The sequence below is a fragment of the Osmerus eperlanus genome, chromosome 4 (assembly GCF_963692335.1).
Source record: "Osmerus eperlanus chromosome 4, fOsmEpe2.1, whole genome shotgun sequence".
Taxonomy (NCBI): Eukaryota; Metazoa; Chordata; class Actinopteri; order Osmeriformes; family Osmeridae; genus Osmerus; species Osmerus eperlanus.
In genome coordinates, this window is record NC_085021.1 from 17,542,564 (window position 1) to 17,614,652 (window position 72,089).

At 44.1% G+C, this 72,089-nt stretch overlaps 2 protein-coding genes across 2 annotated transcripts; one reads left to right on the forward strand and one right to left on the reverse strand.

The window, feature by feature from the left end:
• Nucleotides 1-15,010: 15,010 nt before the first annotated feature.
• oprl1 (opiate receptor-like 1) lies at nt 15,011-34,701 on the forward strand. The gene is made up of 5 exons (XM_062459768.1): nt 15,011-15,223; nt 15,585-15,802; nt 28,185-28,455; nt 28,754-28,838; nt 33,227-34,701. Exons 2-5 carry the CDS (start codon nt 15,597-15,599, stop codon nt 33,748-33,750), a joined length of 1,086 nt encoding a protein of 361 aa, XP_062315752.1. The 5' UTR covers nt 15,011-15,223; nt 15,585-15,596; the 3' UTR covers nt 33,751-34,701.
• Nucleotides 34,702-64,123: 29,422 nt separating this feature from the next.
• On the reverse strand, nt 64,124-66,727 carry npbwr2b (neuropeptides B/W receptor 2b). Its single transcript, XM_062458166.1, has 2 exons — nt 66,246-66,727; nt 64,124-65,894 (listed from the first exon to the last, which is right to left on the reverse strand). The coding sequence occupies exon 2, from the start codon at nt 65,756-65,758 to the stop codon at nt 64,736-64,738; it is 1,023 nt and encodes a 340-aa protein (XP_062314150.1). The 5' UTR covers nt 65,759-65,894; nt 66,246-66,727; the 3' UTR covers nt 64,124-64,735.
• Nucleotides 66,728-72,089: the final 5,362 nt, after the last annotated feature.

Genomic DNA, 72,089 nt, shown 5'->3' on the forward strand with positions numbered 1-72,089 from the left:
CGCCCCTGCTCTGTTTTTCTGTTGCCATGCCCCCCGGTTACGCTGTATCCACAGGTCAAAAGTGTCATTTCTATTCGTCAAGCAATTAAAGATGGAAAAATCAGATTCCAATTAATATGTAAATTAATGTCTTATTTGAGCACAGGAAGTTGGCTTGGGGGGGTTGTTGCACATGTACATGTTTATGTGATTGTCTGAATGTGTGAGTGTATGTATGTTTGTGTGGGCAGCTGATGTTTTTGAGTGATAGCTGTTCAAGGTAGGTCAGGAAGGGAATGCTGGTCTGAAAGGATTCTCATCTTGAGCTCACCCAGACCATCACCAGCTAAATTAGTTCAGTCAAGACAATCACGTATTAGATTTGAGCATTTATTGTTGCATGACATGGACATGTAGGTTTGACTTTGGTGGATGATCTAAGGGAAGCACTTCCTGCCTCCTCGATGCGACACGTACATACATGACATATGAGGCAGGGAGCCATAGAGACATAATCCCCCTGATGGATAGAACATACAGACAGCATGGGGGAGAAGGGGATGGTGGAGGGCGGCAGCAGCACTGATCATACAACAACCGGGGTGAGTGTGTGCTATCGTCGGGTCTTTTAAAGAGGTCTTATCGGACGTGGCCCAATGGATATGCGCTGCTAATATGGGTGTAGTAGTGGGCGGAGGAAAGGAAGATGGAGTAAGACGCCTTACGTCCCCGACAAATGGATGATGCGCACTGCCCGATTGCCCTGCCTGAACTAGCTGCGCTTATACACACAACACCCCACTTGAATGGATAACAATACAATGCCTCGCAGATTGTGAAGTGCCATTCAGCAGCAGAGGAAGTTAGGTTGCAGAGACTCTTTTCTTCCTGTAATTTCAGTTAAGATATTGTTGAAGGGCAGAAAAAGGTAATTTCAGTAACCGGAACTAGGATGTGTAATCCAGAGAGGCTAGAAGTTAGCAGGCCATCTTTGACATCATAGAGCCGCTCTTGCTTCAAAAGTGTCTCCAAAAGTGTCTCCTCTATCACACATAAATGCAAGAGAGCAGAGTCTAAGAGCAGAGTCTAAGCACCAGGAGATGTTGGCGGAATTGCTTTTTCTGGTGGTTTAGGAGGAACATAAGGTCCACTTTCCATTCTCCCCCTCGCTCTGCAGAGCGACAAGGAATCCACGCTGATGACGTGTGATTGTCGGCACTATGCAAATATAGATAGACAGATCGGAAGGACCTTTTTTCGAAAATATTTTTTCAACCTGACAATAGCTATCAAAATATGTGACCTCTTGTGCCAAGACACAGACCCACCACAAAATGTTACTATTGGCCAAAATTCGTTGGCACCTGGGATTCGAACACTCAAACTTCCAAATCTCAAGAACCACCACGATCAGTTACCCTAACTGAAAGCTGGCTGGGTATTGGCCAGGATTTACAGAACAGAAATTTTAGGGGGCGTGCATTTCTGGGCAGGGCTATGTTGGGCCTTGCCAGGAATTGCACCCCCTGCTAACTACGGTTAGGGTTAGTTCTAGTTCTAGACTGCCGTGCCCTTTACCGTTGGTCTGGCCCTGCTCCAAGACCTCCCCCTATCTCTCCTGTAGGCCAGTAAGAATCATTTGATGCTAGGATATACAAAACAGAAATTAAGATTTTACTGCTAAACAAAAACCCTGCAGTTTGTTTTATGCTTCTGTTTCCCGTATGTGTTTGTGAATATGTGTGTGAGAGACAGAGAGAGAGAGAGAGAGAGATGAGAGAGAGAGAGAGAGAGAGAGAGAGAGAGAGAGAGACAGACAGAAAGAAAGAAAGAAAGAAAGAAAGAAATATTGTGTGTTTATGTGTTTGGGGCACTGTGTATTGATACATTCTTCTGGTGAGATGTCCTGCCTGATCTACAGGTTGGTGTCCTGGTGTAATAGTCCGAGTGTGTGATGAATGCCAGAGCTGGGTTCCCTGAGAGCCTATTCACATTGAGGGGCCTGGAGGAGGCCAGGATGTAAATCTTGAGACCTCCCAGTGTGTGTGTGTGTGTGTGTGTGTGTGTGTGTGTGTGTTGAATGTATGTGTTATGCGTGTGTGTGTGTGTGTAAGAGAAAGAGGAGTGCATTCGTCACAGTGGAGACAAACTATGACCCAGGCAGGCAGCAGAGATCCTAGCCCTGGGTTGGGACTAAAGCTGGGACACATCGAAATCAAATAGTAACCATGGGGATTCTGCGTGTGTGTGTCTCTGTGTGTGCATGTCTTTTTGCATGTTTGTTTGTGTGTGTGTGAGGGGGGCTGGAGGGTTTCAGAGGGTGAATGCAGTGATGGATGGGATGTGTTTAGTATGAATCTTGTTGGGAGCATTCGAAGGAGGCTTACAGGCTTTGTGCTTGTTTATGAACAAATAACAAAGCCCGAAGGATGAGGATAAAAGAAGAACAACAACACCATCCTTGGCATTTTGTCTGTTTTATTGGTTTTACATACACACACACACACACACACATACACACCCCCACATGTACACAATAACACACACACACAATAACAACTCAAGAGGTGTAAAACCAATACCTCAGATGTCAATTTGGGATAATTAAATTTGAACAAACACAAAGAGACCTGATGCTGCAACAGTGGAGCCAGAGAGGAAGATAATCAAAGAGATTAGCAGGGGCATCTTCAGAGCCATTTCAAACATGGCTGTTTTCATTTAAGACCGAAATGGTTCCATGGAAGGTGGTGTCTCAACAGCACCGGGCTAATTGTATTGGCAGATGAGAAACAAACACAATCAAACACAAAAACATTAATTTATTCCCTCTGGAGAGGAAAAACATCAACCTTTTTCTCATCTGCCTAGCAAAGTCACATTAACACACACACACACATAATTACTCAGTCATGGAACAGGATGAGTAAAAGGCTGTACAGGACATCTGCGACAGACACAGGAAGGACATCTCTGTCTCGTTCTTTTTCTTTCTTTTATATTATCCTCTCTCGTGTCTCTCATTCTCTCTCTTTCTCCCTTTCACCCCCTCACCCCCTCTCAACCTGTCTGGGCAGCTGTGAAATAATTGGGATTGACAGGTGGTGGATGGCTGAGCATACCAAAGTGATGACACAGTTGTGTCCCCATCTTACAGGCTTCTGGATATCTTTTACGTTCCCTGTCCTTCTGAGTCACGTTGTGTCGCATGTTCCTTCTGGTATCGTTGGTATCGCTGGTATCGCTGGTATCCCTCCCAGGTGTGTGCCGTTCCTTCGCTGGGGAAAGCAGCATTCAGTGTTCCGCTCGCTTTCCGTTGGCTTTGCCGCTCCTCCTGTTTGTCTCCTTTTTGTTGTTCGATGCACATCGATAAATAATTATACTTGTCCCAATTATTTTCCAGCTGTTACTCTGATAATAAATACCCCCATTTTGGGATTCAATACTTTTGTTTTTCAACACCTTTTGTTTGCACTCGTCCTAAGAGCATCCCACACACACCTGTTTGCGCGTGCGAACATGTTGCATTACTCGTCTCCCTGGTCACCTATCACCTGAGAGAAGAGTGTAACAATATCCATCTGGCAAAAATAGCAGAACAGAAAGAGAGACAGAGGTTGAAACTGTGTATTTGACAAATACATTCCAACATACTGCAGAGAACATCTGCTCCTTAAAACAAAGTGTTTTACTAGAAATACTGTATTGTTGGCAGGCAGGGAGAAATCATTGCTTTCTTCGGTTTTAATGGAGAGCTTTCAAAAGTATGCAGGTGTTTTGAAGGTCCCTACTGATTTGTGCATGGAATATGAATGGAAAGTGTGCATGTTTGTGTGTGGTGGGGAGTGGATGTTGGATGTGTATATTTCTGTGTATTTCTGTATTCAAAGGAGATGCAGGCTGGCCCATGTGGACACAGCCAGAGGACAAACACACATCCACACACACTGAAGCGTGCACACACACACACAAACACACACACACACACACAGACTGCTCCACCAATTATTCACTTAGTATGAGGGGTGGGGTGGAGGGCAGACGAAAGATTGAGTTAGAGGGATACAAAGGATGAAATTAAGTAGGGATACGTGTTCAGGGTGAGGGGGTGTAGGAGATGAAGAAACCTGAGTAGATCAAGAGAGATCAAGAGAGAGAGAGAGAGAGAGAGAGAGAGAAAGAGAGAGAGAGAGAGAGAGAGAGAGAGAAAGAGGGAGAAAGAGAGAGAGAAAAAGAGAGAGAAAAAGAGAGAGAAAGAGAAAGAAAGAGAGTCATCTAATTAGTGATGGTGGTTGCCATGGGCTGTAGACTGGATCTTATGGCTGGAGCCTTTGCTCTAAGTTAGACCACTAGGGATGTCCTAGAATGAGATTAGTCCTGTGTCCTGTGTCTTGTGTGTAATTTGTCATGTATTGTGCATGAACTAACTTTATTGTTGTGCAAAGAAAAACAAAATAAATAAATGTATATATAAGAAAATTAGTTTTATTCGGTTACTATATATCCATCAGCCCTCTTCCACTATGATGTCAACAGACAAGGCCAGGGCAATCTCGTCCACTCTCCTCTCCTCTGATCTAGTGGCTCTTATTGTCCTCGCCTCTGCTCTCTGTAACAGACTGTTATGATTGTTTTGTAGCAGTCACACAATTGTTTCTTCAAGAGTCTACTGTGACCCAGTCATTTGTGACAACTTCACCTCAAATGCGTTCACATTGCAGCGTGTCTTCTATATGACAACCTCACAAAGAAAACTTTCAACAGTTGGTTCAGTTCCTTTAACATGTTGTTTTTGAATTACTTTATTTGTACACCTTGGGAATAATAGTAGCTGAATTGTCACGGCCACAGCCGTGCCCCCCTGTTGTTTTTGGTTTTGCCCTGCCCTAGTGTTTCCCTGTCTCATTGTCTTCACCTGTGTCTCGTTGAGTTCTCATTAGTTTCATTGTGTCCACCTGTGTCTTGTTTGTTTCTGTGTATTTAGGCTCCTGTTTTGTGTCCATTCTTTGTCTTAGCATTACCCTTTGTCGCTGCGTGTTACCCTGTCTGTGTCCCGGTTTTTTGTTGTTGTAATAAACCCTTATTTCTGCCATGCCTGCCGACTCCCCTGCGTTTGGGTCCCACCTCACGTCGTGACATGAATGGCTTTCTGTAATGTCCCTCTACCTCTCCTCTCCCTCTCCTCTCCTCACCTCTCCTCTCTTATGCTAGACCTTTGCTCTCCTCTGCCCTGTTCTTTTCTCCTGACTGTCCTGGCTGTTCCGTTGGCCAGCTGTCTGGATATGTGGCTGAATTGATGGATGTGTGGACGACCTGTCTGTTAGTTAACTTGTGTTCAAGCTGACTGACTTGTTGACTGACTGATTTGTTTGGCTGAGTTACTGACAGTTGGCTGACTGGCTGCCTGTGCATGTTTCTCTGTAGTTGAGAAGGAATATACAATAGTGGAGTGGTCCTACATGGCTTCCATCCTATCTGTAAACTTCAACAGCTCTACCATCTACTGGGTCTTACTCTTCAACAGACAGTAATGCTGGGTACACACCACAGGATAATCGGGTCGATTTCCCCCCTTCCGACATTCCTAGGTAATGTCATGATTATCTTGATGGTTCCACAGATTATTTTACCAGATCTTCCCTTGGTGTGAGGTGTGTTAAGGGTGACCGAACCTGCTCGGAAGAACGTCTGAGCCGCCCCGATCAGAAATCCTGATGTGTCGGGGGAACCCCGAGGACAAAGACCACACACTATAGGAGCAAAACGGTTAAGTCTAGGATTTTTTTATCCTCATGTTTGTGGTCTCTCACATTTTGAAAATAACATCAAAAAATATATTTAAGTGTGTACCCAGCATAAGAATGATGCCTTCTTTTCCAGAGGCTGAGCTGTGTGCTGGAACATCGATTGTTGATGCCTGCAGCAAACAGCATGAACTCGCACTCACATTCCCAGCAGCTATGCCGACAGGAAGCCTTTCTATTCTCAGAGACAGACCAACGACAGAGAAATCTCTTAATCTCTCCAACTGTTCTCTCCGTTCTCTTGCTCTCCTATTCATCCCCCTCTTGTCAGAAGGTTGAACCAGGGAGGAGATCATCATCTTCCTGTCTGTTTGGTTGTCTCTTTCTTTTCACTTTTTACCCTACTTTCCCTCCTTTCTTCCTCCCCCAATGCCTGCTGGTTCTTTTGTGAGTCAGAGCATTGGCCTCAATCATCTCATAGAGGAGAAGAGCGCAGAAGGCTGTTATTAGGGTGGCAGTAACACACACACGTACATGCGCGCACACACACACACGTACATGCGCGCACACACACACACACACACACTTTGACAGCCTGTCAGGTGATAAGCCAATTATCCACATTGAAAAAGAAGGAAGAATGAAAGGAGAAAGAGAAGGAAGAGGAAAGAGATTGAGAGAGAGAAAAGGTTATGTGACCGAAACAGTTAGATACATAGATACTTTCGGTTATTGTATTTTAGCCAAAGAGCTTCTTGTCATTAGCCCTGATAAATGTGTGTGTGTGTGGATGTCAGTTGTGTGCGGGCATGGGTCTTTCAAGAGCTCAGTCTGTCTGACTGTGCGGGTACAACCCCAGTTCTTATTAGTGATGCTGACGGCAAAGAATGTTTCTAGTCTGCATCTGTTACCAGGTGACAGTAGGGCTGGAGAGCTAATTGGATTCTGAGATACTAGAGCCCATGCTTGATTATCCTAATTGCTTTATGTGCATTACCACCTACACACACACACACACACACACCACCACCACCGCCATCAGTCAGAAACAACATCCACCTCTCAGAGAAACAGGAGGACAGACCTTATGCATCCAGACGGATGTCTATCCAGAGGGCCTGTCAGCTCAGTAGAGGGTTGTGCATGCGTGTGTGTGTTTTGTGCATGCGTGTGTGTGTGTTTTTGTGCATGTGTGTGTATTGGTGTGTGTGTGTTTTCACATGTGTGTGAGCGTGTGCTTAACTGTGTTTTCCTCTTCCAGCGGTGCTGCCTCTGTTGTCAACACCGCAGCATCGTTCTTTTGAAATGCTAGTGAATGACGGACGTGTGACAGTTCACGTTCTCCCTGCATCCTAATGACCTCCCATAAGAAACCTTAACGAGAGCCAAGCCAGCCTAGAAGGCGATGTTCTGGAGAGGGATCTAGAACAGTGTGTCTGGTTCTGCACCGCAAGGGTTCTAGAAAACACACAGGGGTTCTAGAAAACACACAGGGGTTCTAGAGAACTCACAGGGGTTCTAGAAAACACACAGGGGTTCTAGAGAACACTCAGACAAACGTCCCCTCTGGTCCTTCTGGTCTAATGACAGGATACACATGGGGGCATCTGTAGACAGAATACAACATGAGGGGGAGAGTTACAGAAGAGAGCACAACACATTATCAGACATCACCCACATGATGATGTTTTCTAATGTTTGTCAGATGATGCGCAGCATGAGGTACTCGTCCAGATCAGTGCATGTGCTGAGGGATCAAAACCCTTCTGCTTCAGTAGACTGACAGGGTTTAATGGTGGTCCTCAGCAATGTCCCCTGGTTTGAGGACATTTGTCTCTCTCTCTATATATATATATATATCTATCTATCTCTCTCTCTGCTCGACCACGCACACGACGACACCGACACACAGTCATACAAACATAGATTACCTTTCATCCACAGGGAGCGAGACTAAATTGATTTCTATAGCTATTATACACACTCACACACACAAACACGCATTGCGTTAGAAATGGAAAGAAGCTATTAAGCAGCTGGATTTAGACAATGGTGACAAGCTGTGATACATGAATGGACGTCAACACCATATGCCCTCGAAACATACCTGACAACATTACACAGCAGGAGAGAGAGAGAACAACATAGAGGGAGAGAGACGGGCAGATTGAGAGATGGAAAGAAATAGAAGGAGGGAGATATGACGAGAGAGAGAGAGAGAGAGAGAGAGAGAGAGAGAGAGAGAGAGAGAGAGAGAGAGAGAGAGAGAGAGAGAGAGAGAGAGAGAGAGAGAGAGAGAGAGAGAGAGAGAGAGAGAGAGAGAGAGAGAGAGAGAGAGAGAGAGAGAGGGAATACTATTCCACCCAACCATCACTTGTCAGAAGCAAGTGAGAAACAACCAATCCCACCACCTCTTGAGCCATTCATGTTAGCATACATGACAACACGTATAAGGAGAGGTCACACGGGAGATGTGAAAACATTAAAACCACGCTGTCTAGAAGAGCTGGCAAAATAATCCTCCAGCCATCCAATTCTTTATGACATGAAAGGTCGGGGCAAGGCTTCCAGGCTACTTGGATGAAATGAGGAAGTATTAGGAGGAAGAGGAAAGAGAAGGAGGAGAAGGAGGAAGAGATGTGGGGTGCATGGAAAAAAGGGGAAGAAGGAAAAGACAGATGAAGAGGAGTAGAAGGAGGGCAAAAAGGGCAGGCACTGGGGGGAGTGGTAGTAGTGGATGTGGAGGAGAGATAGAGGGAAGAAAAGGATTGGATGATAGAGAAAGGAGAACATGTAAGGGTCTTGTGTTGTGACAGTAAGGGTTCTTCTCGATGCCGTGTCTGTAAATATCCCTTGAGTGGTCTTGTCACATAATGAGATATGAACACACAAAAAAGCCTTCTTCCTGACTTGCCGATCAGATCTAATATGTGTGTGTGTGTGTGTGTGCTTGTGTGTCATTTGTGAATGTTGTGCTTCTGTGTCATGAGGGGAGGAAATTAAGTAGACAGCATAGCTCAGAAATGAACCACACACACACACATACACAAAGACACAGGTCCTGTGTGACCTCCTTGGCAGGTGAGTTAAACCCTGCGGAAGGGAGGCGGTCACAGACACACTGGAGCTCTCAGATTGAGGACATGGAGGAAGGAGCTGCCATTCTGATGACTTGAAGGGGAAATTGTGGCAGGAGGAAGGGAGAGAGAGAAAGAGAGAGAGAGACAGGGAATAACAGAGATGGAACATTTGAAGTGACCTTCACCCCCCCCCCCCCCCCCCCCCCGGAATAACCTCCATTGTCCCTTGTTCCACTTCACGTGCTTCTATGTCAACATGGGGATGTCTGTCAGGTTAGCATTCTGTTCTGTTGATACTACCTAATGGAGGCAGACAGAGAGAGAGAGAGAGAGAGAGAGAGAGAGAGAGGACCTGGGATGATTAAACAGCCCCTCCATTTCCCAAGACAAACGCCCATCCCACATTTACACACACACAAGCACACACTCACACACACACACACACACACACACCGGTTGTTAAGTTATGCTTGATGAAATGAGCAGGTTGATGACCACCCCCCCCCCCCATTCCTCTCTCACCCCCCATCATCCCCCACCTTCTTCCTCACCCCCCCTCATCCATTATCCCCCCTCAACCTCTCCTTCATTAGATCACCTGAGTGTCCATCTGAACAATCCTGCTGCCAGGAGACGAACACCTTGGATGGATGATGCTGGCTAAAGTAGTTAATGGTTCACATGAAGCTTTATTTCCAATGCACTCGTTTATTTCCCTCTGTCAGTCTCATAGGTATCACTTTCATCACACACACATTTTGTTCATGGTGTGTATGTGTGCACTGTGTGTGCATTTACAGGAACTCATTTAATTGGTATGTGTCTGATACAGGGGTGGGGCTGGGGGGGGGGGGTAAAAAGAGGAGTAGGGATAGAGAGAAGGAGAGAATGAGCGCAAGAGCATGGAAAACAAGCATAAATCAGTGTGACAACCTCATACTCTAGCCAAGGCCAGTGTAAGGTCAGTGTAGAGAGCTGCCTCTAAGGTCAGTTTAGAGAGCTGCCTCTAAGGTTAGTGTAGAGAGCTGCCTCTAAGGTCAGTGTAGAGAGCTGCCTCTAAGGTCAGTGTAGAGAGCTGCCTCTAAGGTTAGTGTAGAGAGTTGCCTCTAAGGTCAGTGTAGAGAGCTGCCTCTAAGGTCAGTGTAGAGAGCTGTCTTTAGTCTAGTGTGTGAGAATTAATGAGCGTGTGTGTGTGTGTGGTATTTCTGCATCAGCTGTTGCAGTCAGCTTGATAGTATGGTAGAGACTGTGCTAGCCCTATCCTTGAATGTCAATAACAGTGTGAATCTGAGAAATTGCTTATGCAATTATTGTAATTGATGGATTCAAGTAAGGCATTTAGTGTGTGTGTGTGTGTGGGAGTGTCTCTTTGACCTTCACATTTGCCCATCATGCCCAGCCTATCAGCAATCAGAACAAATCTCCACTTCCTCTCCCTGCTCTGTCACTCTCCTGTGACGAGGGACTCACACAGATATACAGATACGGATACACAGCCCCCCCCCCCCCACACACACACACACACACCCTCTCTCTGTCTCTCTCTCAAACACAGACACACATACACACTCTGAAACAGGCAGGAAGGCTGGCAGGCAGCAGGCAGACAGGCAGAAAGGTAGAAAGACAGGCAGGCAGATGGACTAGGTTTTGGGCACTTCTTCAGCTTAGAGATGTGTGAGACAAGCTGAGAAAAATGAGGGATGACAGAGGTGGGGAATGGTGGGAAGCTGATAGCTCTAGCTGTAGGGAATACAAATGGAATGATGGAGAGCTTTTGAGAAACTCGTATCCCCTCTCTCTCATCTCTCTAGTTCATCGCTCTCTCTCTGTCATCCCTCACTCCTTTTCTGCAGACATCAGCCCATCAATGGAGGCTGCTACCCCATCCAACCTTCTCTGCATTAGGATGCATCTGTTTGTCTGTTTACTGTGGAACCGCAAACACTTAGCTTGTTGCCACACAGTCAGCTGTTTGGTGACCATGCCAGTGTGTGGGCAGAACTCCACATTAGGAATCAAAATAACTGAGCAAAACAAGGAAGTGAACAAGATAGGTGGCCCAGAGACTAGCAGAGCAACACAGTGACTAACATGCACTTCTCTGTTGACAACAAACAAACACCGGCACCCTGGTTAAAAATAATCTAGGGCTGAGGGAATTGGATAGAGGATGATCCGGCCTTCCCTCCCCCTCACAGCAGAATATAGAGATGACAGACACGTACAGTACAGGAAGCCTGCAGGTCATTGGTTCTGCAAGGGGCATGGTTGGGCAGGGGTGATTAACCTAAACCTTTGACATAACTCTATGACCAAGCACAGCCCGGATAATAAACCTGTCGATACATACAGCTGCTGTGTACAGGAGAGAAGGGGGGTGGGGCCCAGTGAGCTGCATAATTGAAGATGTCATAATATTATGATACTGTTGTTGACTTTGACTGACTGTGTGTGTATGTGTTGGTAAGTAATTATAGTTGTATTTAATGTGTGTTAATTTGTGCGTATGTACCATGGATATTGTGTGTGCTTTCTTGATCCATGGTAATGTCTCACTGGTTTCCTTGTGCTGTGAGATATAGCTCCAAAGGTAACCTAAATATTCCCTGTTTACAGACAGGAGAACTCCACTCTCGAAAACACTACTCTAAACCACTACATACTGCATACAACAGGCCCCTCTGACTTCATGTGAGAATAACCTCTTGTTATTTGAGGTGTGTGAGAACATTGATTCTTCTGGAAGCCTGCGACAACTCCCTCTTCTGCACTGACTCCATTCCTCCTTCTGACCCTATGTGCATGTGTGTAGGTGTATGTACTGTATGTATGTGTGACAGAGAAAGAAATACATTGAAATTGAAAGAGAGAGACAGAGAGAGAGACAGAGAGAGAGAGAGAGAGTGACTGTGACTGTGTGTCCGTGTGTCATGTTGATGTAGACTATTTGAACTTGACAGAGTCTTGGTGATCTCAGATGGAGCAATTCAGCCATATTGCTCAGTGGTTTCATCGTGCCTGTGGATTTGTGGAATAGAGAAAATCGGTTGTCTTTTGAAGCCTAGAGATGAAAAGATATTCCTCCTTTGAGAGGGAGGGAGGGGTGTGTGTGTGTGTATTTGTGTAGGAAGGGGCAGAGGGTGATGGATGATATATAGTATAGGACCTGAAAGTATCTTAACTAAGCACTAATCCTCTATACAGTGTCCAGGTCGGTCCAGCACACACTCCTATACGTTTGTCTCCTGGTCGGAATCCCATTTCAGTGTTATTATTTTCACAGACTCAAAAAGACCTATTATGGAGCAAGATGCCTGATTGGTTGTTCTTGAATCTATGTGTCATGTAGGCTCCTGTTGAACAGTTCAGATTGCCTCCTGGCATACAGATGCTAAACAATGTCTCTTCTAGTACTCACCTCTTCAGCCTCAGGATGTGGCGTGGTGTCAGAGGCCAGGGAGACCAAACCTGACACCGGCACTCTGTCATGCTCCACTTGGATACGCCCTGAAAACTCTCTAATATGCCGGGACACGATGCACACGCACCCCAAGGACAGCAGGCAGCTACTACCGTGAAATAGCTCTATAGTCAAGAATGACTCTACTGCTTCTTCTGCCTACTGCAATCAAATGGAGAAAGAGAGGGAGAGAGAGAGAGAGAGAGAGAGGTGGAGAGAGAGAGAGAGAGAGAGAGAGAGAGAGAGAGAGAGAGAGAGAGAGAGAGAGAGAGAGAGAGAGAGAGAGAGAGAGAGAGAGAGAGAAAGAGAGAGAGAGAGGGGGGGGCAGAGCGAGAGAGAGAGAGAGAGAGAGAGGATGAAGTAAAAAGAGAGCTCCTCTTTCTGCTGTTTGTAGGCCACCGTTATCTTTCATATCTGTAGACAGTTTATAATTGTAGGCCTTTGCCAATTGAACAAAGGTAATTCCTATGCTAGGTCGTGTGGTTCTGTAGTATAGCTTGAGATGCACCTTGAGATGACCTATGGCTACTGGATCATTAAAAGAATCTTGCAGCAAATTCTCCCGGAGATGATTAATGCCCGTAGATTGTTTAAATGGGGGGAGCTAGTACGGTATAATGACCTGCCGTTCGAGAATGTTTAACTCAACTGTAAAAAATAAATAAAAAAAGATCGTTACTGGGCAGGCTATCGAGGGAGAGGGGGAGCAAGGGAGGAGAGAGGAGAGAGAGAGGAGAGAGAGAAGAGAGAGAGAAAGTCATGGTGTTGTCCATGTTCATTTGGTGCTGAATCGTTGGCTTGATGATATCCTACGATATTTTCAAGTGGGTCATGTCTTTTTCCGTGTTGCTCGATCCCGCTGATTGCTCTTCAGTTGATCAACTCGATGACGTGAGAAATTATCCCCTCTACCCCGTGTAGGCCAATATATTCCTCAATGATTAATTCCAATCAAATCAGAATCATGTGAAATGTTTGGACAACGCCAAGGGCATGGCTTGATCATGGCCATGCTCTCAAAACCCTTATCTTAATAGTATCTGAATTGTGTCCCAGCATGGCCTATCATCTTTTAAAGCTGTAGAGACTGAAGGACATGCCTCTGGTTTAGCCTTAGTCTACCACCTCAAAATAAAATGTTGCCCAAACTAAGAATCAGCTGTATAGTTCATACCGGGTTTAGTTTATTGATAGGCAACAGATTAATGCAGTCCCACGACTCCTAAACCAGCCCCGAGGAGTAGTGTCCGTTTCCAGCCAGAACAAAAACAAACTACATTAACGGCGCCTAATGGAGTGTTTAACAGGTAACACAAGCCCCGCGGTCTCGTGGATCACGGATATGTACAACTCTTATGAGGATAGTGTTAGAGAGCACATCGATCTCATACTCAAAACTTCCAGTAGGATATAGCCTACCGACATGGCTGCACGGGTTTTTAATGCGGACAGATTTTTACTGCCGTTCTAAATAGACTACGAACCTGCATTAAGTGTCTATTTAACAAAATAACAAAGCTGAACATTACTGTGGTGAGTTATACGGAACGAAATTACACGGACTGTGCCTTTAGTTCTCTCTCGAGGCTCTGATCTAGCCTGGAGTTTCAGCACCACGGCCAGCGCCCCCCTCTCGCTGCAGCTGAAACCGGAACCGGGTCCTATCAACATGTCATCAATGTAAGTGATCCCTCTAGCCCAGTTTACTGACTAAAGCTTCCCAGCAAGCAGTTTGATAAAAACACGGGCCAGTAAAACTGTATGATCACGTAATATATACCAGTTTGGTTGAATATTAACTTATTCTTCGATATGACACCTGTAAACTTTGACTGTCACGCCAAGCAGACACTTAGCTGATAGGGGGTCAATTTAATCGCACATATGATAGCAGCAGTAAACAAAGTAGTTGTAAACAAACCATGCTTCCATAGTCTGTCCCCCTCTCTCTACAACCGTTAAGGCTAAACAAGAGCACCCTCTGTAGCCCGGAGAAGAACAAAATAAGGAGAAGACGGAGAGCTCAAATGTGACAATGGTTTCGTCTAAAGGATTTGGGGAATGGACATATATGTATTTGTATACCCTTACAGTAATAAGATCTACATTTTTGTCTGATGCATGCGTGTACAAAAGGGCCTCGTGAAGTTAGGCCTTAGGAAGGCGCGTGTTATCAGCATTCAGAAGGATAAGACTTCATGCTCTACATATATCTTAGGTTACATTTATCCGCATTACTCTGTTATTTGAGCCATGCCGGAGTCAATTGACCCACTTAAACAGTTCATCCAGTTTTATCTATTAGGTTACATATCTCAAAAGCGGACGAAGCCACGCGACACTGCTAGTTGACAGTATTTAGCTGAGATATGTCTGGCTGAGAGATATGTTAAAAAGTTAGGCTGAGTGTAGCAGCCACATTTGGCACTTATGGCAAACGGGAGTGAAAGAAACAGAGAGAGAGAGAGAGAGAGAGAGAGATAGAGAGAGAGAGAGAGAGAGAGAGAGAGAGAGAGAGAGACGCTGAGATCTGTCTTAGCTCAGGAGATATACGGAAAGAATCGAAGGAGCCAGGCAAGCTAGAGCATAACGCCCTCCCTCCCTCCCTCCCTCCCTCCCTCCCTCCCTCCCTCCCTCCCTCCCTCCCTCCCTCCCTCCCTCCCTCCCTCCCTCCCTCCCTCCCTCCCTCCCTCCCTCCCTCCCTCCCTCCCTCAGTCAGTGTGTTATTGAGGTAGAAATGTTTCTATCGTCCTAGAGACCGTGGAAAATCTGGACCACTTAGGGCAATGAAAAACTGAACAACGTGAGGAGTCTGACATAAATAACCGAAGATAGACTACAATACAATCAGAGAGCGAAAACCAACAATCAACTTATCGGTTTCGTCTGTGTAAGCACAAGAGAACGCGTTTAACGGCTTCTCAACAACGAAGGCTGCATTAGCTTCATAATTAACGGTATGGTATGCATGCATGCGTGGGAATGTTTCACTCTGCGGTGTATTTTGGTACGATAGAACCGTAGGATATTCATGCTTACTGACTGTAGTTAAAAGTACTTGGAGTGTAGAGCGGCGTATCAACAGAAAATGATCAAAATAATAACTGTTGCGGTGTATGCTCCAGTAAATGTATTGCCCAGTCGCAGTGTGCCCCATGAGCTGTTCTGCAACGTTTCTGTGTTGGCTTGTGCTTAGTTTGTTTAGCACGCTAGAACATTATACCAGACACACTAATACATGTCTACTGCAGCCTTCCGGACATAACGAACAGCAGCGTTAGAAAGTAGATGACAACTAAATTCACCTCAATTCATCAGGTGACGGTCTTCATGGAGTTCGCAAGCGAGACGGTGGCAGACCTCAGCCACTTCCGTTTCTATAACGAATCCTTGTTCCAGAACAACTTCAGCGGGCCATACAACGAAACCGACACCTACCTTCCAACCGGCATTAAGATGACCATAGTGGTGGTTTACATGATCGTCTGCGTGGTGGGGCTCGTGGGCAACTGTCTGGTCATGTACGTCATCATCAGGTAAGAGGCACATGCAACTTAGGTCAACGTAGGTCACCTGTTCATGTTTAGGCATGGGCTTAAAATGTCCTGTGTATGTGAAGTAGCCACCCATGGAAGGCATTAATGTGTGTGGGTTATGTGTGTGTGTGTGTGTGTATGTGCAGGCCTTTGTCCTTTTCATTTCGCCATGTGCATCACAGGGCCTTTTGAAAATGGATAGTATCCTTTTATTTTTTTTCTCCACCTATCCTGTTGAAACTGTTCTGCAGTGTTGATGACTTTTCATACAGAAAGCAGGTGACTGATACTTGTTGAGAAGCATGTATTACATATCGTACCTATTGTACACTGGGCCACTGGTGAAACACAATCAACTGGTCCTGTTCTTATTATAGTTGTATGGAAGTACACATATCATAACTATCTGTATGCTTGTGTGTGTCCAAGCTTTTCTTCTCAAATCTAAAACAGTCGATTAACCCTGTAGAATCTGTGTGGTGAAAGATGACGAAGCACGTTTTGGGTTTCCTGGACAGGCCTAACTGTTTACGTAGTGAGAGTTACACGGAGGTACATATGGTAAACAGTGCAGTTCATATAAGGATCCTCTGTCCTGATAATCACCATGACTGTTGGGTCCCATTAAAGTAATCCTAATACCAGAGTGTGACAGAGTTGCTAAACTCTAGCGGGCTAATCCCGGAGATGCGGTTGGAGCAGAAGCACGACCCTGGATGTGTCCTGCAGCAGCCCAGGACCCTGGGTTTGGCTAAGCGGTTAGGGAATTGGATTATTAATCGGAAGGTTGCCGATTCGATTCCTGGCCGTGTTAAATGACGTTGTGTCCTCAGGCAAGGCACTTCACCCTACTTGCCTCAGGGGGAATGTCCCTGTACTTACTGTAAGTCGCTCTGGTTAAGAGCGTCTGCTAAATGACTAAATGTAAATGGCGGCAGACACATCCCACGTCTTAGAGGGGTCACGTGACGTGCACCTGTTGTTGTTGGGAGGGGAGGGGGGGGGGTGACAGGGATCTGGTGGTACAGTTCTCCTCTCCTTCACCAGTGACATATGCTGCACTGTGTCATCTCTATGCTGTCCTCTCAAGGGACCACTGGGTTTCCTAGAAACCTGCTGCAGTGGTCTGAAGACTAGAGGAGAGGGCTAGAGGGTGTGAGTGTGGGAGTGTGACTATGGAGCGAGAAAGAAAAACAAAGACAGCAGGAATGAGTGAATACAGTAAGGAGTGTGCCGGTGTGTGTGTGTGTGCGCGAGGAGGACAGAGAAGTAATACACGGGGTAAGGCTTGAGGCTGCAGATGTTTGTCTGTGTGTGTGTGTGTGTGTGTGTGTGTGAGAGAGAGAGAGAGTGAGATGGGTTAGGGTTAGGTGTCATGGGGAAACTACAGGCTGTACAGATGTGTGTGGTGCAGTCTAGTGGATGTAATGACTGGAGGCTCGAGAAGCTTCCAGGTAGATACTGAAAGAGAGCTGTTCTAAGAAACAACCTATCAGAGGGAGGAGGAGTTATGGCGTGCACAGCAAGACACTCCTATTCATCTCTACTATCTCTCTCTCTCTCTCTCTCTCTCTCTCTCTCTCTCTCTCTCTCTCTCTCTCTCTCACACACACACACTTATTCTCTCTCTCTCTCTTTTTCCTTGTCCTCTCTAATGGTAACCTAAGCTCTGTGTCCATACCCTCAGACATGGTCTCTTCACCAGAACTATGGAGTCCCAAACACTCCGCAGGTGTCTGGTCCTGGCGGTGTCCATCTGTCTGTGTGTCCATCTGTCTGTGTGTCCATCTGTCTCTGTGTCCATCTGTCTCTGTGTCCATCTGTCTCTGTGTCCATCTGTCTGTGTGTCCATCTGTCTCTGTGTCCATCTGTCTCTGTGTCCATCTGTCTCTGTGTCCATCTGTCTGTGTGTCCATCTGTCTCTGTGTCCATCTGTCTGTGTGTCCATCTGTCTCTGTGTCCATCTGTCTGTGTGTCCATCTGTCTCTGTGTCCATCTGTCTCTGTGTCCATCTGTCTGTGTGTCCATCTGTCTCTGTGTCCATCTGTCTCTGTGTCCATCTGTCTGTGTGTTCACGCCAGCGAACAGTAGGACGAGCCTGGCACCACCCTGTCCAGAGGCTTGTTCGCTTGGTCACAAGGATGATCAGTCTCAGACGGAGTATGTGTGTGTGTGTCTGTGTGTGTGTCTGTGTGTGTGTCTGTGTGTGTGTGTTTGTGTGTGTGTAATATAGCTGGTGTTGGTATGTTCTTTGTCTGGGAGCCCCTATATCAACTGTCTACCCTGAACTGTAACTTGCAAGAGGTAGTATTGAACAAGATGATGAGACCTATGCTGCTAGGAGCTTTCAACGTTCTCTCTCGCTCTCTCCCCCTCTCTCTCTTCCTTTGTATTAGAAACATTCCAAGCCATATAGATATGAGAGATACATCAAGACACAAACACACATTTGAGCTATAGTGCTCGAACCAAAGAACACACTGCAGCTTTGTCTTTAATTTCTTACATTTTACCCTTCTGTTCCTCACTCAAAATGGTCCTTCTCAACTTGAAAAAAGGTGCAGTGGTCTCAATTTTTTCAAGAGCAGTATGAGAGCAAGATAGCCACACAAATAGATACGATGGAGAAAGAGAGAGATTGAAATACAAACACACTCGTACACCCTTCACCTTACATGTGAGTCAGCCACAGTAGAGTGGAGCCATAGCAGAGGCCACCTTCATCTGGTTATAATAATATTGAAATACTGTATACATGTAGGTCTGCAGGTCAAAATGTTGTTGGGTGTTTTTTCTGCTGCTGGACCTGATCTCTGTGGTGATCTAGGGACACTCTGCTTACAACTCAATCTGACTCCACAAATATCGGATGACACATATCGGGTTGAGCGTGTGTGTGAATAAATTAATCCCACTGACTTGACACTGCAGAGGGAAATGCAAAACAACAAATAGAATCTGCAGTGCGCTAACCTGTGTGAGTGGTAAACTGCTGTGCAGACACTGTTCCTGTGTGTGTGTGTGGCGGGGGGAGGGGGGGGGGGTAGATTGATTGCATATCTTCATCTTTATGGGCCATTGATCTCCTGTTGAGAGTGCTTGTAGCTTTGGATGCTTTTCCCCAAGATATTTTAGTGTGTGTGTGTGTGTGTGTGTGCGTATGTGTGTGCGTGAGTAATTACATCTTTACCGGCCAATTAACTGGCTGCTGGCTATATCTGAAATAGCAATTTCACGAGTGTTTATGTTATGTGTGTGTTTGTGTGTGTGCAAGCCTGACAGTCTACAGGCCACGCTAATGAGTGACCATGATAGTGCTGATGAGTTATGAGTTCATTTCAAAGGCCTCTAAAATGAGAGCAATTCTACGACCATGGAATGAGGGAGGGGGTTTTGAATCTCTGGTTACAGGGAAGAGGGAGAGAATGAGAGAATGAGACTTTTTTTTCATTTCTTTATTGCCACCTCTGGCACATCAGGCCAGTCACAACTGGTTTCTGTCCACAGGCGTGTCTGCTAGCATTTCCCACGTGTGTGGGTGTGTATATGTACTGGTGTGTATCCATGTGTTTGTACAAGACTGTACTTGTGTGTGTTTTTTCTAATATCCCCAACCTGTCAGGCCACTGGTCACTGGACTACACTCAATCACTTGATAACTGGATGGTGGTGTAATTTATTTCCAACTCAGAGTGTATGTGAATGTGTGTGTGTGTGTGTGTGTGAGAGAGAGAGAGTTAGGGAGGAAGAGAGAGAAAGAGGGAGGGAGGGAGGGAGGGAGAGAGAAAGACAGACAGAAGAGACAAAAGATGACAGAAGTAAGAAAGGATAGAAAGACAGCTGGAAAGAAGAACAGAAGGAGGGACATGCAAAGACAGCCTGCTGGGTTCAATCAATGTCTGTGACATGTCATTATTGATCGGGGTGAAGGAGACATGGACACGCTCACACAAATACACACCAGCCCACACTCAGAAAAAACATGCTGGAAACATGATCATGGATATCCACACTCATTCCCTGTTCCCCACTTCTGCCGGTGCAGAGCAATCAAAGCAGGACGTCTTTCTACTCAGCAACTAACAAATGAGCATGGGGAACCTGTGTGCCACGGTGAAAAAAGCTTACCAAGACCAAAATAGCAAACCAGTGAAATGGTGGTCTAGTCGGGGAGGTTGGTGTGTGTGTGTGTGAAGGGGGGGGTTACCTCATTGAGTCAATGATTGTATCTGATTGGACCATTTGTCATGGTGGACGAGCATGGGGCGCTAGCGGTGCTGTCTGCGGCGAAGCTAATGAGGGGCCTCATATGGGGGAGCTATAGAGCCTTTCATATGAGCAGGTGTGTGTGTGTGTGTGTGTGTGTGTGTGTGTGTGTGTGTGTGTGTGCGTGTGCGTGTGCGTGTGCGTGTGCGTGTGTGTGTGTGGCCTAGACAGTAGGCTGATGACTGTTTATCCTGTTTATCCTTTACAAGGTATCATTTAGTTGGCAGCTGTAAATGGCCCAACGCTTTTAGAGAGGGGAGGGGAAGTGTGGAGAGTATGTTGAGAGGTGTGAAGGAGGGAACACTAAGGAGGGATGATGGACGGTGGAATGGAAGGAGAGTATAACATGTGGAGAGAGAAGGAGTTCAGGGGAGGAGAAGAAGGGAGAAGAGAGGAAGTAAAGGTTGTGCTTGATGATAATGCAAGGTGCTTGATGATAAGGTGTATCAAGGTGATGATAAGGGTCTATTATACCAGACACACTAATACAAGTCTACTGCAGCCTTCCAGACATAACGAACAGCAGCGTTAGAAAGTAGATAACAACTAAATTCACCTCAATTCATCAGGTGACGGTCTTCATGGAGCCAGTCAGCAATCACAGCTGTCTCCATTTAATGTTCATGTCAGAGCTCGGCTCCCTCCCTCTCCCTCTCTCTTCCACTCCCTCCTTCCCTCTCTTCCACTCTAAACCTGCAGGAAATGATGCAAACCTGCTCTATTCGTTTCTCTGCTGGCATTCATTATTCACAGACTGCAGCTAGATGCTGCTGAAACAGGCAGACGTTTTTATCTCTGTTGGATGCCTTTGGTGTGTGTGTGTGTTGTGTGTGTGTGTGTGTGTGTGTGTGTGTGTGTGTGTGTGTGGAGGAGGGGGCCTTTAATGTGTGCTTGGTGCAGAGGCATTTTGCTCTGTGTGTGTGGAAAGGTGTGGGAGGGTGTGTGTGTGTGTTTGTGTGTGTGTGTGTGTGTGTGTGTGTGGACAGCTGCTGGAGCTGGCAGTGAGAGTGACAGGTAAGACCCTAATGAGTCTCTGTGCTGCCGTCCTTGATGACCTTCCTCTTTGTCCCCTGTCTGATTACCACAGTCAACCGAAACACATGGGTGACATGAAGTCCTTCTCAGAAACACGGGAGTTATTGTAGAGAATTCAAATGCTGGGGAGAGGGGAAGAGAGGGGAATAGAGAAAAGAAAGTATAGGATACGAGAAGAGGTGGAAGAGAAGGTGGGAGGGGAGGTAGATCACTGCCTCAGTGGTGAAGGCATGGCCGTGTAGTTAGCAGGCGTTCTGTAAAAAGTCTCTCTTTGTCAAACTTAATGTATAAATATTTTATGCTCCGGCAGGTCATTCATGTTCATTGATTTTGAAATGACAGTAAAAGAGCCATTGTCAGTGGACTCTCTTACCTCTCCTTTGCTCTTTCACGCTCCCTCTCTTTTATTATTCTCTTTCTCGCTCTTCGTCTTTCCCTCCTTTCTATAACCTCTCTCTCATTTCTTTCTCTCTCTCTGTCTTTCTTCCCCTCCCAATCCTATGCCCCTTACTTCCCTCTCTTTCTCCACTCCACCCCTCCCCTCCCTCCTTACCAGTCCTGGATTCAGCCCCCGTCCCCCATATCTGTGTAAGAGTAAATCATCCTGTGCTGGAGTCGTAAACAGTGGTCTGGCAGAGAGGGCAGTCAGCAGGAGCACCACTTTCTGCTGATTTAATCACTACCAACACTGTGGATGGACAAGCACAGTCACCTGAGACACACAGCAGGATGCAACTTTATAAATAATGAACTGCAGAACAGTTATCGAGCAGACACACACACAAGCATTAAACCACCAAACTATCTCGATGCATCAAGAACAAATTCTAAAATGGAAATATTGAGGAGACGTCCATCTATAGAGATGATAAGAGCATAAAAACAGAAAAGATTAGTATAACTGTAGAGTAATTCAGATGTAGTCTCTGGATAAGAGCGTATGCTAAATGACTAAATGTAGTCTAACGAAAGAACGTTGAGCTTTTTAACATTTGAACTGTTCTGAGGCACTGGTTTGCACACAGCGATCTCTTCAGCCAGGCCAGCAGGTAGACCTCTCAGCCTTAGATTTCAACCAACCTAAACAGCTAATTTGCGTCAGTTGTACGTCACAGCTGTTGGAGTGCCGCTTTACATATGAAGGAATAGCTGTGTGAGTGACGTCTGTTGCATAATTGCTTTGGAGCGTACTTCTGTGTTTTCATTCAGAATAAGGAGAAAATAATCTGATTGGGTATTTTCCACCTTGATCTTCACAACATCATCCTTTGCTTTCCATTATATTTCTGGCTATTTTGCAAATGTCATGTCTTTTCTGTTGACTTAAACTCTATTTTAACGGTTGTATGACCACACGCTCTCTAAGCGACAGGGAGAAGATTACAGGCTATTGTGCTGGAGCGGGGTTTTGTAACTTGAGGTTCTTGTTGCATTGATGTCGGCTACGTTCTCAGGGCACTGAAACACTGATGTAGTGGTTTTATCTCTGAATGATCTCAGGAATGTAAATATTCTGCTAAATGACTAAATGTAAATAGTCCTGACCTGTCTGGCGCTGCTAGAAAACACACGCATTTGATATCAAGACTCGGGTAGCCAGCATGTAAATGCTCCTTCTCTCTCACCGTTTCTCTCTTTCTCTAACTCTCTTTCACTCTATCTATGCCCCCTCTTTATATTTCTCTATATACCTCTCTTTCTTTCTCTGCCCCCCCCCCCCCCCCGCCCCCCGGCCCTCTCTTCCTTCCCTTTCTCTCCTACTCACATATTCGCACCAAACGCTGTAATCATATAGAAAACATTTCCATCTCCTGTCTGGCAGAGGGTTGGAGGAGAAAAGGAAAAAATATATTAGAAAAGGTATTTAAGTAGACCAGCACTCTTTTCTCTATATGACTCATGTATGAGGGCATTTAAAACCAGAAGGCTGGCGGACAGAGTGGAGGACTTAAGAGTCTAGTATGATGGCCTAACCTTATTAGAACTCTTCTACTATGGTCCACTCCAGTTTAGTTAGTATTAAACATCATCTTTTATTTAACCACACTTTTACAGATTCTGGTGGTGCTTGAATATGAGCTGTAAAAAAAACTTTACAATACTTTACAATAACTTTAGCATGGAATGGTTAACCTTAGTGTTAGATGTCGAGTTAGGCTTGGGATTAAGGCAAGGGCTAGAAAAAGATTAAAGGAACTTTTTAAAAGCTGACCACAAATGATGGGGTGAAATGGGGTGAACACAGATAGGAGTCAGAACAGTTGTGTTTGCTGGGAAGCTGACTCCGGATCCAAAGGAGGAGGCTTTGTCCGCCCACCCGCCCTACCTAACCTCAACCTGCCAGGCCTTTCATTAGCCTGCTGTAACTGAGACCGTGAAGGCACTATTGTCTAACAATGGCAACGTGGTCTTAATGGAAATCTCTTATCTTTTCCATTATTGTTTTTAACCCATTGAAAGGTGTGAGTGTATTGGGATAATGGAAGTGTCCTCTCCATTTCTGTCTAAATGTCAAAAGCCTCATATCCTCTCTGTTAGTCTATTATTGCCATACACACGTGCACACACATATTGAGTGCAGGTCCACTTGCTGAGGGGGCGTGCAAAAAGAGGATTTTTCTCAATTAGTGAGAGAATGTTCTTGCTGTGAGTTTCTATGTGGGAGTGTATGACCCATATAGTCTGAGTTAAAACTCACCCTGGCTGTACCACACAAAGCCTCAGCTCCAATCAATGCTGCTGGATAATGAAGGTATGTGCTGGGAACCTGAGCACAGCTGCTCAGCTGGGATTGAGGAAATCTTCGGTGCAGGGTGAAAAAGCAGAACTATTTGAACCAGAGGCCAGAATGATTTGAGTCATAGACACTGTTCTCAGGGCAACTGGCCAGCGGTTGCTAGGGATTCACAGTTCAGATGACAGGCCTAAAAATATATATATTTTAGTTAAGTTAGATTTTGTTGCTCTAATTTAATTCTTATTGGAGGAGAGAAAGAAAAGGAGCACCTCCTACATTGTAAGCTGTGCTGTGTGTGTGTGTGTGTGTGTGTGTGTGTGTGCGCGGGGGGGAATGTTAGAAGAGGAGGTAGCTGCTTTGTTTTAGACATATTTAGGACTAATGACTCATGTTTTTAAAGGGAGAGGTTAGCATTTACCAGAAGCATGGTCTTGTCGATTTTTTGTTAAGACGTTAATCACATGCAAACAGCCCTCCTCTCTTAAAAAGGCTGCTTTCATACCCGTCTGTTAAGTATGTGTCTGGAGTATCTTAACTTAACTGAATGATTTTCAGAAAATTGCTGTTGCTGCAGTTTTTTTGTTTATTTGTTTGGAAATGTCTGATTATGTTACCAAGTGGAATGGAAAGTGTTTACACACACAGACACTTCCTGTGTTGATTGAGTATTGTTAGTGAAGCCCCCCTGTAGACAGGCATGCAAACACTAACTCTTAGAGCATGCATACACACCCTTCATTTTATAAACCACAGAATAAAATACATACATGACTCTGTGTGTTGCTATGCCCTGCCACTGACAGCCTAGATAATCTACACTGTGCCTGAATTATTCAAACTAATTATGAATATTTGAAACTTCAACGTATGGGAGATGAAACAGGATCAGTTAAACCATATTCCCCCACCTCTTTATGGAGTTGCATGGCTGCAAGGCACATAAATGCTGTAATTATTTTAGATAAATCATCTGACATGGCAAGGCCATGCAATATTCATGTCCCACTCTTCTGTTCAGGTTGCTGGTGGTTGGGTCAGTCAGCAGACCATGAAAGAGTGAGGCAGGAATGAGAGAGGAGAGAAGAAGGCAAGAAGGAAGTGAGGAGAGAGGAAAGAGGGACACAGGAAAGAGAGAGGAGAAAAGGAAGCAAGAAGGAAGAGTGAAATCAGGGTGTCAGGAGAGACGGAAACAGGAAGGAGAGAAGATAGAGGGAGGCAGGAACAAGGGAGGAGAGGGAAGCAAGAAGGAAGAGAACAGAGAGGGAGGCAGGAAGGAGATCGAAGAGAAGGAGGGCGCCACTTAGCAGAATGATGGATCACCTCCACTACCACATGCTTTGCTGCTTTCATGTAATGAATAAGGCCAGTCTTTAACTATACTTTCATGAAATTGCCTGGTGTGTTTGTGTGAGTGTAGCACAAGCATGTATGTTTGCTTTATTATTTGAAATCAACTTACTGTAAAGACACTTTCTGTCCATGTTCTTAACAAACACACAAACAAACACACAGTAGCATCAAATAACTATTTCATACCGTATTACAAAACAGCAAAATCTCATTTTTTTGATTTTTGCTGCAGAGAGCAGGAAATGCTACAGATAATTAGGCAGCCATTACAGTCCACAAAGGACAGAGGAGGAGAGGAGGAGGGAGGAGAGGAGAGGAGGAGGGAGGAGAGAAGGAGAGAGGAGAGGAGAGGAGAGGAGGAGGAGGGAGGAGAGGAGAGGAGGAGGGAGGAGAGGAGGAGGGAGGAGAGGAGGAGGAGGGAGGAGAGGAGAGGAGGAGGGAGGCGAGAAGAGGAGGGAGGAGAGGAGGGAGGAGAGGAGGAGGAGGGAGGAGAGGAGGAGGAGGGAGGAGAGGAGGAGGAGGAGGAGGGAGGAGAGGAGGAGGAGGGAGGAGAGGAGGAGGGAGGAGAGGAGGAGGAGGGAGGAGAGGAGGAGGGAGGAGAGGAGAGGAGGAGGGAGGAGAGGAGGAGGAGAGGAGGAGGAGGGAGGAGAGGAGGAGGGAGGAGAGGAGAGGAGGAGAGGAGGAGGGAGGCGAGAAGAGGAGGGAGGAGAGGAGGGAGGAGAGGAGGAGGGAGGCGAGAAGAGGAGGGAGGAGAGGAGGGAGGAGAGGAGAGGAGGAGGAGGGAGGAGGGAGGAGAGGAGGGAGGAGAGGAGGAGGGAGGAGAGGAGAGGAGGAGGAGGGAGGAGAGGAGGAGGGAGGCGAGAAGAGGAGGGAGGAGAGGAGAGGAGAGGAGGGAGGGAGGAGAGGAGGAGGGGGGCGAGGAGAGGAGAGGAGGAGAGGGGAGCCCAGTGTTAGGTCCCCACAGACAGTAGGTAGTCAGAGGAAACATTAAATATTCTTTCTGTAGAAGGGTCTGTTACCTTCAGAATGCAAACCAGAAAATGCAAAGATGCAGGAGGGAGAAAGAAGGAGGGGGAGAAAAAGGAGTGAGGATAGCAAGAGGAATTTTGTTACAAGGAAAGAGAAGACAATTGAACTGGAAAAGGGAAAAAAGGAGAGAGAGAGAAAGAGAGAGAGAGAGAGAGACAGAGAGAGAGAGAGAGAGAGAGAGAGAGAGAGAGAGAGAGAGAGAGAGAGAGAGAGAGAGAGAGAGAGAGAGGGATAATCAGCCTCCCATTTGTTCAAACTCATAATTCATACAGCCTTTTCTCTGACTGTCAGACCTCCAGGCGACCATGGTAACTGAGCCTGTCAATCATCCTCAGCTGGGGAGCTGACAGACCCTTCACACAAAGTGCAGTGCAGTACTGTACAGAACAGAATGTATTTGGATGAAAAATGAATGGACAGGAGCTTCTTGCAGTAGAATGCGCAAGTCTGGTTTTCACAATGTATGCTTCATGTTTTGGCTACCCGCAATGTTTGGGGCTACTCTGTTGTTATAATCAGTGACCTATGCACTTTTGTAAAGCTCTCTCTTGGAAGTCGCTTTGAATAAAAGCGTCTGCTAAATGCATAAATGTAAATGAAATGTAAGTCTGTTATTAAACAGTGCCTGTCTAAACCATTTGTGAATTGTGCTCACATATTACCTTACCCTTTATTCATTTACCAGACTCCTGTATCCAAAGGGACATTCACATTGTGCAGAATATCAAGGATCAGAAGTGCAGAGTTCTAACTGTATTTCGGTGATCAGAATCAAGGAACTGTATTTACTGCACTATAGGCACTGGACTAAGTAACCACATCTCAGCTACCAGGCACTGTGAACAATATAAGATAATGTCTCAACTACAGTAAAATATATCGTATAAAAATCTCTCAGCAGGGAAACAACAACATCTCAACTACAATATTGCACAGTACAGTGAGTGCAGCAAAATCCACGATGTAAGTACAACATCAAACTGTTTTGTGGTTGCAGTTTCTTGTCAGACATTGGTTTAACAAGATCTCAAAAACAAAGTGCATTGAAGGGGCAAATTTGCACATATCACAATAAGTAGTAAACAAACGCAAAAAGTAGTTAGTCGAGCTTGAAGAGGGATCTCTTGAGCCCACGTCAGAAGAACGGTAGGGAGAGGAGAGAGGGAGGGAGGGAGGGGAGGAGGGAGAGAGGGAGGAGGGAGAGTGGGGAGGGAGGGGGATGCAATGGAAGGGATTCCACAGCTGTGGAGCGTGGAAGGACAAGGACAATTGTTAACCCCACTGTCTGGACCACAATGCATTGTGTTTCAGGTGCGTTGAAAGTGGATAGGTTATTGGATGCCGGTAGAATTGGCAGCCAATGGGTCTATTTATCCACCTAACGGGTCGTCTATCTGTCAACATGGACATGTGATCAGCAAGTTTCTCTTCATGGAAACCCTGGAAACAGTGACGACAATGATAGTTACACAGCTGTTCTCTCTCTCTCTCTCTCTCTCTCTCTCTCTCTCTCTCTCTCTCTCTCTCTCTCTCTCTCTAGTGCTCTCACGATCCGTCTCTCTTACAACGTCAGTCTTCGTCTCTCTGTCTTAATGCTTGTGTGTATGTGCATGTGCATATGTGTTTATTCATGAGTGTGTGTTTGTGTGCACATCAAATTGTGTGTGCTTTGTGAGTAACTTAGTTTTCCAGTGCAGTGATTTCAATCTGTGCTCCTCGGGGCTGGAGATCAGAGAGAACAGCGTTACAAGGAGTGTTTTACAAGAGAGGTCTTGATGAATATATATCTGGCTTCACGCCCGTCTCAGTCTGGGTGGCTTCTTGTTCATCTGCCCAACCCGTCACCACGACTGGGACTCATGTTTGTTGTGCTCTCATTCTCACAACTAATTCACAAAGTTCTCTCTCTCCACTGTGGTATTACACACAAATCTCCTCTTCTTTTCTACTCTTCTCCCCTCGCAGGTACACCAAGATGAAGACAGCTACTAACATTTACATCTTTAACCTGGCCCTGGCTGACTCCCTGGTGCTGGCCACGCTGCCCTTCCAGGGGACAGACGTCTTCCTGGGCTTCTGGCCCTTTGGGAATGCCCTGTGCAAGACGGTGATCTCCATCGACTACTACAACATGTTTACCAGTACCTTCACCCTAACAGTAATGAGTATAGACCGCTATGTGGCTGTCTGTCACCCTGTCAAAGCCCTGGATATGAGGACCCCACACAAGGCCAAGGTGACTCACAACATTATACAATTTTTATTGGCTGACTGATTAAATAATCTATCTCTCCTGTTCCCCTGGTGATTCCTCATATTCCCATTATACAATGTTTATTGGCTGACTGATAACATAATCTATCTCTCTATTCCTCATATTCCCAATCCTGTATGATCCCCTTCTATCTGTGCTATGATCCCCTCCGATCCTTACTATGATCCCCTCCTATTACCACAGTAATATCTCAGATTCCCACTGTGATCTCTCCTATTCCTACTGTGATATCTCCTCCTCTCCCTGTGGTGTTCTCCAGGTGGTGAACATCTGTGTGTGGGTGTTGGCCTCTGCATTCGGTGTTCCCGCCATGGTGTTGGGGAACGTGGAGGTGGAGCAGAACAGTAGGTGGAGCTGGATATACTTGAGTATGCTTTTGTGGGCATGTGTGCTTGGTTGGACGGCTGCAAGGGTGTGTGAGTGTGTGTCTGTGTGTGTGTGTGTCTGTGTGTGTGTGTGAGTGTGTGTCTGTGTGTGTGTGTGTGTGTGTGTCCAGATGCAGCCATGTGTGGCCTCGACTCCCCTGGAGCGTACCGTAGTGTGAGAACAGTGACATGGCCAGATTTAAAACACATTTATAATTCATGAAGAGGTCTAAGTGGACACGCCTCTCACGAACATCCCTGTCACCATAAAGCCTCTCACTCACTCAATCCTATTGTCTCTCTCACTCTCTCTCTCTCACACCCTGTTCTCTCTCTCACACCCTGTTCTCTCTCTCTCTCTCTCTCTCTCTCTCTCTCTCTCTCTCTCTCTATCTCACCCCCTGTTCTCTCTCAACCTCTTTCACCCACTCCTTCCCCTCTCTTTTATTCTTCTTCCCATTCTCTAAACACTCTGTTTTTTAACTGTGGATGTGTCGCCTTTGCAGCAGAACAGACCCGTTGTCCAAACGGTTATGGCGATAGTAGGCATAACTGCTCCTATAGACCCTCATCTCTCCCACACGGCACCAAGCACACAGTGTCTATCCTGCTGCTCTCTGCTGTAAAGGAACATGCTGTTCACTTTGTTGTTAGCTTCTCTCCTAGTAGAACGGCAGCAGCCAAACAGCCTGCTGGAATTGGGTCTATATTGCTTTTCACCCATCCAGTCCACTCAGATCCCAGAAAGTGGCTAGAAGGGTAGTGCCAAAGTATTAGATAGAGCAGAGGGAGATTAAATCTCTCTCTCTCTCTCTCTCTCTCTCTCTCTCTCTCTCTCTCTCTCTCTCTCTCTCTCTCTCTCTCTCTCTCTCTCTCTCTCTCTCTCTCTCTCTCTCTCTCTCTCTCTCTCTCTCTCTCTCTCTCTCTCTCTCTCTCTCTCTCTCTCTCTCTCTCTCTCTCTCTCTCTCTCTCTCACTCACTCACTCACTCACTCACTCACTCTCTCTCTCTCCTCTGGGCTGTCTGTCTGACACCTCTGTTGCTAGCATGGTTAATTCATTGTCTTAATAGATTCTTCTGAATCTATAATGAGCTCTTGAAACCCTGTAGGGGCTGGCAAGTCTTTGTAGCTCTCGCTTTTAGCGATGCCAATCCCTTTGCTCTCTTCCTCTCTCCTCTCCCTCTCTCTCTCTCTCTCTCTTTCTCTTCATCTGTTTTTTTCTGTCTGCTTCTCTTTCTTTCTCCTTTGCTTCACTTAATTTCTGTTGTTCCCTCTTCAACAATCTCTGTGTCTCTTACCCCCATTTTCATTCACTACCCCATCTTTTGGTCCCTCCTTTCTCTCGCCCACCCTCTCTCCATGCTCCTCCCAGCTAGTGAGCGTTCTTCTCTGAATCTCTTTGAAGCTAGTTGTTAGTTAGTTAGCCCCTGTATATAAAACAGTCAGACTCATAGAAAAACTGGAGCTGCAGAAACAGTATTTGCTGCCTAGCCTGATCCTGTGTCAGGGGAGAGAGAGGCAACACGCAAATAGTGCTCTCCATAAAGGGTTCGGGTTGCACCTAGTTCTGCTGTCCAGTAATGGACCATAGGTGTGCTCCGTACTCGTACTGTAAATCCCCTTCAATCAAAGTGATTGGCCAGAGCTTCATGTGAGAATGACTGGCACAGGCAATCAGGACAGTCACACATCTTTGTCAGAAACAAAGAGGTAAGATAAAGATATACAGAACTAAATAAGGATAAAAAATATAAGGATAAAAAATATAAAGATAGATAGCAACACTTCCATACATGTTTGTTTGATGTTCCTTGTGTATTTTGTTAAGCTTCTATTCCAGTCATGGATTTTGTGCGTGAACTGCAGAGGCCCTCCTGTGCAATCAGTTGGATTGATCTATTGCACAGCCGAGGTTGATCACAAAGTACATTGATTAGTTACTGTAACTTGGGTTTGTCTCGAGTCATCATCGTACAGGAAGCATTGAGACTGTAAGTTAACATCGGTATCAGGGACTCATGCTAACCAATCAATTTCAGGACTGAATAATTTGTTCAGTAATATAACTTTTGTCTAGTGTCCTTGATGGAACATTACCTTTTCATGGTGTAAATAAAAGAATGATGTCCTCAAGCCAGCCTAGCTTCTGATTCATCTGAACGGCGGAGTGAGGATAGGCGAGAAGAGTAGAGGAAAGAAAGAGAGAAATGAGGACGAGAGTCTGATAGAGCTTTCATGAGACGCGTCCAGCTGTTTAACAAGAAGCATAGACTGTTTTGCCCATGTGGGGAAATGTATCTGACATCGCCTGTTGCATAAACACAGCGAAACATAAACAGAAGAAAAAGCAATTATTACACAATCTTCATACTGTATTTTAAATGTAATCTACAGACTCAGAGCCAAACAAGACTTAGACCTGACAACCAGCTATTGACTAAACCCATTTTTTACGTTTTTACGTTTTTACCTCTGAGTTACCCACCCACTTGCTAAACTGCCTGTGTGTGTTAGTGGGTGGATAGCCTACTGCGATCTTGCAGGCAGGGTAATATTTAGCTGATGTAATGTTGTGTACACAGCCCCAGCCTGTACCACACTGATCACTGGGAGGGGGTAGGAGAGGGAGTGAAGAACGCAGGACAGAAAGATTAAGAGGTGTGAAAATTTAGTGCAATCTCTGCCTGTGGAAACCAACTCTCCCTTGTGCCTCTGGACCAAGAGGGTCTTAAACAAATCGGTTTGTTTGACATTCATAGTCTGAGTGCTTAAATACACAAGGCCCAGGGAGCACAGCACTTGTCAAACATTTGTGACTCCCATCGATCTCTGTTAGACAATAACACCAGCCGGCCCAGCAGAAAACATTGTGGTCCACGTTCTCTATTTAGCTGTGTAGACAAAGCACTTGAGCCATCATTAAACAGTGTAAAAACAAAAATAACAAACCCGGCATATTGTTATTTTTGGAATGCTTTGGTGGCAGCACAGTGGGAATAACATGTTCTTTCCGTGCTCTTTAAGCAAACGTATCGCTCAGCACATCACTAAACCTCTAGTGAGGACCCCAGACCACTCAGAAGAGAGGATTCCACTGAGACCTGTCTAAATGGTAGCCTCTGGCCAGGCCAGATAGACTCGCTGCTATTGTACTACGATGAGAGTGGTCAACAATGGTGAAATGAAAGAATGAGTGGAAAGGAGACAGGTGGAGATAAATGAAATGGGGAAAGGAATGGAAACGTGATGAAGATTGAGAGATAGAGATGGAAGAAAGGAATAACCGGCTGTGAAGAAAGAAATCACGGGGGGGAAAGAAGGAGTGAACAGTTATCTGGTTTTCCCGTTAATGACTTTACTGATCAGAGAGAATGCCCTCCCCCCCCCCCCCCCCCGTCCCAGGAGAACCCTCCATCTTCATTCTCTTGTCACATCTCCAGCTTTGTGATCTATCAGTCTGCTCCCAGGACAGCGGTGGGAGAGGGTCCAACCTCTGTCTGCTAATGTTCACCAAGCACAAGCAGCTACTGTACCGCTAGACTAAAAGCAGACTGCTGCAGTCAGATGGAGAGCTCTACATTTTAGGGGGTTTTCACAGTAGCTTAACGAGCATCTGCACCTCAGTGGCACTTTTGGGACTATTCAACTGGTTCCATTGTAGTGGGTTAGGTCTAGATGATGCAACCCAAGTTATCTTCATCTTTTTACAATGTGGTGGACGTAAGTCTAACTAGGTCAACAAGGACACATAGGCAGAAAAACACAAACCTTTGGAGGGACCTCTGTTATTTGAATGCTGAGAGATGAAGGGGATTGAGCTGTGTTGCTTTTGATAAAGCTGTATTTTGTTGTTCGTGTGCGTGTGTGCGCCCTTGTGATAGAGCTGTTGAGCTACCCCATGGAGCTGTCAAGGGCTTGTACCTTGGAGGCAGCTTTGAAAGGCAGCTTGTCAAAAATGTCAGAAGGAAATGTGAGAGACAGAGATTGCCTTAGAGAATATACAGAATTACAAGGGTGTTGACAGCTTTTCAAGCATGAAAGGTTCAACATGTTTATATCAGCGTATTGGAGCACAGTGGAAGAGGTTTAACATGTTCATTTGTTGTTGTTTTTCTTCTTTGAAAACCAAGGGGCTAAGGTTAGGTTTCAGAGCTGAGGTGTAACGGAGGTGGTTTGGTCACCCTGCCTCAGAGGCCTAGATTAAGGGCTTTCTTTAAGGCTCCAATCCCACTTCCATCTCACAGTCACAGCACTGTGTTTGAAAGAATTGTGAGAGCAAATGTAGAGATAGAATGGGGTGGATGAAAGTGGGAGCGAATGACTCACTACCGCCTAATAGGCAGAATTGTTTCCTCTCACCTCCCAGGTGTGGAGTGCATTGTGGTCCACCCAGAACCCCGTAGCTACTGGGATCCCGTCTTTGGCACCTGCGTCTTCGTCTTCTCCTTCCTCATCCCCGTGGCGATCATCAGCGTGTGCTACAGCCTGATGGTCAAGCGGCTCCGCAGCGTGCGCATCCTCTCTGGCTCCAAGGAGAAAGACCGCAACCTGCGCCGCATCACGCGCATGGTCCTGGTGGTGGTGGCAGCCTTCGTGGTGTGCTGGACCCCCATCCAGATCATGGCCCTGGCCCAGTCCTTGGGCTTCAACTTGGGCAGCCTGCTCACTGTGGCCCTGATGCACTTCTGCATTGCGTTAGGCTACGTCAACAGTAGCCTCAACCCTGTCCTTTATGCCTTCCTGGACGAGAACTTCAAGAGGTGTTTCCGGGAGTTTTGCCACCCATCCCCGTTCCGTCTGGACGGCCAGCAGGGTCGCATGCGGAGTATCGCGCGTGAGGTGGCGGCCTATAACTGCAAGGCAGGGGACGGCAACACTAACCCTGCATGACTAGGCGTGGAGCTGCCCCTGGTGGGGCGCGAGCCCCAACCCAACCCAGGGACGGGCAACTCCAACACAGAACTGACTCAGATCACTACCCTCTAGCAGAACCGATGCCCCTGTCGCCTGGCTGCAGAGCTGGGACAGGGGCTTGGGCTGAAGCAGATGCCTGGGTAAGGGATGGGTTAGTAAAGGCTGGGACTGGGGTATGGGTAGATGCTGGTGCTGGGAAGCTATCTCTACCATTGAGGTGGGAATGCTAAGAAGCTGGGGCTGTAACTGGGGCAGGAAATGGGTTGGGGTTGGGTAATTGTCTTCCCCAAAGTGGGGCCAAACTGGGTGGGGCAGGGTGGGGTGGGGTGGCAGGGGACACTGACCCCTCATTTAAGAGGGTGTCAGGTCACCAGTCAGGGCGAATGAACAATCCTGCCCCTCTTTGTGTGGAAGGTTTAGGGGCTGGGGTTCTAGTAACTACTAACTGGGCCAAAACCGGTCCTGGGATCAGTGGCTTGTAGTTCTGGGAACCTCCCAAAGCCGGGATGTGACCTCATCAGCGGTGGCAGCAAGGTAGGGCCAGGTCAGGATCAGGTGTACTGACCTACCAGGGACTAAGGGGCTTTCTTCTCAGTGTCTTATTATCTATGTGGTCATCTGTATGTCTGTTCTTATAGTGTTTTACCAGTAAATCAGTTCGTTTTGTATCTTCTTTTGTGTCTCATTTGTCTCCTTTCTGTGGCTTTAGTCTGATGAAGAAAGATCTGAATATTTGGAGAATTACCTTTTTAGCTATTCAGAGCCAAATCCAAATTTGAGACATTGAAGGAGGCCTTAAGTGAAGACTGTTAGAGGATCTTCAGTGAAGACTGTATACCTGTGTAGGTAAATCATACTGTTTTTTTCATGGTTTTAATGACTTATTTGTCTGTTTCATGACTGATAAATATGTCTCACAGTTTTTAATTTCTTGCTGAGAGGAAGAAATTACTCAATTCCATTGCCTTAAATTCCAAGCAAAGTCTGTTTTTGCATTATCCTGCTGAATGTTATGTAGTAGTACTTGTGGGTGCTTAACTGTTGGTTTTCTATGCCTTTGTTTTTTGTACAACCCTGCTGAAGCGTTGTGTAGTAGGGGTGGCACTTCATCCAACAGACCTGCTATGCGAACTCTGGTTCGTTTTTGTCGGTTTACTTATTACAAATGAGCTCTGGCTCACTCCCCATAATATATATACACACACACATATTATATATATACACACACACACACATATATATATATTTGCTTGTGATTCTGTAAAAAGAAGCAAATATACTGTATTTTGTATTACAGTGTGTTTTTGTAGCTCCTTCATAAATTATGATGACTTCAAAAGGGAACGTATTTTTCCAGCAAAAAGAAAAATGTGTATATGTGATGGTATAGACTTGCTATATAAATATATCTATCTAAATGTATATGAAGTTAAATAAAAGTGTATGTGTTGTTCCAGTCATCTGACATCTAAGCAGACTTTCTTTCTTCACTTTGATAATTGACGTAATCTTGCCTCCTTGCTCCCTCTCCTCTCTGACGGAACAGGGAGATGCTCTTCATCAGTTTACATCAACAGACCCCTTGAATGTCTACAGAAACTTACAGAAAGCCAAATACAGCAACCAAAAAAAGAAAAAAAAAGCTAATCAATGTTGTTGGCATACATGGATGTTGCTGTTAATGAAGATTGTCATGATATGTTTCCTCGTGGGCTTGCATTTACTTACCACTAGCTGTTTACTTCTTAATGTTATGCCCATGGATTCAATTATACTGTTAGCTAGCTCGTTGTTCGTGCTAGGAACATTTGCAGAAGCTTGAATTTGAAATTGTATATTTCTCTATCACTGCGTTATGAATAAAGGGTAGTAAATGATCCTATTATGTGTCTGTGTGGTTCACTTTGTAATCTGCAAAACGAACAGCTGATATGATGAAACACTGGATGTCTGTAGTAGTATCATGGTGAAGGGATGTTAATGATGCAGATTTGTCCTCGTAGAGCAACAAGTTATCATCGCTAAATGCGTTAGCATTTCTTCAGCAGTGTCAATACATTGAACATAAAATCACCAAAAGTCAAAGCTTGGAGTTCTAGAGGATCCAGGCAAAATGAAACCCCTCCTTCTTTTGAATCTTCTACATAAATATTTGATGTTGTGCAATTTTTCAGTTGCTATGGCAACATTATATATGGAATTCATGCTGGGGTACACCACCAATCTCCCAAGTTTGGACCAAAATGCACATATTGTGCTAAGCAGAAGAAAATAAGTATATTGAAACATTGTATGTTATATTGTGCACAGTAGGGTACAGCTAAAATACCTTCATGTCCAAAATGTAAATGTAGTGGGATGATTTGAATTTATAGCAAATCAAATGGAAACAGATGAGTCAAGCAACAAATTAAATGGCCATTCAATTCTCATCCATTTTCCAGCAGGAGTCATGAACCGGACTGTAATTGAACAATGCTTACCTGCCTGCCTTTTTTATTCATTCCAGTCTTCAGAGTGTACCATATGCAACACTTATGTCCTTCCCATTCTGTTATCCTTGAGTTAATGAAGTAGGGGTGTCTGTAGAGCTGGAGGTATTGAGTCTTCATAGCTCTCTGAGCTCTGTGCAAGTGTGCACATTTATTTCACATCTCAGAATCAGAATCAGAATGGGATTTATTCGCCATGAAAGTTTGCACAGACAAGGAATTTGCTTTGGCAGGAAGGTGCATACAATAAACATTTAGGGACCTAAAATTTAAATATGTGGACTATCTATACTAAGGGTACATAAACTAGCAGTACTAATATCTCATTCTTTCTTTACATTTGGGGGATTTCTTTTTTCTTTCTGTTTTTCCACTCTGTGGGGAGCACTTGTATGCTGTTTAAGTTTCTCAAAACACATTTAAAACTATTCAGAGAAGCTGGCTCTTTCCTCCCACATACCATCTCAAAACCCTGCCTGAGATCTCCACCCACCACACATATACTGTGGCACCCCCAGTGCAGAAGAAAGAGCCCAGAGCAGGAGGAACAGGACTCGCTGGGGTGAGGTGATTAACCATCACAACTTCCACCTGTGCACAGTTGCCCCATGGCCTCTACCCCAGCTGCAGCCAATCTAAGGTGGACGAAACTTCCCATGAGGGTCAACAGCTCATATGTCTCTCTCAAAGGGTATCAGGGACTGGACTGTACCTTTGGTCAGGAAGGCAAAACAGTGGGCTCCACCAACAAGTCTGAAACCACTGGTGGGGAAGTACTGGAGCATACAGTACACTCCCTAACCCCCTTGCGCCCTCTCTCTCCCCTCGCTCCCTCTCTCTCTCCCTCTTTCTCTCTGAAGGAAGCCGAGGCTACTGAGAAGTCAGAGGTACAAGACAAAAATTACGGGTTCCAGGAAGCATTTTTGTCGTTATTATTTATTGATTTCCCCAAACTCATTTTGTCACCTTGTCAAAAAACGTATGCTTTGTTCCAATGACAAGCCTGTCATCTATTTATTGGAACCCATTGTGCCTCCTACTCTGTGCTTGGCACAGTACACATACACACACACACAAATAAAAACGGTTGTCCCTTGTCAACCTTTCATTGTTATAAAAAAGGTTGGTCCATTCAGAATAAGTGCTTATGGGGAAAACAAAATGCCTTATATTGACTGAAGACATAGCACAGCAGCTCTGAGGTACAAGCTGTTCCACTGTCCTTCATGACCAATTGATGCAGTCTGAGGTGAGCAGAGAGAATAAGAAGAGAAAGACATCAGATGAGAAGACTGTCATTGTAGTCTTCTTGTACACCACAAGTCTGCCTTTATATACAGAACTAAAGCCCAAGCTATATTCCTACTTGTCAGCTAAAGTAGCAGACAGGATAAAATATATAATGACTGTGTTGGTGTCGTCTTTCTGCCAAACTCCGCTCCACCCCAACCAGCATCATTAATATGGCAGTGAGCTTAGTAGTCTGAATGTGAGATAGTTACCCCCCTGCACCACAATTACCAATGAACTGCTGGATACAAAAGACAGCTAAAACGATTTCTGTGGATCAGGATTCCTCTCTTCCTCCACCCATTCACTAAAGGCCAGAGTGGAAAAGGAATCCAGCTGAATGGAAGACTGAGATTAGCTGAGCTGAGCATGGGGGTGAGTTCGGGTACATCAGCTCTTCAAGCAAATGGGGTGGGGGGGGGGGACTGGCAAGTGAGGACACCTGTTCAATCTCACCACCATTTCCCCAGGAAGGGGAAAGGAAAATTCACCCTAACACTGAGCTGAACACACACACTCGACTAGTTGGAACTCCTTGTAGATAATACTCTTCATCAGCCAATCATAGAACACGATGCCCCCTCTGGAATGTTAACAGGTCCATTCATTCCCTTACAATACTGCACATGGGAAGAGACAGCACAACACGTGTGTGTGTGTGTGTGTACTACGTCTGTGTGCATGTCAAGGATGTGTGTGGGTGCGACCTCTTACATTTTAACATCCAGGTTGGCCACAACACCGGGCTCCTTCCACTGGACCAGCCCATTCCACATCCCCTTGTGTGTCTGCAGTAAGTTCAATTACACACACAAACACATACAAGCTAGAATGGTATGGGCAGAAACTGTCCAGAAAACAACTGTGTGTGTGTGAGGCTGTGAGCTCCAGACTGTCCTGCTGTTAGTGTGACTCAAAGACCTCACCTGGCTGTTAGGTATACTTTAGAATTGGGAGATATATATGGAGAGAAAGAGAGTGGAAGGAAGGCAGGGAGAAAGAGAGGGAGTTGGTGTGAAAAAGGGTGGCGAGGGAGACATGGATGGCCGGAGGGCTTTTGGCTCCACACTGGCTTTACAAATCTCTTGATTTCTCTGAGCAGCGAACGGCTGTAGTGTTGATGATGCATTGCCTCACCTCTCCTCCCCTCACCCCCTCTCCTCTCGTCTCCTCTCCATTCTTCCCCTCACCCAATCTCCTCTCCTTTCCTCTCTTTCGGTCTCTCACTTCCTCTGATGTCAGCGTTCATATTTAAACAGTCCCAATTCCCTCTCCCTTCCTACCCTTCCCAGCCTACCCCAATGCCTGCTAGCACCATACACACTCAAGTTACTCAAGGATCCTTCAATGTTCTCCCTCCATGCTCCAGTGATGTGTGTTTAGAATCCTGAAGTGAGAGTTATTTATTTATGTCTCAGGGTGAGAGGAGCATCTTGGAGAGAAGACATAACCAGGGACGCACCAGGCTCTGAATGCTTTCCTGGGTCAGATGGTTGAGCAGCAAAGGCCACAATATGCCTATTCTGCTTTCATACTGTACAGTACCCCAGCTGTCTCAGGAGCAGAGGATGTAATTGAACTGTAGCCTATGTGCTACTCTGAGCATGGTTTTTAAAGATTTTTACTCCATGGTATATAACGTGGCCCTCAGACACAGAACCCATCCCTTATTGCAATAATACAACAATCTGTCATTCGATTGTAACTATAATTCCAGGAAACTGTCAGTCTGTTTTAAGTGTTTATGGCACGATTATCTTGAGAACCACATATGAAGTCTGCTCAGGATTTTGTATTGCCCCCCCCCCCCCCACCCCGGCCACCGCCGCCAGAAAAAGTACCCCCTCACAGGAGCGTGTGCACAAACCACTCGAATCAAAACGTGAAAGATTTCTCAACCAAACGGAGGAGAGACAGCTGTCTCACATTGTTTTTTTTTTTGTTTACATTTACATTTATTCATTTAGCAGACGCTTTTTATCCAAAGCGACTTCCAAGAGAGAGCTTTACAAAGTGCATAGGTCACTGATCATAACAACGAGATAGCCACAAAACATTGCGAGTAGCCAAAACATGAAGCACACATTGTGAACAACCAAAATAAGTGCCAAGGGAAGAACCATAAGAGCATGTAGTTAAACAAGTTACAATTAAACAACATGAACTGCTATAAGTGCAAGTGTACCTGTGGAAAAAAGCAAGCAACAATAATAAAAACAATATATCACAGCGAGTACAAAAATTTAAGTCAGTTAACACTAACCACAAGAGCAACAAGTCTCTAAGCAAGAGTCATTGTGATCCTTGAGGAAACTAACATCGGGTCAAGCGAACCATTCCTAAGTACCGTTGTACTCCCGGAACAAGTGCGTCTTGAGCCTTTTCTTGAAGGTGGAGAGACAGTCAGTGTCTCTGATGGAGGTTGTTGTTAAGAGAATAGGAGAAGAACGTCGGTTATTTGTGTAAATAACTTCTCAACACACAATCCTTAAAACTCATAATTCGAAACGTAACAATATATATTCACTGATATTACTGCGCATCCATTAGTATATCTCTAAAAAGCACACAAACTCCAATTAAATTAACACCACATCAACGAACCGACCTTATCACCGGCTGCATCATTGGCATAGATGCCTCTATAGGCATCACCGGCACGAGGTAAACGCATGTTAATTCGGAATCACGCAAGCATTGGTCCAACATCTCTACCATCAGGAACAGAGGCCGTCTACGTTGTGACACGTTTCCTCAGCATATTCCTTTTACGTTCTATCAGTGGTTGACATACTCAACTTTGACGTATAAGGCCGTGTTCACACTTAGAAAAAGCGCCTTTTGAGCCCCTTCTGCCTTTTCAGAAAAGCGCTGGGTGACGTCAAGCGCCTTTCTGACGAGAATTTTTGTAACCTGAACGGGAATCATACATTCTAGCGATACATTATTATCCGTTATTTTCCGTTGGTTACTTATCGACAGATAGCTACTATGGCCAATAAAATGCAATTACTTGCTTTAGCTTTGGTTTTTGAGGAGCCATAGCCTGGTAACTAAGGTAGAAGGTTACTAGGGAAGGTACACTCGTACCTACGCTCCTCGTCCTGATTGGTCATCTGTCAAAAAGGCGCTTGACGTCACCCAGCGCTTTTCTGAAAAGTTGAGAAAATTGAACTCAAAAAGGCGTCGGGCTCAACGCTTTTTTAGAAGTTTTTAAAAGGCGGTCGCTTTTAAAAAAAGTTTTTTTCCACAGGTACACTTTTTCCTTATCCCATAGGGTTGCATGTAAAAAGGCGCTGAAGGCAGCGTGTGAACACGGCCTAACCGATCGATTTGTCATAACCCGCATACTGGGTGTAATAATGTTCTATAATTCTAAGAAAAAAGTACTTAGAAAACATGATTTGTTAAAAGGTTTTCTACTTTTCCCGTCAAGCTGTCAGAGAAGCTGTGAGTGCCTCCTCTTCCTCCTGCTTACAAATCCCAGTCATCCTCCCTTTTTTCAGCACAGCATTGATTTCTGTTGAGACAGTGGGCGGCGATAGCGACAATTATTACTGCACTTCCCAGTGAGGGCAACGCTTGCTCGCTCGCTCTCATATCGCAAGCACTCAACCATGACATTCACTGAGAAAAAAATCAACCATGCCTTTATCGCGCCTATATTTCTGTCTAGCTCTCTCTCTCTCTCTCTGGTCCCCTTTCTCTCACCGCTCTTTTTCTGCTCACTCCCTTTATTTACGCTGTCACTTTCCCTATATGAACATGATGAATGACTACACGTGGCTGTAGGTGTCCTCCGGAACTTCTATTCACTCCTTGGGTTTCCTGCTTGTTATTTCAGCACGTCCCAGTACAGTATGTACCAGAGGAGAGAGTCACATGGACCAGTGTTTTAAGCTGTTCCATATCCACTCCCACTGCAGAGCGACACTAGAGGAAAAATCACATGGTTCAGAGGAGAGCAAATCCAACCCGGGTTTTCGTGTGTTAGGCTTGGGGTCCCTTATTTATGTGTTTGTTTATTGCAGCATTCGGTCCGCACATGCCTTCCCCACATTTTGTCAAGCGTGTTTGTTTGAATGGCTGCATTGCCATGCTCTTTCTTTGAATTTTATGTAATTTATCTGGCATATTATTCATGAGCATGCTGCTGAATCTGAGGAGACTTGCATATACTGTGTATATACTGTATATAGATAGACAGAGTATGTGTGTGTTTTTAAGTGTGTTGGGGGAGGGGGATCTTAATCTTATTTGTTTTCCTATCACAAAACAGTGACGCTCCAACTGTCACACTGCATAGCCTGTTGGTCAAACAAACAAACATACACACACACACACACACTTAAATAAACAACTCCCCACCCTACGTCTCTCTCATCCCCTCTATTCTATGTTAATATTGTGTAATTATCTTTCTGTGTGTGTGCGTTTGAGTTCAGACTGTGTGGTAGCACATCTGCATGAGCCGATTTATGTTTTTTCCCTTTATAGTTATGGATCATACCAGTGTCAGAAGGGGCAGTATCCCTAGACCATCTTTATTAGTAGGGAAACAGGAGGCTGGTAGGTTGGGGGGGGAAATTTTCTCATTAATCTTACAGAGAAAAAAACACATTTGGATAGTTGTTTTGTTTTTAACCTCATCCTTAACCCACCCTAACCCACATAAAACCCTACAAGGAAATCATTTCTGATGTTTGTTTTGTTCTGAATTGTTGTTTTAGCTACTCCATTAGCCTGTGTAGTCCACCAAACTAATATGTAATCATTTCTTTTTATATAAGGAGAAATTGACTGTCTTGTGTAATTTGTTGTTGGACCAGAAGTCCCCTCAAGAATAGTAAAACAAGGAAACCCTAACCCGTTGAGTCATTTTCTTGATCGCAGTTGATTTCTAGGGGGTTTATGGTTCGAATTAAAATTTGTGTTAGACTAACATTAAGGGTTGGGGTTGGGAGTTAGGGCTAGTATTAGTATTAGAGTTAGGAGCTAGGGTTAGGTTCAGGGTCAAGGTTAGGGTAAGGATGAGGGAAAACAGGATTTGAATGGGACTGAATTGTGAGTGGGTTAGCGTTGTCTGTGTGTGTGTGAGGAGCCCATCACCATTAAGCTGGTGCACATATTTATTGGTCACATATCATGCTGTCACCTTCTGTTTGACACACAGACATCTGGCTGTAGCTGGGAGAGGAGAGAAGGATGGAAAGAGATTGGTGCAAGGTAAGAAATGACCATATTTGTATGCAAAAGCACAAGCAGGGCACATCAAATAGGGGAGTGTGTTTCATGACATGTGGTTAGAGATGACGAGGGGCTGTTTGTAATGGAGCACCATGTCTGTGGGTAGGTGAGTCTGCCTCTGCATTAATAGGTCATATGCTAAGTAGAGGGACATAAAACATGGCTCCCATCACCCTCTTGTTAGATTGAGAATTGGGTGAGAGGGGTAGGAGAGAGGGATAATAGACGTAAGAGAGCCAGTGTCAAGGGCTGCTAGTCAGTGTTCTACCGTCGTTTGTCATGGCAGTGCTGAAGATGTTTGGAACCCTACTTATGATGAAAGCAGGGTTCCGTGATAGCTTAGGGTGAGGCTATATCTTTACGTTCGATTTTTAAACAATCTCCTCGTTCAGAATTTTTCATCACAATTCATGTTTGGCTCATGCTCAACACCCTATCTATGATATTTGATAAGTCAATCCTGTTATACATCCACATACATCGTTTTTAAATAGAGAAGAAACGCTTTGCCGCCGCAGGGCTCATATTGTCAACCTCAACATTGTAAGGGTTAGATAATACATGTCTTTCACATGTGACCAACCTGTGTCATAGTCTATTAAATCCCAAGCTAACATTTAGTTGATATAATTCAATACTTGTGTATGTGTGTAACTGTGTTTGTGTCTCTGTGTCCTTGTGTCCGTGTGTGTGTGTACAGTAAAGCAGGATAACAATAAAAGAGCATGGAAATACACAAATGCACTCCTTGCCTTCGACATCCAGCATGACCCCAATCATCAGGAATGACCTTCCCTTTCTCCCTGGTTATTGTGTGGGTCTTTGCTGTGGCTGTATTGCACAGGAGCAGGGGGGGACAAGAGGCCGAGGAGTGGAGGAACACGAAGGACAGGACTACAGTGTAGAGGCACACTGTATTGAAGGCAGTGAGGTAAGAACTGACCAAAACCGATGCATTACAACTCAATAAAGACACATTTACAGACTGCTGACCTTCTCCTGTGAATGTTTTTTTAAATTTTATTTATCTGCTATAATAATAAGCCAATAGACAACAGGTTTCATAATATGAATCAATTATATAGTACCTTCTTTATCTGGCTACTTTAACTTCTATAAGTCATTTGACCACTATGACTAATATAAGTACTTTGAGTACTTTTAAAGTTACAAGCTTTCTGAATGGAATGATATGGACAGAGAGAGTTGTTGTCCAGACGTCACGCTTCCAGGCTGTCTGATATCGTTCAAAATCCACAAATGGTTCCAGATCAGACCTCTTAATCTGAGATTTCTTAGTAAATCCATCTCCAGGCGCCATGGCACTGTGCCCTTGTTCAGCATCGACAGAGTCAGGGGCTATGCTTGTAACAATGGATAATCCTGTCGAGTGTTAACGTCCCACTGAGCTCAACACAACCATGCTGAGTAGCTCTCTCTCCCACCCCTTTACCTTTTATGTTTTCTAATAGCTGACTCATCCAGGATGTGAGTGAAGAGGGTTGTAGGGAACAAGGCCAAGGCTTACTGCTACTTTCAGTGGAACCACAGGACAGGATGTGGACATGGGCTCTGTCACTAGTACACTAGTACACATTCATACTGTTCGTATGTGGTTTGGCCATCAACATCTCAATGATAACTATGCACCCGTTTCGTTTCTTTACAGTTAGTGTGTCAGTGTGTCCATTTATGTGCATTCGGACAATGCAATAATCTATTATTTGGCCTGTAACCTTACAAATTCACGATTAAAAGGGCTCCAATTGCAGGGCATTAACTTTGTGTCACTTGCCACTTGTCTCACCAATCATGAATTGGCTTTTAAGAAACACGCAGATCACCCTATTTTTACAATGCTAACCATACCCTTACAGTGTACAGTAGGACTGTGAAAGCCCTGCTGTAATACATTTAATCTCAGGCTACAGGCTGCCTTAAAAGGGATAGTTCAATCTTTTAGGACTATTTAATGCATGACCGAAGACACAGTTTCCATTTGGATTGCTATCAAGCCACATTGCCAACAACAGCGTTTTGTAAAGTTTGGATGGCCAGACTCAAATGCTGTGGATGGCACGCCAGCTGGCTCCCAGCTAAGTAGAGAAACACGCATAATGTGTTAAATGTTGAACTACACCTTTAATTATAGTTGTGCAGTACGTCGTTGACATCAGATCTATGTCTCCATGTTGGACAGGCAGGAAGAATGAGCAGACCTGGAGACGAGCTGCTTCAGCCCTGCCTGGCTGGACCTCATCCTTCATCCTTAAGCAGCTGGAGCGATATAAAGGCAGAGAAAGAAGGGAGGAAGAGGGCGCTGAAAGAGGGAGAGAGATACAAGGAAGGGGAGAGAGAAAAGAGAGTAGGTCGAGACAGGTAGAGAAGGAGAAAGAAGGAGAGAGAGAGAGCATAGAACAGGAGGTCATTTGTCTTCATTTCAGTCTCATCTGCCTGGGTTAGTTCCCCCTGCTGAACTGCACACGCTCAGAACAGATCCGGCCCCCTGCATAATGGCACTTCCCACTGGTTAATTGGTCTAATGGAGCAGGGCCTGGGAATTGCTGACAGGAGAGGAGAGGAGAGGAGAAGGGAGGAGAGTAGAAGGGAGGAGAGTAGAGGAGAAGAACAGGTAGGAGGGCATAAGGGATGAAAAGATAGGGAAGGGGCAGATGTTACAGTACATGCCAGTCAGCCAAGCATTTTAGTTCCACTTGAGCTGAGATTGACAGCTGTATTAAAATCCAGAAGAACTTATTCCACCCAGACCCAATTATTCAGGCAAACTGATTTCCATTTTCTAATTGGTTCCTTACAGATACTGCACTACAAAGGAGACCTGTTGTGGACAGAGACTTTGTGAGTTCTCAGCCGAGGGCCTCTTGTCAGACGAGCCTACTCTGCCTCGGAGAACTCTACATGCAGATAACGCCAATGACTAATAAGATACAATTTTATACTCACTCCACCCACACAAAAATACACTGAGCCATGGTTAACTGCTCATTGATCCTCCCACTTCGGCCTTTCTTTCACACCCTGTTGGACTGAAAGGTCAATGCACATTCAATTATTTCATCCATAGAAAGTACATTGGAGTGAATATATTGAGAAGAGCAAAGTTGATAGAGGAATACAGAGGAGTGGGGGTGGTTAATGGGCAGAAGGCCAGAGAAGGATTCTCCAAAGTTAGGTGTTCAAGGAGGGCGGGAGGGGAGGGTGAGGGTGATGATTACACCCATGACCACATACTCTGTTATGGTAACCATCAGGGGTTCATGTATGGACAATCTGCTGAGGCCTCTGTGTGGTGCGAGGCAGAGAGAATGAAGAGGGTGAAAGCCATATCCTCTTCATTTCTCTGTCACTCCCATTTTTTCATTCTCCCTCGCTCCGGTATTCAACAAGCCCATCTAAAGTGCATGTCATGCATACTAACTGTGGAAATTCAACATACACACACACACACAGACACACACACACACAGACACACACACACACACACACGAAGGCTGCTTCGTCTGTCGTACGTCTAATGTCATCGAGAACGGAAATGGGGAAAAAAGGGACACACAATAATGTTTAAGAAGATTACCATTTTCCATTCCTCTACTCCTGTCCATGTCCCTCATGTTTTATTCATATGAGCGTGTGTGTGTGTGTGTGAGTGTGTGTGTGGTCTAGGCATTATGAGATTTAGGAGGCGAGCAAAGCCAGCTTATTGATCTTCTGCCTAGCCTCTTTTATTCATGAGCTCCTCTCTTCCCTTAACATTCCAGCACACAGAACACACACTCACAGAACACACACTCACAGAACACACACTCACAGAACACACAACTCCACCGTCATCAGCAGCGATGGAGTCACAGCTACTTGTTCTGTCTCATTCCGATCACTAAGCTTTTATAATTGCCAGTGGGAGAGGGTGAAGGTAGCACACACCTCCCAGCACATATGTCTGTCTCCCAAACCAACCAATTACCTGTCACTAAGTGAGCAGCAACACCTATTGGTATTTAACAGTGACTAAGTGCAAACTGGGGAAACATTAGCTTACTATTTAACATGAATTACATAAACATGGAGGTATACCTTCAGTACTCTCTCTGAGACCTTCTATGTCAAGGTAGAGTCATTAATGCATTCACTGGCATCTTCATAATAATCAATATTGGATTTTCCAACATGAAAAATATATGAATCTCGCCCAGACCTATTACCCTGAATCAATGCGTATAGAATTAAAAAGTGTTTTTGATGGTCATGACAGTAAGTTTTAATGAGTCAGTGTCTGGGAAAGAGTCATGTTTTTCTTGGTTTGCTTTTTAAGATGGAGTCACTGGGACTTTATCTCCGCCTGTCGTGGAAGTTTTTGAGAGAACCCATCATTTAAGCTGAAGTCGGGTGAAGTACAGAGTTAATGTTTATTTGACGTAGATGTAAACATAATAACGTTATCAACATAACATCATCGACACACAAACATAAGACTATAACACAAAGACAATTCCATACAGCTCCATCTAGCATTCTAGAATGGAACCGGGAGAATCCAGCCCACCAGTACTACCCAGCTGATGGCCCTGAACCCCCCAGAACATTCTTCAACAGACCATTTTATAGATACGACAGTTTTCCAAAGTTATTGGTCCATCCTACAGACATGCAGCTATACCAAATCTCTTCTGTTATTGGTTAACTCCTAAGAAGAATACATTTGAATCCACATTGTCTCCAGACCAACTGTCTCTTCCTCCCTAGGTGACAAGAACTCTCCCAGGTCACCCAGACTTCCCGTCTCTAGACTTCACGTCTCCTAGTTAGGTGTCATAAAACTGCAAATGGCATCTCTAACAAATGGAGTTGAATCAACATTCATTGTATCAAGCTTCTTAACCAACTGTAAACTTCTCCTAAAACACATTCATTGTACATAGGCAAAAAATGTCTTTCACACGCTCCACAAAAAAACCCTATCTAGAACAGAGGATGTTTTCCGCTGAGAGCTCATTCTCCAGGTTCTCAAGGAAGAGAACGTGGAACATGGTGATGGTCTACAATGTCATAGCATGTAAGACTATCATATAATAGTGTAACAGACACAGGAGCATGGCTATGCTATAATGCAATTACTGACCCTACTCTCCAGTCACAGAGAAGGGGGGAGATGTTTCTATGATTAGGTCTCGAAAATCACTTACTAGTCAATGTGTACCACTTACTGTACACATAGGTCAATTCAAACACACCCAGACACAATCCCCAAATACACACGCACACACAAGCGGCCTTACATTTACATTTACATTTAGTCATTTAGCAGACGCTCTTATCCAGAGCGACTTACAGTAAGTACAGGGACATGCCCCCCGAGGCAAGTAGGGTGAAGTGCCTTGCCCAAGGACACAACATCATTTGGCATGGCCGGGAATCGAACTAGCAACCTTCAGATTACTAGCCCGACTCCCTAACCGCTCAACCACCTGACTCCCTCTTACTGATTACTCAAACACACCCACCAAGATATACAAAAGGGGTTAGGGGACAGACTGAGACTTTAAGAGAACCCCCCCACCACCACCCCTGAAGGCTAAAGATGCCCTCAGTGTTTTCTGTCTGTCTTTTGAGAGTCCTGTCTGAGTGACTGATCTGTACTAGGGGAAATGCTCTTGACCTTTCCTGTTGACATTTGTGTCACCTGATGATTACAGGGTGGTAGAGAATGGAAGCAGAGGAGGGGTGAGCTCAGGTCCCCATGTTATTTCAGGTTGGCTTCCCCTCACCACCATTGCCTAACCCCCCCCCCCCCCATCCCCCCCTTACCCAAACACCTCCTGACTGCTCATTTTCACAGTGTGAGCTTTGAAACAAAGAGGCTACACTGGCAGATTGATGGTGAGTAGAGAAAAAGAACAAAATGGACTGACAAGGGGAGAAAGGGTGATCGAAGGAATGGGTGGTATTTCTATTTAAGCCCTGCAGGGATGGGTTGTCTGAGGATGACTCATTTAAGGCAGCTCATTTAAGGCAGAAGAGGCAGAGGTGAGAGAAAATAGTGGCCATTTCTGACAAACTCTGAATCAGTCTCAAAAAGATGGTGGCATTTCCAAAATGGCCTTTCCAAGCTTCAACAAAATGTTGAAGGTGTGACCCGATTTACTGTAGCATCTAAGCAGCTGTGATCCAGCCTCATCACATTCAACATAATAAACACACGGGACAATGACATACATTTAATGACCTCCCATTCCATGACTTCCTGTGGACAATACCTAATATGGATATAGCCTGTAACATCCAGGAATACGTGATCACTTCCCAGATAGACAAGACTGTTTCCTCTGGCATTATTCCATCTCTGATTAGCATGGTGGGCTACGATTTGCCCATCTAGTCAAATGGCCGTCAGAGATTAACGACCTGTGAGAACGGTGTGCGTACTAGTGTGTGCATACCAGTGTGTACAAGTATTTGTTGGCTACTGTACACAAGTTAACACGTTTATCTATTTCAACAACAAAAAGATAATTGGATTTAGTATATTACAGCATACCTAAGTACAGAACAGTGCAGAACCTGTGTGAACAGTAATTTTGGTACAGCTGACGTACATCTAAGATGAAGGGGACCTGAGTCTTTTCAGCACTGCTGGCTCACTGTGAGACATACCGAAGAGTCAAATGGCCACTGGCAGGAAAGACTTCCAATAGCGGTCTTTGTGACACTGGTGTGATGATCACGCACTGTCTATAATGTCTGATAGTTTGGAGATGTTAGCCCTATCGTCATAGTGGGCCTATTGTTCCTGTATGGCTGTGGAGAGGAGGTAGAGTTTGCTTTTGCACGGATTAAAACCTTATTTCATAAGAGAATGCAAAACTAATCAATGAGAAACATCACATCCATACAATTCAATAAGGGGAAAATAATACCCCCCCCCCCACACACACACACACACACACATACACACACACACATCCAAGTTCAAAGGTAGATCTATCGATGTACATGCACAATATCACAGGACAAAGCCTAGTTTGACGAGAAAGACAGGTGTTTGATCAGTCAGCAGCTGTGCTTTATTGCTACACCACATATTCCAGCTAGTGATGTTGTAAATATGTGATCAAAAGCAATGCTTTTCTTTCTCCCATTTCTTTAATTTATATTAAATGTTCTGATATCAGATCTCACTGTACTGTAGTAAAACAACCAAGACAGTTTAAAGCCATTATGCGGTATAAAAATGTATGTGTTTCTAAAGTGTCAACTGTGAATGTTAAACACTGGTATGTTCACAGTTCAGTTGGTGAAGTCTTACCAACTGACAATATTTTTTTTTGTTGCATATCTTTCAAATGTCATTCAGATATGAGCTAAATGAACATGGTCACGCATGGTATACCATCTTATGTATAATCTGTTCTGAGAGGTGAAAATATACTAGTCCCAATGTTACTATGACATTGGGACTCAAGTTCAAAGTGTGGATGGTGGGTTACGCAAGAGCAGTAGTGCAGATGTGTGTAAAACGAAAGTTTCATCAATCAGAGATGTTGCACAACCAGAGATGGCAAAAGTACACACATCCTTCACTCAAGTAGAAGTACTGATAGGGCCTACTTTTTTTTTAAGACTAGTAAAAGTAAAGTAAGTAAAAGTAAAAGTTGAAGTACTGACTACACTTTTTCACACAAGTTAAAGTAAAGAAGTGTGGGCTCTGAAATATACTTAAGTAAAAAGAGCTGGTTCTTAACATGATGGACCTTTGGGATATCAACCAAGAAAGAGTGGTGCTTGTGCTGTCAGATAGTGGTGCAAACATGATCAAAGGCATGAGACTGGCAGAAATACCAGCTTGAAGTAAACGAGGGCTCACCAGTCAGAGAGCAGTGGTGGACATTTTCAGTTAGTTGAAGATGTGCGATACTCTGTTCTAGCAAAACCCATATTGGTCGACCACAAATTCAAACCAGCCTCTGTATCTAGGTTGACAAGTAGAGCTATATACCTGGTACCAAACACTGTTAAGTCCTGTCTCACTGAATATGTCCATAAATAATAACTACAGCTCAATGATGTACAGGGGGTTTTGTTCAGCTGAATGCTGAAAATGGTTTTAAACTGCCTTTTCATTTTAGCCATAGAAAACTGATAGAAGCCAGTGTGTTAGTCTTGTTTTTTTTTAGGGGTTTTATAAAGTAGATCCAAACTGCTGGAAAAGAGGGCGATAGGAAGCTGATACACATACACATACAAACATACACCCACACAACTCTGAGTTGTCATCTGTTTGTCCATTAGGCAGCCAGGTGGCTATAGTCTGTTCCCCTGTGTGACTAGGAGCACTGCTCTGTGTCAGTTAACTCTGTACCCAGCAGGCACAATGAAAGTATTAAAGCTATCTGTAACTGTCTTGGAGAGACAGGTTTCAGTTTTCAAGAATTATTTAAGGTAAAGTCATCTGTTTTAATTTAACAAAGGATAATAATAGGGTTTACTAACTAAGAAATATGTTTTGGTTTTCGGTTTAATGCTTTTATTTGATCGAGTCATGTGACCAGAGCTACAAAGGGTTAAACAGGGCATTGTGGGTCAGAGAGGAGTTAATGGCTGCAGAAGAACGAGTCACAACTACAATCTGCACATGGTTCACCAAAGGCGTACACGGTATTTTATTTTATTTTGCCGTCAATGTGTTTTATATTTGATTGGAGCCATGATGTCATGTAATTAAGTTTGTAAAGTGATTCAAGTTTGTGCATGTTTCAATGTATGCTGCGCCATTTAGCCCACCTAAGATGGCAGATCAATGATGAAAACTTTTGTCTTTTGCTTTCTTAGTTTTCACGGTGTCACTTGAAGAGAGAGAGAGAGATACAAATAAATCAAGGAACATCTGTTTGATTCGTGGACTTAATTACTTGAACCAGTGTAGCTACAGTGAAAACGTAGCCTACTGCTAGCATCGACGAGAGTCCATTCGAGCACGGGACAAATCGAAGCACGACCGTTGGAGCAGCAAAGGCCATGGGTGAAGACGGGAGTGTCGGTTCATGATCATATCTTCGTTTTGAGGATGCTAATTAATCAACGCAACTGCAGCTTCGAAAAACAGCTTTTACAGTGACTGTTTCGTTCCATGGCATCAAGGGTCGCAAAGGAAGAGTTTGAGTCAGGTTTGACTGCTATAGGCCTACCTCCACAACTCGATGGACGTTGTGTAATATTTGAATGGAGAAATTTATATTGGCATTGTTCTATACGTTCTAATGGTGTTTTAATCAGTGTTCAAATGTGTAATTAAGAGTTCAAAGGGTTATATGCATATCAACATAGTTCTAAAATATACACAATGTCAGTTAATGGAGAAAGACCACAAGTAGGTGAATTTAGTGAACAAATTGATTTCCTTCAATTAGAATTGACTAGGTTAAGTGAGCAATTAAAATCAGAAACTAATGAGGTTGAAAAGGAAAGATTAGAATCACTTATAGGTGATGTTCATGCTAAAATAGAAATAAACAAAATAGCAATGATGGAGCATACTTCCGCTGCTTCAAACATAGTTGAGCCCAGGAAATCCTTAAGAGAAAGAAAGTTAACTCCAAAGATGTTAGAGTTGAAGCAAAATGAAGTGTCTCAGAGGGAGAATAAATTCATTATGCTATATGAAAGTGTCAAAGACCAAGTCAGAGTTATACGTACAAGCCTCAAAGATGAGCGCTCTGATAAAGACTTGTGTAACATGATGGATGCCGTTGAAGAGCTAGAGACACAAGTTAGAGATGCGTATGAAAATATTCATTCTCAATCAGCACCTTCTACAGAAGTTAGAAGAAAGATGGACTCTAGTACAGCAGTAATCGCAGACTTGATGAAGCTGATGAAGGTACGATTGATGGAGTTAGGTCAAGAAGAATTCAATCCTGAAGTAGAAAACGCCCGGCTGCACATGGTGCTTGACACAGAGTACGCACGGTCAATATACGGGACTACAATTTGCAAATCTACTCGTAGTCACCATTCAAATGGTTCAGAACAGCAAAGTATAACAACAAAAAGAGTAGAATACGCTGCACAGTACGCTGCAAAGAAAGCAGAAATGGAGATGGACAAGGCAATTATTGCACAACAAGGAGAACTTAAGAAATTGGAAAATCAAAGAGATCTTCAAGTCCTAGCTGCCAAGCTTAAGGTCTACTCAGAAGCTGACTCTGGAGAGGCTTGCGATAACAGTAAAGTAACATGCAGTAATGTTGTCAATTGTCCTCCAGTACTTCATAGAGAAATTAAGGGTGAACAAACCTATAATGACAATAATAATGAACAACCAGATAGTAGACCTACTAATAATGAAACTTTAGTTCAAGCCCTACATGACACAATGGTTCTCACCAGACTTCCCGCACCTGAGCCAACAGTCTTCCTAGGAGATCCACTTAAGTTCTTAGAGTGGAGTACAAGTTTTAGAGCTTTGATAGAACGCAGGTGCACAAATCCAGCTGATAGGTTGTTCTACCTACAAAAATACATTAGTGGTGAGGCACGATCTGTGTTAGAAGGAAGCTTTTATAGAAATGATGATGAAGCCTACGACCAAGCATGGGAGGCCTTGAATAATCGGTATGGTCACCCTTTTGTAATTCAGCGTGCATTTAGAGAAAAACTGAATAACTGGCCAAAGATCGGCTCAAGGGAGTCAATAAGACTGAGACAGTTCAGCGATTTTCTATTAGCCTGCAGTAATGCCATGCCACATGTCAAGGGACTTCAAGCATTAAACGACTGTGAAGAGAATCAAAGAATGCTCCAGAAACTCCCTGACTGGGTGATCTCCGGCTGGAATCGCTATGTTACAAAACAGTTAAGACAAACAGAGGAATACCCCACTTTCAAAGAGTTTGCAGAGTTTATGGCACAAGAAGCAGAAATCGCATGCAATCCTATAACATCCTTTCATGCCTTAAAACACACTGAAGAGAAGCCGTTAAAGGATAAAGGACGTTCAAAGGCTAATGCATTCAACACGACTGTGAAGGCATTAGATAAATCAAGTACAGCAACAGAGACAGACCGTGCTGCTGATAATCACTCAAACACCTCCAAGAAAGTGATAACCTTCCTTTCATCGCCAGTCCCAGTTAAATGCATTTGTTGTGAAGAAAGTCACTCCATTCACAAATGCCAGATGCTCACCAACAAACCTGTGGAGGAAAAGAAAAGGTTCATATTTGATAACAACTTGTGTTTTGGTTGTCTCAGAAGAGGACACAAGTCAAAGGACTGTAAAAAGAAAGCTACTTGTAGCATATGTCATAAACATCATCCCACGCCACTTCATGAAGACCGCATGTCTTCTGCTGTAGGCACATCATCTAATACCATACAAATGGAAGAAAACACTTCGTCCCTTTCTTGCTGTGTAAACAAAGGAGATGGTGGGAGCACATCTATGATAGTGCCTGTATGGATTTCCATGACCACTACTCCTGGAAAGGAGACCCTAGTATACGCCTTACTAGATACACAGAGTAGTAACACCTTTGTCGATAAAGGGGCATGTGAGAAGGTAGGAGCAGGTTTAGAGCCAGTTAAGTTAAAGCTTACCACTATGATGGGAAGAGATTCCATAGTAGAGAGTGAAAGAGTTAGTGGACTTAGAGTTAGAGGGTTTTCCTCACAAAGCTTTATCAATCTGCCACCTGCTTACACCAGGGACTTCATCCCACTTGAACGATCTCACATTCCTACCCCTGAAACAGGCAAAAGGTGGAAACATCTTAACAAAATGGCACAGAAAATACCTGCACTGATGGATTGTGACGTAGGACTGCTAATAGGTTACGACTGCTCCAGAGCATTGGCACCACGACAGGTCATCACAGGAGGTGATGAGGAACCATATGCCATCAAGACTGACCTGGGCTGGAGCATTGTTGGTAGGTCACCACAAGTTGTTAAGTCAACCGAAGTGACAGGCTTGTGTCATCGTGTGTCTGTCAAAGAACTTCCACCATTGACACCAGCAACTATCATCAGAGCTCTTGAATCAGATTTTCAAGATACAAATCATGGAGAAAGGAGCGTATCACAGGATGACATACAGTTCATGCAATTACTGAATGGAGAGATACACCAGAATGCTGATGGTCACCTGGAAATGCCCCTCCCCTTTAAGTCACGCCCTCAATTGCCAGAAAATAAACGTCTAGCTATAGTGCGGCTAAAGCACCTAAAGGGAAAATTTGAGAAAAATCCCAAATTCAGAGATGACTATGTAAAGTTTATAGAAGGAGTTTTTAAGGATGGGGATGCAGAACGAGTGGAATGTCAGCCTAAAGAAGGGAATGCATTGTATATCCCTCACCACGGGGTCTATCACCCTAGAAAACCAGAGAAGATTAGGGTTGTATTTGACTGCTCTGCTAAGTATGATGGCACAGCTTTGAACGATCATTTACTAACTGGACCTGATCTCATAAACGGTTTGACAGGAGTGCTCTGCAGATTTCGTAAACACCCAATAGTAGTCATCTGTGATGTCGAAAAAATGTTTCACAGATTTCATGTAAGAAGGGAAGATAGAGACTACTTGCGTTTCCTCTGGTGGGAAAATGGAAATACCAATTCAGAGCCAATGGATTGTCGCATGAAGGTCCATCTCTTCGGAGCAGCATCCTCTCCTGGATGTGCCAATTATGGAATGAAGTATCTTGCAAGTCAACATGAAGAGCAATATCCCTTAGCAGCTAACTTTATCAGGAAAAACTTCTATGTTGATGATGGCTTGATCAGTCTTGAATCCGTGGACACAGCCATCAAACTAGTGAGAGAAACGCAACATGTGTGTGCAAAAGGGAGATTACACCTTCACAAGTTCATATCCAATAACAGAGAAGTTTTAGAGTCTATTCCAGATAGTGAACGAGCCAGTGGAGTTCAGGATGTGGATCTCAGTCATCATGAACTTCCAGCCCAGACTGTACTGGGAGTTAAGTGGAATGCGAACAGTGACACCTTCTCCTTCAATGTCAAACTGGATGAGAAACCAGCAACACGGAGGGGAATTCTCTCAACCGTAGCCTCAGTGTTTGACCCACTAGGCTTCTTGGCTCCCTTTCTTTTATTGGGAAAGAAGGTACTGCAAGAAATGTGCCGGAAGGGCATTGGATGGGACGAACCACTACCCAAAGAATTATGGCCACAATGGGAGAGTTGGTTGAATGATCTTGAAAACCTGCAAAAACTCCAGATTTCTAGATGCTTTATTCCTGAAAACCTAGGCAATGTTCAGAGAATTGAGCTGCATCATTTTTCCGATGCAAGTACTTATGGTTATGGCCAGTGCTCATACATCAGAGTAGTGAGTGAATACAAGGTACATTGCTCCTTAATCATAGGAAAGGCAAGGGTTGCACCAACAAAGGTTGTGTCTATACCAAGACTGGAATTAACTGCTGCAGTGGTCTCCTCTGCAGTCAGTAGTCTGCTAAAGGAAGAACTAGAACTCAAAATCGACCAAGAGTATTTTTGGACAGATTCACAGGTAGTCTTGGGCTACATTAACAATGAAGCCCGCAGGTTTCACGTGTTTGTCGCAAATCGAGTCCAAAGAATCAGAGATACAACTGTGCCAGAACAATGGTATTATATAGACACCAATCAAAATCCAGCGGATCACGCTTCTAGAGGCCTCAAGGTAGAAGAGTTGATTACGTCAAATTGGCTTACAGGGCCCAAGTTTCTGTGGGAGAGAGAAATTGTCACACCAACGGTGACTTCAGAACTCCTTGTAGGTGACCCTGAAGTTAAAACAATGCAAGTACTACAAACACATGTAGTAAGAGAGGACCATTTTTTGGAGAGACTCAAACGGTTCTCCAAATGGCATACAGCATTGAATGTTGTTGCTCGGATCCAGCAACTAGCAAAAAGAGTCAAACCAACAGAACCTATAAGTGTTGAAGACAGAAGAAAGGCCAGCCTTGTGCTTGTAAAACTGGCACAAAGGGACACTTTCAAAGAGGAAATGCGAATACTGAGCAAAGGAAAACTGCCACATGGTCATCAGTTGGTCCAGCTCGACCCAATATTGCAAGATGATGTTCTTAGAGTGGGAGGTCGATTAAGGATGGCTTCCTTGCCTTTTGACTTAAAACATCCACTAATCTTACCAAGAGATGGTGTAATCACTCGTCTTATTTTAGACTACTACCATGAAAAGACGCAGCACCAAGGTAGAGGACAAACCCTCAATGAACTGAGAGCAAATGGGTACTGGGTTGTCGGGGGCAGCAAAGTTGTGGCAAACCACATTAAGCAATGCGTCACTTGCAGGAGAAACCGTAGGCCAACAGAAATACAAAGAATGGCGGATCTACCTGCCAGTCGTGTTACTCCCTCTCCACCATTCTCCTACTGTGGAATGGATTGTTTTGGACCATTTCACACTAAACAAGGTCGTAAGGAGTATAAGAGATATGGTCTTATATTCACTTGTCTATCCTCAAGAGCAGTTCATGTAGAAATGTTAGAGGATCTAACCACTGATGCCTTTATGAATGCTTTGCGATGTTTTATAGCTATTCGTGGAGCTGTACGACAAATCAGGTCAGACCAAGGTACAAATTTTGTAGGCGCAAAAAATGAACTGTCAAAGGGTTTAATGGAAGTGAACAAAGACAGATTGACTGCTTACCTGGCTGAAAAACAATGTGATTTCACTATGAATGTACCTGATGCCAGTCACATGGGAGGAGTCTGGGAACGTCAAATTAGAACTGTCAGGAGCGTTTTAAGGTGTGTTCTGTCCCGGAGTGCTGGAAGATTAGATGATGCTTCTTTGAGAACGTTCTTTTATGAAGCAATGTCAATCATAAATAGCCGCCCACTCACCATTGACAATATTAATGATCCAAAAGGTTTAGAGCCACTTACCCCAAATCACTTACTGACCATGAAAGCTTCTGTTCCTCTGCCTCCACCGGGGAAATTTGTGGCAGAAGATTTGTTTGCTAAGAAAAGATGGCGCAGAGTACAATATTTGACAGAGCAATTCTGGAGTAGATGGAGGAAAGAATATTTGACAAATATCATCCTCAGACAACGTTGGCACTCTCCAAAGCGGAACGTGAAGATTGGAGATGTTGTTATCGTCAAGGAGGAAGGGATTCCACGCAATGAGTGGAGACTTGGAAGAGTACTTAATGTCTGTGAAGACAAGGATGGACTGGTGCGAAAGGCTACAATAAAAATGGGAAATAGAAAGCCTGGAAAGGATAGTCAACAATTCACTAATCAATCTATTCTTGAGCGACCTATCCATAAACTAGTCGTACTTGTAGAAAATAATTAAAGAGTATTCTAATAGAATTAGTTTCTAAACTTCCGCATAGAGTTTAAGGTATCAGGCTTGGTCTAAGTGTTAACAGAAATAGCTTGGTTCTGGAAATTACTGGATTTATTCAAATGTTTGAAGGTTATCATAAATCATAGTAATTTGGTGGGAGTGTAACTGTCTTGGAGAGACAGGTTTCAGTTTTCAAGAATTATTTAAGGTAAAGTCATCTGTTTTAATTTAACAAAGGATAATAATAGGGTTTACTAACTAAGAAATATGTTTTGGTTTTCGGTTTAATGCTTTTATTTGATCGAGTCATGTGACCAGAGCTACAAAGGTTTAAACAGGGCATTGGGGGTCAGAGAGGAGTTAATGGCTGCAGAAGAACGAGTCACAACTACAATCTGCACATGGTTCACCAAAGGCGTACACGGTATTTTATTTTATTTTGCCGTCAATGTGTTTTATATTTGATTGGAGCCATGATGTCATGTAATTAAGTTTGTAAAGTGATTCAAGTTTGTGCATGTTTCAATGTATGCTGCGCCATTTAGCCCACCTAAGATGGCAGATCAATGATGAAAACTTTTGTCTTTTGCTTTCTTAGTTTTCACGGTGTCACTTGAAGAGAGAGAGAGAGATACAAATAAATCAAGGAACATCTGTTTGATTCGTGGACTTAATTACTTGAACCAGTGTAGCTACACTATCCATCTCTTGTCTGTCTGTCACCTGGGTAGTAAACACACACACAGTCTTGGCCTCAGGAAGGATTTTACAAAATCCATTCATGTTTGTGTTGGGGTTTTCGATCAATATTTTCATGTAGATGTCCAACCGTGAGAATTCTAGAGGCCAAGTCATGATAACCAGACTGGATCGAGACTGAGACAAGACCAAGACTTTGAGGGGTTGAGACCAAGTCAGACCTATCAAGACCAAGCAAGGGCATTATGGGGGTCAGATGGCTGAGCGGTTAGGGAGTTGGGCTGTTAATCAGAAGGTTGCCGGTTCGATTCTTGGCCGTGCTAAATGACATTGTGTCCTTGGGCAAGGCACTTCACCCACTTGCCTCGGGGAGAATGTCCCTGTACTTACTGTAAGTCGCTCTGGATAAGAGCGTCTGCTAAATGACTACATGTAAATGTAAATTATGACACCCACGTTTTTCAAATACAAGAGGATATGATTGGAATGGTATGATTTGGCCAAACCAGATCATTTTCTTACCAACACTGAAATAACAATCATGCAAAATTTATGGAGAGGGGGTAGGGGTAGCTATTTTTATTTTTAAGTAGGCCTACCGTGTGGGAAAAACTGAGTGATTGAACGAGCCAGAGCGCTCATAGAGTTCAGGGGCTAATGCTCTGTGTATTTGAATGAAAAAGGAGCACTCTTAAAGTAGTAACAAGCAGTGTGCCTATGACCAGGCAAAGCAGCCTGTACATATTCGTTCTCCACTCTCCGTCTTTGCTGTCACAGCTTTCTCACCCAAGTGAGGGAGCGCGGTACCGCAGTAAGCATTTGTCGGGAGCGGTAGGCCCTACAGCTGAGCTGACGTTAGCTCAAGTTGATAAGTAAGTAACTTAGGATAGCCTACATAATTAGCTACATAGCTTTATTTGACCTGTCTCGTTATTGTTTGGAACGTGGCCAGGCAGATTGCTAACGTTACCGTCTTGAAATAAAATCCAGAGTCCCTTTGGTTCTAGACCCAGACAAGATAAAGTAAAAATGCAAACGATTCCCAGACCTTCATAAAGTGGTCTTGGGATCGGTCTCAAGTAGGCTACTACAACACTGGCTGAGACTCATTCTCTTCTACTGTTTATTGTTCTCCGACCATGCCTATCAGTTCGGATTCTGAAAACACAGAATTGGGCAAGACGAAGAACATTATTCTACAGGAGAATAACTGAGACCTTCCAGACACATTCTTTGACCATTCAGCTAGCCAGACAAGTGACGAGCAACCTTGGTAAGTAAAGCTTCAGATTGAAAGAATTCCCATTGGCTTGCAGCCCTTCGACTTTTGTGTCCCCGACACAGTGGGAATCATGTTTCAGTTTCCACCTTTTCCATTTCAAAGCTGGTAACCCATTCCGAAACGGCGAAATCTAGCGCTGTGTGTGCAGGGAACATAGGATCTATCATCATGGCTCACCTCTCCTTTATTGTGTTGTGTAAGGCTAAACAACAGCATAGCCCACTTCATTTAGTTTCCGCACACTCAAACTCCAATGCACACACACAAACACACATAGGCAAGACAGACATCATACTCCCAAGCGGTTGCTAATCTCCTGCTCTTGACCATAATATTGAGTGTAATTACAGAGAGGCCAGAGGGATAAGATAAAGGATAACACTGCTGAGAGGTGAGACTTAGGGAAGGAGGAAGAGGAGGAGGGGGCGGCAGAGTTAACAATTAGGAGGAGCAAAGGGATGGTGGTAGAGTTGACAGTTAGGAGGAAAAGGATGTTGGTAGAGATGATAATGAGCATGAGGAGAAGGAGATGGAGAGAGTGAGGAGTAACTATAATACTTAGTCTCTCCTCATTCTCCTACTCCTCGTCATCCTTTCTCCCTTTACCCACCTCCTCCTGTCTGACACTTTCCAGGGACACTGACACATCCCACCCCTCACACCTCCTGCTTTGAGTACATCTGGGACTGTGTGCCAAAGGTGTGTGACAGTGGCTAGAAGCAAGCTAATAATAGGCAGCCAGTGTTATTGATCTTTGATGATGCAGAAGACAGGCTGATGAAGGGTTCTGATTGATCATGTGTATGTGTGTGTGTCTTTGTGCTTGTGTGTCAGATGTGTGTGTTAGTGCCAGATAGCACCTGTTTGGTTACAGATGCTGTCTCGAAGCTCGGCAGGAATGGGCGGTCAATGTTATTGATCTTTTATGATGCAGAAGACAGGTTGAAGAATGGTTCTGACAGATCATCTGCATGTCTCTCTCTCTCTCTCTCTGTGTGCGTTTACTTTAACACACAGTGTTTACTACTTATTTAGCAGTCCGTGGAGAAATATTACATTTACATTTAGTCATTTAGCAGACGCTCTTATCCAGAGCGACTTACAGTAAGTACAGGGACATTCCCCCGAGGCAAGTGGGTGAAGTGCCTTGCCCAAGGACACAATGTCATGTGGCATGGCCGGGAATCGAACCAGCGACCTTCTGGTTACTAGCCCGATTCTCTAACCGCTCAGCCACCTGACTCCCTATATTAGGCAGACATTTTACATATAGACACCCCTAAGGCTTGGTGGCTTAGCTATCAAGAGAGTTATCCCGTCAATCAATCCCCCCCTCACACACACATACACCTACACACCAAGATGTCACACTCACATGGTCCATCCTGTACTTACATGACTGCCACCTATCGCTTCTTGTGATAGATGGCAGTCATGTACAGTAATATTACTGTGTAACAGTGGTTGGTAACTTACTGTCATCCCAGGGTTAGGTGCCACCATATAATGCCTTTCAATCAAATACGTATGAAGATGCGCAATAACGAAATCACATTTTGCTTTTGTATTTTAACAATGAAAAAGTGACTTCAGCTATTGTAATTTACAACTGAAATCTACACAGCAGTCACAGGCATGCCTATTGATGGCATTGCTGTATGCCATGTCTTGTTGATATAGTCAGTATCACCTCTGCAGAAGGGGACAGCAGTTCACCAAATCCCTCTAAAGCAGAGTCTGAATCATAATGGGACAATGCTGCTCTCTGGTGGGCAATTTGTACCATCACAGTGGCCAGACAGGACCTTTCATTTTCACCTTTTATATACAGTCTGATCTTCACAAGACACATTTCTTTCATTGGTATGTTGTGACACATTTACTGCAAATCTGGGTTTGATATTGATGTAACTACCTTGGAACATTCTATTTCATGGACTAATGAAACTACTGAATATGAAAAAAAAAACAGGTCCTTGTTTGTCCTCTTTGTATGTGTATGCTCATGTGATTTCTTACACAAGACCTTTTGTCTTTAAACTAAAGCTTTCTATGTTTTTACATGTTTCGTTTTTTCCTTACCTACCCATTTTGACCTGAAGGGGGTGCTTTTCAAATGTACAACCTATTGTATATACTGGATTGTCCACAGTCCATAGGCCGAATGCAGTGTGTTGGCTATGCTACCAATTGCTTCCTATTTACACTTTTAGGTTCAAGAATGATGTATATTCAATACAAAAAGGATGAGCCGCGTGTTTACAACACACTCGCTGAGAAAGCACGGGACAAATGGAAGAAGGAAGGGAGAGAGAGAAATACAAAAAGAATACAAGGGAAGTAGAGATAGAAGTGGGATGGGAAGTAAGAGAGTAAAGAGAAGGAGTATAAGAGAGCAAGGACAAAGTGATATAGGAGTGTGGGAGAGATGTTTTAAATGATAAAGAAAGGAAAGATAAGGGGAATGTTGTGTGAGTGAGGTTAATGTGAGAAAGAGCGGGAGAGATCTGGGTTGTGGGTGGGTGAAATAACTAAGAATTGTGCGATAATGAGGTGTAATACAGTAACACAAACTATCTGTTAGAAGGTATCACTATCTTGACTTCTTTGTCCTGGTCACTATCTCTCTCTTTCCCTTTCTAATTGTCTCTTTGCCGATCAGATATCTATGATTTGATGTGCAGTCTTGGAGCTATCCCATGTACGAGTCAAAAGCAGAAGCAGACATTTCACACACTGTTCTTGGCTCAACTATTTTATGTTTGACTAAATTGATGTAATAACATTTCCCCTTCAGGACTCATCTTTGAAGAGTAAATGTATATAGCTGTAAGATAGAAATCTTGATTTATTTGTGGCCAGTAATACCATGTAAGTAAAGTTAGATATTTGATTCCCATCAGCAGAGCAGCCTATCAAAACCTAAATTTACTTTTCAAAGATATAGGATTATACACGACAGCTGATGTGTTAAAGTTAGCTACCTATAAAGTTAGCTTTCTGTCATGTTGTACCATTTTTATTTGTGTCATGTTCCTAATATGTTTCACTAAAGTTTATTTATTATCTGTTGTGATCAAATTAAAGAGATCAGTATAATTAAAACCATATTTTTGAGTAATTTGACATTCACATTGATGTCAGCGTTGTTTAACATTTCATTGAGCATGGCAATGAATCGTAAAGACGTTCTACCTCTGCTTCACAGATGTTGACTGGCATGGTAACCAGAGAGATCTGGTTCTCTTACGGACTCCAGTGACCTCAGAAAGGGTTTCCACCCCTTCACATTTAGCACATTGGATTGTGTTATACGTTTAATTGTATAAGAATGACATTTCTACCTATTAATCTACACTCAGTTTCCCATAATGACAAAGTGAAGTAAGAGTCTGCATATTTAAAGATGGAGATTGAATTTTCATAAATTTGCCCAAAAATCTAAAAACTTGTTTTCACTGTCAAAATGTGATGTACTATTCAAAAACCATAATCAATTGAGCTAGAAGTGAAGGGGTGTGACTACTTTCTAAAGACACTGTATACCATTATTCTGACAACAATGATATGATAACAGCTGTGGATCCCACCCACAGCCTATGAGCACTGCTGCTTGAAATATATTGTATATGTTTTTGTTCTTTACTGTTGTCCTGTGCTGTGTTGCCAGAATGCCAAAGGAAAATTTCCATGTTATGTAAATGTGATGGACTATAAAGTGTTCTTATCTTAAACATGGTTACCATTGCACAGTGGCAACATTCTTGCTAACAGGAAAATCTTATATGACAAAATATCTTAATTTTAACTGATAATCCAAACCTTTTATGAACTTATCAACAAGTGTAGATACAGTATGTTTTTCTCTCTCTCTCTCTGTCTCTCTCTCTCTCTGTGTGTGTGTGTGTGTGTGTGTGTGTGTGTGTGTGTGTGTGTGTGTGTGTGTGTGTGTGTGTGTGTGTGTGTGTGTGTGCGTGCGTGTGTGTGTGTGTGACTAACTCTGAGTTCCAATTGTGATTGTGTCTTAATGTAGGACGCCAAAGAACCACAATCCGCTATTGGAATATGTTTAATTTTTCAGCAAATATAAAAATCCATGAAATGCATGACACCATGTCTCTGTTCATAATACGCGTTTTAAGTGCAAGCAGTGATTTACTCTGTCACGGAGAAGCTAATTTGGCCTCTTAAAACAACCGTGCAGTTGAAGTCCACACAATCGTTGATCAACTTGAATGGTATGATGCATTGATGCCTATTTTCGCCATATTGTGTGGGCAGTGGCGATAGATGTTTACATTTTGCAGTAAACCTGTTTGTCAACTTTAACTGAAGATACCTTTTACACTGATGAATATATACCATCAGCTACGCTGACACAGAAGGCCTAGTAACAATTTACAATAAAGTGTACACAATTTTCTTCTTTCTTTTAGTCACTTCATTACTCTCTTTCAGCACAAGGGGGAGATAAAAGCCCGGAAAATAAACTAATTTAAAGTAACTTTGCTTTCGAACATCTCTTCTGTTCTGCAGAGAACAACGCAACTGCTTCAAGTAACCTCTGTCTCTGATCTAATCTTTGCCGCAATACAATCAGGCAGGTCTACATTCTAGCATCTTTTTAAACGCTTTCCTGAAACTATCGTCGAGGAAGGCGTAGAGGAAAGGGTTGAGACACGAGTTGGCGTAGCTAAGACTTGTAATGAAGTAGGAGATACCGATGAGCAGCGGGGTTGTCCGGAGATCTGTTGTGAGTGCCACTATAGTGCTGAGGTGGAACGGCGTCCAGCAGAACAGGCACACTGCCAGCACTATAAACACCATGATGGTGACCTTCTTCTTGGCCTTGTCAAGCGCCTTGGCGTTGGTGTTGAGACGCATGTTCCTCAGTTTGTAAAGCATCATGGTGTAGAGAATACAGATCGTGGAGACAGGGATAGCGAAGCCGAGAATAAGGGTGTAGATCCGGCTTGCCTTGAACCACAGGCTTTCCGGGCTGGGGAAACTCAGAACACAACTTTTGCGCTCTGTGTCGTCCGGGCTAATATAAACACCAGCGAACACAGTGAAGGGCATGACGATCAGAATCACTAGGACCCAGACACACAGGCTGACGATCTTCGCCGCCCGATAAGTGCGGTAGGGCATTCGTTTGGAGCGCACGGTTGCAAGGACGACCAGATAACGGTCCACGCTCATGACAGTGAGGAAGTAGATACTGGAAAATATGTTATAATGGTCTATACTCAGTATGATCTTACACAGCACCTCACCGAAGGGCCAGTAGTGTAGCAGGTGCTCAGCAATGTTGATAGGCAGCACCAAGGTAAACAGGTCGTCGGCTATGGCCAGGTTCAAGATGAACATATTGGTGACCGTCTTCATCTTGGGTGCTTTGAGAATTACATATATGACGGCAGTATTCCCCGTTAGACCTACCGCACATATAACTGAGTAAATCACCGGCAGGACCACGTATAAGTCTGCGTAAAAGTAGAGCTCCGAAGGGGGCGTGCAGTTCAAGTCTGTCCGGTTCTGCCCGTTAAGGTAATAGTAGTCCATTGACTCGTTGCACACCGGTTGCGAAGCGCTCGTGGAGATGGACACATTTTCCATGATTTGAATCGAAGGTAATTTCAGAGAATATACGTCATTTAAAGCTCAATTGTTTTGAGTTTTGTTGGTATTGGAATGCCATCTCTGGCAATTGAGTCTGTGTCTGTTTTTACGCACGGATTGCGCATCACGAAATCTATGGATGAGATACAAAGACAAGCGCGCATTAAAAGCAGTAAGGGGAAACATAGTTTTCTGTATTACAATAATGTAATTTGGAAATAAATATAATATTGGCATGCTTAATCTAATAAACGATTTAAACGGTTTCCCCAACAAATACAAAAATAAGTAGAAAAATAAGAAATAATTTGACAAGCATCTCATTCATCAATATTTAAATAAAACCCAGGCAATTACATGTTTTTTTCTCGAATGCAATAATCTACACTTGTTCTAGAATGACTTTAGTGCCATAAGATAATTCCATACACAATGAAAAATTAATTTCAATGTTTAAATCAGTAGTTATTTTCAATAGGCTTACCGTGATTCAGAGTCCCGTTCTTCACCTCTGTGCCTGCCTGCCAGCTGCCTGCATGCTGCCTGTCTGCTTTAGAGCGCAAGTCGTTCGTGCCCCAACTAGTTGGATTCGGCGAGTCCTAACAGGTGACGTCACATCTCTGGCGCGGTTCTCTGACAGCCAAGTTCTTGGTGCTCTGTGTTCTTCACCTTGGTCGCTGGTGTAGAAGTGGCTTGCTATAGCATCACTGGTTTTCAACACCGTGCTAGCTGGTCAGTGGTCAGGAGATTCATGGTTAGAACACGACAGGGACTGGCTACACCAGAGGAGATTCACTTGATCATTCATACTTGATACTGTTCATATTAATATTATGGTAATGAATCAATTCATATGATGTGACAATGTCGTAGGTCATTGACGAGAAGGTGATTTAAACAGACTACTCATTAAACCAAAGGAAACAATCAATTTTCAGGTGAATAAATAAATGTTATTTTTTGCTTCTTTCTTTTTTCACTGAGCCTGTGGACTGCAGCAGTCTCGGTTCTCCTTCAACACCTCAGAGAAGGAGACTCGAGACAATGAGGGGGAAGAGTCACTCCTCACCTCTTCAACTGACCCTTTTCACCTCCGTCCCTTGTTGTTTTCCACTCTCATCTTCTTTTGCTACTTCCGCTTCCTAATCTTCTCATTTTCTCGGTGCTTTCCATTATTCTCCTCTGTTTCCTCTCTATGCTTTAATATAATAGTATCTTCGTGCACATTGACACTTGTGTATTTGGGAAAGATGGAAGCCCTGTCTCGTTTTACCAAGCCAAAGTGTCTACAACTAGACCAAGGATATTCAGATAAATAGCTATTAAAGAGTAAACACCTCTGTTCTCAGACCCCGACGCAGGGTTTTTCATTTGTTTGCCCTAATACGTATAGTAGCCCCCCTGACAATATCTGACAATATTTATAAGGCAAGGTGTACAAGTACTCTGGGATATTGCAAGTCGATTTGGAAGAACCTAATTGAATTTTCTGTTGCTTTACCATCACAATAAGCTTGTCAACAAAGACAAAACAAGTGAGATTATTAGAATCTCTCCCCAGCCTCTCCCCAGCCTCTCCCCAGCCTCTCCCCAGCCTCTCCCCAGCCTACTGAGCCCTGAGGCAGCAGCCGTGCGTCTGCGTGATCAGAGCTGAGAGGCAGCATCTTTCTCTCCCTCAGGTGTATGTCCTCATAGTGAGAAGTTGCAGCTAAGCCACTGTAGTAATGCGTATGCCAGATGAAAGCACAATCAAACCATGGATTTACATCCATGGCGAGGACAGACTCGGGAGTTCTGATGCCAGCCCAGTGAAACTCTGCAGCTGACATAATCTGTGAGGTCATAGCCAGTGAACTTCCAGTCTGGCCAATGAGAGCTGCCTATCTGTGGTCAGTGATAAATGCCACTCTCTCAGCCTTATTTAAAAGCTTTGTCACGTCCACTTGACGGACGGCTGCAGTCGTTCGGGAGTAATGTACCAAAGGCAGTTTTTCGGTGTTTCTGAGTGTTAGTGTGTGTGCGTGTGTGTGTCAGGGGGGAACTGCATGTGTCTGCGAGTGTTTGTGTGTTTTTCTTTTGCACGTGCATGTGTTTGTATTGATCCCATCATTTCATTGAACAGCATAAGTCATCAGTCATATGGGAGTGGAGAGAAGGAACACAGGGCTGCAATTCCAGGAGTTAAGTGGCCTGTGAGAGAGAGGCCCATTTGCCAGTCAAGATGGAGAGTGTTTTACCTGCCATCTAAAGTGGAGGTGTTTTATGGCACTATCGTTCTATCCCTCCGTACAGGCCTGGGACTGCATTAAATATAGCCAAAAGACAGGGGAAGCAGTCATGTGTGTGGGGGTTAGGAACGGTAGGGAGAGTGATAAATAAAGTCCCCATGACACACAGTTGTTACTCTAATAAGGACAGACTCAGAACATAGAGGGAGGAAGGGAGGACTGAAGAGTTGGACATAAATGCTGAGCTGCGTACTGCGTGTCTCATTAGCGTGCTAATCTGTCATCTCAAGAGACTGTGCTTGGTCATCTGGGGGGAGTTGTGTACACCTTACAGCGTACTGCCTGACTGCGCTGGCTCACCAGACAGGAGGCTGCTGCCAGCTCTCCTCGGAGGACTTTAAGTAAGGTGACAGCTAACCTGTGGATGGGATTATTTAGAAACAGGTTGGGATTGGAGAGAGGTGTGAGCTGGTGTTCTGACAGGTGTGTGTGTGGGGGCAGACTTCAAGGATGGACCGGAACCAGAGCGTGAGGGGTCTTGACATGTCTGTCTGATCAAAAAAAAAATTGTTTAGTTTTTTGTTTTAGTAGCAGGCAAACTTGTGACAATCACTTGAGTATAGTTGCTCTTCGACAGTTACTTTGGACTGTTCTGTTTTGTCATGCATGTTGCATGAATCAGTGTTTAATTCTTAATACAAACTTGCTGGATCAAATGTCTCTTATTTTCAAAGTGAGCCATAGCCCAGCTGGGAGTCTGCAGATTCTGTGTACTGTTCACTGCTCATCTGGAACAGTGCAGCAGTACTGGATCAACCCGAACACGACTGTATGCTAATGCATGCTCCCTGGAGACAGAGAGAGAGAGAGAAAAGAAGACTTTAGAAGTTTATGTCAGACTAGGACTTCTGAACTTCCCATATTTTTGTCCCCTGTCCATAGCAGGATTTATCCTTCACTCAGCACATTTTGCAGAGTCCCAAACACACATGCACACACAGACACGCACGTCACTGACAGAAACAAAGTAATCACTATCCTATCCCTCTTCTCATCATTGCTCTCAATTACATGTGATTAGATTAAGTACCATAGACTTGGAGATGTCTCTTTCTCACACCCCTGTCTCTTTTTTTCTCTCACTTCAGAGATGGTTGATCATAATTGGTTCTATGGCTTTAAATTAATGAAAATAAGTGTGTCTCTATGATTGACTGCTCAGAAATTCTGTGCCATAAATAAGATCATTATAGTCTTTAAACGCAGGTGCCAATGAGCCAATTAAACCAGTTGAGCCTTCTATAAAACGTCAAATAGGCGTTGGCAGCACAGACCCTAACTGAGACAAAAGCTAAAGAGTGATACTCTGTGTGTGTGTGTGGGTGTTTTACTGTGTGAGTGAGTGGGTGGATGTATGTGAGTGTGTGTGACTGTGAGTGTGTGTGACTGTGTGTGTGTGACTGAGTGTGTGTGTGACCGGGTGTGTGTGTGAATGTGAGTGTGTGTGTGTGTGTCATTTGTGGGTCTTGTCCCTGACAGTCTTGTTAAGGGGAGTGTAGCACATCGACCGACAGCCTGTGGCCGCACTAGCACTAATGAACTAAGAAACACACCCTCGGACGTGCTCTCTTTGGCTTTATTCTTTACCTCCATGTATAGTGTATGTATGTGTCTCTGCTTTCTAATGTTGTTTCTATCACTCAGTTTTCTATTTTTCTATATTCTATATAGAGATATATTTTTCTCTTTCGCTCTTTCTTTCGCTCTTTCTATCGCTCTTTCTTTCACTCTTTCTTTCGCTCTTTCTTTCTTTCTCTCTCATGCAGAAACTTAGTAACAATCCTTACTTTCAAATGACAACTGCAGCATAGTTATTTATTCCAAACCCTTTTTAACATGCCCTGAGGCTGCAAGTTCTTTCAGAGGCAAGAACAAAGTTTATGAATTTGCAACTTGATGGAGGGGCACAACATGTGTGCTATAATCTAATATCAACTAATTTATTAATGTGATCACATCCTAACATTCATCTTGTTTGACAATATATTTTTTCTCATCTTATATTGCACTGGCTACTTAGTCTGTCAGTTGCTAAGTAACCAGTGCTGCTACTTCATCTGATTTAGAAGTTTAAATTTAGTGTATCTGGTTTCTTCTAGCAAAGCTGACCACGTACATTTGTACAGAGGACCCTGACAATCAGATTAGATCAAAAAGTCCAAAAAAATATTGTTGACTTAATTTGTCTCCAGCGGCTGGCTCCTTCCTCAGACTGAAGATCAAAGAAATATCCTTCTTAATAAGACTGGTGGAGGGGGAGAGCAGTGCACACACACACATAGGCACAGAACACTTGTGCATTCACAAAAAATGTCCTTATCCTGCTGCCCACACACTATCAAAGTCTCATTGTCCTTCTTGTCTGTTGCTTTGGCCTTTCTTCCACTGGTCGTCATCATTTATAAACATACACTGTAATTTACATGTCTAATGAGAACCCAGTCATTGTCTAGTCCTTCCTGCTGTGTGTTTAGATCATTTTTCCAATTGGCAGATTGTCTCTCATTTCAAAGACATCTCTACTGGCTCTCTCTGAGGTGTCCATCTTCGTGACATAGTAATTAAGTTCAAACTCTTTAAAGGTTTATTTTGGTGTAATGGAATCAGTGTCACAGTGCTTAAGTGTAACTAACCATGTCCCTTTAGCCTTCAAGATAACAGCAGGTTACTGTTGAGGGTTTCTGGTCTCCTCCTCAGTCAGTGTGTATCCGTGGTTTATCTTTCCCTTACTCTCCCTCCCTCCCTCTCTCCCTCTCTCTTTCTTTTTCTTTCTGTGTCTCTCTCTTTCTCTCACAGCAGTGGTGTGTTAGGCGAGATCTGAATCAGATTCAGGCTGACAGGCGAATTTAACATGACTGGAAAGCCTGGGACTCAGACCTGTAGACTTCGGCAGCACCTCTCCCTCACCCGGCACACACACATGCACACGCGCACACGCACACCTTCTGCACACTGCTCAAGTGGATGTCAGCAGCAATGATGTGACTCAGTTAAAAACCTGCCAAAGCCTGCTGGCAGCAACCAAAACAAAGAGCCACGACAAAGATTATTTTTTATTTTTTTACATCCATGTTTGATCTTGGGTTTACATTTCTGTATCTGTTTGGTTTAGGGCTAGCATAGTACAGGGTATTTAGGTTTAAAATGGCAAGCACTTTCAAAAATGAGAGAAATCATCGTCTATCACCGATTATTGAGGGCTAACTTCAACCATGCCCGTAGCTGCCAGCTCATAGGAAGCTAATTAACCTCTACGAAGCTCCTAACCTCTGCGGTTTGTGCACAAACGTATAACTTGAAGCTGGCAAGATGGCTTCTCGCTAAGTTGTGATCTTGTGTACTCAGCTGTCTCTCTGCTATGGGCTAGGTTCCCATAGCACCCGCTACAAACCGACCCTGATCTCACAATGAACGGAATGAATCCAATGAACATCAACATCAAATCCATGATGAATAAAGAGAGCCACAAGCTGTTGGGTTTTTCTGTGAGTTTAGTAACACTTTGAGAGTATGAAACAGTGTGATAGAAATTATCTCTGCCTAGTGCAGGTGTTTGTTTAGCTTTTAGGGTTGAAATGCCTGTGGTTTGAATTGTGCTGCGGTATGGCTGTGTCCTTGGCATTTTGTGAAAGAGAGGAGAGCCAGTAATGGCAGTTTTTAAATCCTTGTGGTGTTGCTGATTGCTAAATCCCCTTGTGTGTGCATGTGTGTGTGTGTGTATGTGTGTGCATGTGTGTGTGTGGCAGTATGTGTATGTGTTTTGAAACCCCTGCTGCATTGAGGCACCACTGTGTCTGTTCTTTGGCTGGGCTGAGCCAGCAGACACAGTGCTGTGTTTGTGCACCTACAGAAGCCTCTTCATCATGTCCACCCAATTACCCTCCATCTCCTGTCCTTCTAATTGTGTTTTAACAGAGGTCTTTCCTCTCCTCACCTCACCTCCATTCATTATAGTCTAACACTTCTCACTGGTTCTTCAGGCAAACAACTTATATTTAGTTGCTACGGACAGTGAGGGTGAGTAATCAAGACAGATTTTT

What these genes read in the sequence shown, in the direction of transcription:
- oprl1 (XM_062459768.1), top strand. Translation starts at nt 15,597, where the DNA reads ATGGAGTTCGCAAGCGAGACGGTGGCAGACCTCAGCCACTTCCGTTTC. An exon ending in GTCATGTACGTCATCATCAG is followed by an intron (nt 15,803 to 28,184) that starts GTAAGAGGCACA and finishes CTCCCCTCGCAG; the next exon opens with GTACACCAAGATGAAGACAG. An exon ending in CGTGGAGGTGGAGCAGAACA is followed by an intron (nt 28,839 to 33,226) that starts GTAGGTGGAGCT and finishes CTCACCTCCCAG; the next exon opens with GTGTGGAGTGCATTGTGGTC.
- npbwr2b (XM_062458166.1), bottom strand. Translation starts at nt 65,758, where the DNA reads ATGGAAAATGTGTCCATCTCCACGAGCGCTTCGCAACCGGTGTGCAAC.